Raw genomic sequence first — 68290 nt, forward strand, 5'->3', positions numbered from 1 at the left:
CGTGCAGGGAACAAAGACCATCGATCTATTTGTTACCCGTGGAGATAAGAATGTCTACGTGTGAAATCTCATACTATTTCTATTCCACAAGATTATAACTCTTTAATTATGGCAAACTTGGGAAATATGCTAATGGAAGTGGAGTTGTATTTTTTTTCTCTGCCATTTACAAAGCTCTTGGGTTTCTCGACTGCCATCCATAAATCGCACATCTTGCTCACTGTGTTCCAGGAAGGAATTCAGAAGGCTGGCTTTCAAAATGGCCACTGTAGACTATTCCCGTTCAATCTGGTGAATAAGTGCTTGTGGAAACAACTGGTTTTGTACCCAGATAAAAATCCTAAGATTTCCTTCACAGAAAGCATTATCACCTATTTTACCTCCAAGGAGAAACAGCTCATGTTAACTAAATAATCTACAGTTAGGAAAATCTCTGATATCTTTAAGAAGTAGAAGTCTCCTTAGTGCTTACCTAAAGGTGATGTCATGTAATGCTACCATTCCTTTTCAGCAAACCCCTGCTTCTACTTTGATGAATTCCAGGGCTGTGACAAACAGGCCAAGACTCTTGGATGCGAACACCCAACCCTTAAGATCATGTGCAGGGCTACCTGTTTGTGTACAACAGAGATAAAATAAGTCTCGGTTATTCTCGACTCTCCTGTGATGTGCAAACTGGACGGAGCCTGCGGAATTGTCTATTTCACTGTGCCTTCCTGAAGGAGTTTCTGCTGAATTTCCTTTGAGTTCATTTTGGCTCAAGGTCTTAAATTTAATAATCATTCATGGGCATCTGTACATTTTAATCAATGTTTATTTTGTTTCATCAATTGCAACACTTGACTCAACTTAAAAGAAATGCAACATGATAGACAATTCTTGTGCTGACAGAAATGGCCTAACAGTGTAATGGCGTCCCTTCCCATCAACCTGACTCAAAGCCAGATCTGTGGAGTTGACCTCTGCCCTCTGACCTCTCCATTGCTTCCAGTCACATGCATGCTCATCTTCTGTGCATAATGAACTCAATTCTTTACTTTCATATTTCACGTCTATTTTAAATCAAGCATTAAAGCAGATCCATGAAATAAGAGTTGAACCACAGCCTGCAGGGTTAAAATTCTTTAACTGGCAGTGGTTCAAGTGTCTCATCATTTCATTGCCATTTCTATAAACACATTTGTAAAGCGAGACATAAAATGACGTTGGTCTCTTCCTTCTCTTTCCCCTTCACCTGAGAGTGCGCTCCCATTTCTCTGCTCACCTGAGCAGTCTTAGATTTATATACTTCTGACATAGCTGCCAATCCTTTATGCTACCTAATTATTTTTAAAGTTGAATTTCTTAATTAAAACTAATATAGTATAGACGCTGCTAGATACAATTTAAAGAAAGGAAGGTATTGAAGAGGGAGAGTATTCATAATTCATACATTTTTAGTGTTTGCAAACAGTCTTATGATATTCGATGACTCGGAAGCCAAACCCTTTTTTTTTTCCTGTTTCAAACAAGGACATAAATCTTTTCAAATCTGAGCATCAAAGAAACAATCAAATAGCATAGGTACACACAAAATCCAGTTTCTGGTATTAGTTTCTTTGGAATTTTTTCTTCTACAAATTCCTTCTGTTCTAAAAATTTATACCCCAAAAGTCTGAGGCTTTCTTCATTTATGATGTCTCCCTTAGGGGTGAGTCAAATTACATTTTGTTTCAATGCTAAAATTTGCTTTGAGTGCCTTCAAAGATCCTTCATGTGGCATCTCCAAGAAAATATGAAACCAAGTACCACTTCCACAACCACAGGGAATCCAGGGAGCTAATGGCCTCAGCAACGTGCTCTCAGAGGATAGAAAATCCCATTGTATGTTTTGGAGTGGGAGGAGTGTCAGCAGGGATCTCAGACACACAAAATAGGTGTGTGTGTGTGTGTGTGTGTGTGTGTGTGAACACCTATATTCAGGAAGGCCAAGAATAGGTGTGAGGCAGAGATAGAAAAGAACAGCCTGCAGGAAGGGAACATAATTCTATTATTGGGTCCCGGTAGGTTGCAAAGAGGTACCTGAAGCGGCCAGACTGTCAGGAACCTCGGGAGAAAGCCACAGGGGGTTAAGGAGGACGCTTCTCCACCTTCCATGAAAGAGCACCGGGACGGGGAAGGGGGAGCAGGCGGAATGACAGGGTCTCAGCACATCCCGGCTGACGCCTGGCGGCAGAGATGCCTTCTCCCTCCCTGCAAAGGGAGCAGGTTCCAGTCAAGTCAAATGCGCTTCTGGGATGAAATACCTCGAGCCATCCAACAATGGACGGCCATGGAGGTCAATCCACGGCTCCTGCGTATTTGTATGGGCAGGACCAGGATGGAGCTGGGTAGAAATGATACTCCCACGTGAGAATTATTCCCTGACACAAACACAGCCGTGCTCGAGAAAAGTCAACTCCACAATAGACCACAAGATGGCAGGAAACACTCACTGATGGAGAGGGCTTGAGCAAAACCCATCCGGGCTCTGCAGTCTACAGTCTTCTCTATACAACCTCTGGTGAGCCATTTATTTACCTCCCTGGGATAGGTGAAAAGCTCTACATGCCCTTTGCACACCTTTTCAAATTCTGGAACTTTGTAAACAAGTCAGATTAAACCAATATGGCACCAGCCCCAGATGTCCCTCCATGGGTGACTAGATCAAGCAAACTGTGATATCGTATACATACCATGAAACTGCTTTCATCCATCAGGGAGAATGACATTGTATACTACTTGTAAAGAAATGGAAAGACCTGGGGAAAATATTGTCAAGCCCAGCGAGACAACAGAAGCACCTTTCCCCTTATATGTGGAAGCTAGGTTGAGATGACGAGTGTGTAAGTAAATACACTGGGTGGCATGTGAGTGTGAACAAGTGCATTAACGGAAGCACAGCAAGTTCCGGGGAAAGCTCGTCAGGAAGTGAGTACGCAGGAGGGGTGGGGTAGGGCCAAGGGGAAAGCTGTAGACAGGTGGAGAGGAGAAGGGGGACCATGTGGTCAAGAATCCCCCAATAGATCCTGCACAATTAAGACTGAGTAAGGGAAGGGGTGGTGGGAGGAGAGGTGGGTGAGAACATTGAAAGGGGCGACATCGATTGCATCCATGAACTATTTTGCTAAATGACAACTCCATGGCACAACTACTTAAAGATAATTTGAGAAAAAATTAGCCCACATGTCAAAGCCCGGAGAGCTGTTATTCCGTGGATGATCCGTCAACAACGTGCATTCACTAAATACAGCAAAGGGATCCATGAAAAGGGAGGGAAACGGCCATGCTTCAAGTCTCCGCGCTCCGCCTCTGCCATCCTGGAAATCGCTCAGAATACCTGCCAGCTTCCGGTAGCCAGCCCCTTGCGGAGAGCTCAGCGGACCCGTGGCCACGAATGTTCTATCAGTTCACCTGAACAGCAGGACTTGAGGCGGGGTTTACTATCCCTAAGCGCTGGGGGAGAGCGCAGAGAGCAATGTAGTCATTTCCGCAGGGTCCTGGGGGCTGATCCCCACTCCACCCAAGGGACTCTTCTGAAACTCAGAGGCAGTGACACACAGTGCCACCAGAGGGAGCAAGAAGACTTTTTTTTAAAACTATTCTGACAAAATGTAAAAATGGTTATGTTTTGGAATTGCTTTCCTTTCCATTTTTTTCTTAAATCATTACAAATAGGGCTATTAATGTGCATTTGAAATGGAACAGCACACCCAACCCAGCTAGTTTCTGGCCTACAGTTTTTTAAGACAGTCACCAGGGTCTAATAATTTATCTCCACACAAGGATTCTTTCCTGTTGAATACAGTAACCCCAAAGCCCGGGCTTAGAGTCCCAGCAAGCCTGTCACCCCCTTGAAACACTTGCTTTTCTCTTGTTTTCTTCACTTTTTTATCTGTTTTCCAGTTGTTTCTTCTTCTTTCTCTTCTTTCTGTGTTGTTTGTTTGTTGTGCTAGTACTGGGGTTTGAACCCAGGGGGTCCCACTTGTCAGGCAGGCCATCTAACACTTGAGCCAGTCCTTCAGACCATTTTGCTCTTCATTTTTCAGCCTGCATCTCACATAGACTGCAATCGTCCTACCTACAGCTTCCCTCTCAACTGAAAAGACAAGTCCGTGCCCCGACACGTGGCTGACTCTTTCCGGTGGAGTCTCACCAGTGTCTTGCCTTGGCTGGCCTCAAACCTCAATGCTCCTGGTCTCCACCCCCTGCACTTCCTGTGTAGTGAGGACTACAGAGGATGCAAATTCTCCCACATCAAGCTCAGCTTCTGTACTGTGTCAGCTTTCCCTACCTGAGTGTGTTCATGTGAAAATGAACACCGGCGCTGCTTTCTAGTGACCTTCAGCAAAGTTGAACACATGGAAGCTAAACAAGAGCATTACTGAGGATAGGAATAGCACAAACAAGAAAGTGGGGGGAGGTAGTCCACAGACCAGCAGAGTACAGTATAAAATAATAGAGGATTTCTTTCTTACAAGCAAAACCAAGATAATATACTATAATAACGAGGTTGAAAATTATCATGTGCTCTATCATATCTTCTTTGTAAAAGCAATCTGACTTTTTCCACTTTTAACACACTGGGCAGCGGCTCATGCCGATGATCACACCTACCTAGAAGGCAGAAATTGGGAGGACTGTGATTTAAGGCTAACGTGTGCAAACGAATTAATGAGAGGCACATCTTAGTCAGTCAGCAGCTGGGCATGGTGTTGCGTACCTGACACCCCAACTAAGTGGGAACTATGCATATGGAGATTGGAGTCTAGGCTGGTGGGGGGCATAAATGCAAAACTCCCTTTGAATTGAAGTATGGGGGGCAGGTGTGATGGCACGAAAACACTCATAATCTCGAGCTCTTTCTGCTGTTTTCACTGGGTGTTCTCTATTAATTGATCGTGCCTCAACGTACAGCTTCTTGCTGGTTAATCGGAGATAAAAGTCTCAGATTTGTTTGCTGGGAGGGCTTCAAACCCTGGTCCTCAGAGCTTGGCCTTCTGAACAGATAGAATCACAAATGTGAGCAAACAGTGTCTGGCCAATGAGACAGTATTAAAAAACAAAGAAGAAGAAGAAGAAGAAGAAGAATCCCAAGAGGGGATTGTGGAGTAGCTCAAATGGTAGAGCACCTGCCTAGCAAGCAAAAGTCTCTGAGCTCAAGCTCCCACTACCACCCCATACACAATCAAACAAAAAGCCATTGGACTTAAAAAGAAGAGCCCTGAGTACCTGGAGGAACAGAGCCAGTGGGATTTGTGAAAATATACCAAGGAGGATTTATAAGACTGACTTGCATACTAGAAGCTGGATTGCCCTGCAATGGCTTTCTGCAAGCTGAAGAGCCGGGAAGCATTGTGGGTTTCATCTTAGCAGGAAGCCTCGGAACAGGAAAGATGAATTTTGCAGCTCCCATCGGGCGGTGGAGGGTCGAGAAACTGAGACAGTCTCCAAGGGGATTTTACATCCAAAGGCCTGGGAAGCTGTATTCTCCTACACCTGGGCAGCAAGAGCAACAAGAAAATAGGCCAACTCATGCGTTTGCCTACAGGTGAACTTTACTCCCAGTTTTCATTCTTTCTGGAATCCCGGAAAGAATGACTCTGGTGCCACCCACTCCCAGGGCATATTTTCTACCAGGAGCTCACGGATTCAGATGCCCACTAGACACTCAACAGTAGGCAGAACCAATCTTCCCATGTTTTAAAAGAGGAAAAAATTAGATTTCTTTTACGAAGAAGGTCTGATAACACACGATCATTATTAACCTCCTTATTTGTAGAAAATAATTGTGGTGTTGCTTGTAAGAAAGAAATCCTTTATTATTTTATACTGTACCTTCTGGTGCCTGGCATACCTCCTGCCTTCCCCAAACCAATCTGAACAGCTTCACTGTTCATCCTTTAAGTAGCAAATGTGCTTTGCAGATCCCCAGATTAACAGACCTCAGGCAATACCCTGTCGCTGGCGTAATGTTTTAGGCCATCTCTCCCTGTATATAACTTACCAATTTATTTTCTATGGCATCTTTTGAATATAAACATTTTTTTAAATTTTCAGTGAGGTCATGTTTTCCACTCTTAGATTAGGACTATCACCTTATGCCATCTGTATGAGCAATTTAGCCAACTTTCAGATAACAAAAGATCTTCATTCCCGGCAAGTGTTTTATTTAGTTTTTGTTCCCCTTAGATATATACTCCTTTTTTGATCAGTGATTCTCTGTGATATTAGATTGAAGATTCCCCCCACCCCGCCATCCCAACATCATTTAAAAAAATAATTACCTTTTTTTTGTATTTTGTTATCCATCTAGAAAATGGGATGGGCATAAAATTAGTTCTCTATTTCTAGATTATTCTGTTGCATTGATCTCCCATTGATCTGAGTAACAATAGCTTTAAAATATTAGATACGTATAAGACCTTCAAAATTTGGTATCTTTTTTCTTTTGTTAATTTACTTGGTTGTCAAAATTATCGCTCTACAGATTTAATTTATTCAACATCAGGAAGTTTTAGAATTTTTAAAAAATGAGAGTTTTAATCCAATCAACCACATACAGTTTTGGACTTTCAAAAAACAAAACAAAAAGACATTCTCACTTATGTTTCATTTCTAATTAAACTTCTGGTCCTCAGTGAAACCATACCTATTTTCAGCTGACTTTCTAAGGCTTGCATCTTCTAGGGAGGCAAAAGGAGGCAAGTCAGGCTGTGCTAATAACCTCATGGGCTGGAAAGGGGGTGGCATCGTTCCAGTGCCATCAAGGAGGTTGCTGGGAACAGAACAGCAGCAGATCCTGCCCAGTCTTTTCTGGTTTTGCTTGTTTGTTTGTTTGTTTTCCCAGAGCGACTCTCCCTCCGCCCAGGGGACCTCCTGATGCCCTGGGTTACCTGACTTGGGCAGGACGGTTTGGACCTCTGTAGGGGCCACAGGCTCCCCATCCAGACTGACGGGAACGTGGGCCAATCGCAGAGCTGCATCTCCCTACCCACTCTCCCAGGGCTGCCAGCAGGAGCCTGGATGGGAGAAGGAAGGGGTGGGGCGGGGACAGGGGCGTTAGGAACCCAAGCCACACCAGCCATCGCCCTCAGGAGCCGCCTCCACACCCCCCCCATCCCCCCAGGCCCAGGTGACCCCTCTGCTCCGCTGCTGTCACCATGTCCCTTTCCAGGAAGATGGCTCTGGACCAGCTGGACGTCAGAGGGCAGCGAGTGCTCACGAGGGTGGACTTCAAGATCACCAGCAACAAGCGCATCCCGGGCGCCCTGCCCAGCATCCCGCACTGCCTGGATAGCGGTGCCAAGGCCCTGGTGCTCAGGAGCATTGTATGGAATATACCATGGGTTTCTGCAGAGTTCTACTAAAAAAAAAAAAATTTAAACCCAAGAAGGTGAGATAAAAACAAAGTTAAAAACCCGAAGGGGGAAAGATAACTTCGGACATGTGGATGAATGAGTACATAAATCTCACTGGGAGCGCATCATACAAATTAAACTTAGGTTGCAAGTAAAGAATTATTGTAATTCACTTATTTAGTCGTAGACAATACAGTAAATCCTAAAGCTAAGTGTTTGAGATAAATAAAATGATGCATATAGTGGCTCAGTATTGGGGAAAATAAAGTCCTAACAACCCTTTCTTTTTTAGAGAACAGAAAAATAGCAAGGAAGATGGAGGGGAAAATGGCAGGCATATTGGAGAACAAGCCTGCAGTTTTGTGCAGAGTTGGTGCAGGATGGGGCTGCTGATAAGGGAGAATGGAAAGTGCACAGTAGCTTTCTACACATGCAACCTTTCTACAAATGCAACACTCGCATCCATTCCACACACCCAACATCCCATATCAGGCAGCCTTCCATGTGCATCTTGCTCTACTTTCAACATCTTCATAGAAATCTTAATATATTCAAATTGAGTATTGGTAATCTAACAGAGGATGTAGGAGGTACAGCATGGATCTAGAGTGGAAGAGGCCCCAAATCTCCCTTGTGAAAACAAGATTAAGATGGAGTTGGAGTCTTCAGACTTCAAATGACCTACTGTGGAATTCTTAGCATCCTACATCATATAAACAGATTCCTTAACAGATCCCTGTCTGATATTAAAATACACTTTCGTTACCTCTGGATCGCTGGTGACCCCAACTAACAAACATAAATGACTACCTTTCCCCTAAAAATGCCTTCCAGCTTTGCACCATTTAAATTTCTTGGGGATAAAATAAACAAGTTTTAACTCAGAGCTGATTGGTAGCCTAAGAAAATGAGGCTTTCAAATCTCTCTCTCTCTCCTCTCTCTCTCAGTTTAGAGGAGACACACACAGAGAATGTAATGTTCTTTGGTTAATGCTATCTAGACATGCTCTAGAGATTTTTCAATCTCCTCAGGCTAGCACTGGGACTTCCTTGTTGGCTACACAGTTTATTTGCTATACAATCTCTCTATCATTTGTGTGGTTGACAGTTATATAATATATCTATATTCAGTATTTACTAGCAAGAAATAAATACCTTCAAGGCATGCAATCAAGAATTATTTCTTTGCATTAATATTCCAAACATCCATGCTCATGCTTCACCTCGCTTAGAGAAGCCAGACAAGTTGGTGAGGTCAATCAAACAACAATGGATATGTTGGGATCCTGTAGAAAAAGTGTCAGCACAGCAATCCATGACATATCTGAGAAGTTTGAATAATATATGACTAATAAAAATCAGCACACAAATTTCCACTTAATATTTGAGTAAAGAATGATTAGGAGGAACCAATTGCATTTTGGAGACAGTTCTTACGGTTATGAAGATGAATTGTAGTAACTGGTGTTTGTGTGTGTGTGTGTTGTAGTTTAGAATCTCACAGACTTTTTGTCTGAGCTGACTGGCTGACTTCAAACCACAATCCTCCAATCTCAGCCTCTGAATAGCTAAGAGTAAAGGGGCTGGCCACCTGTGGATTTTTCAGTAACTAGAATTCAAAGAAATTATGATTACTCAATAATTGCAGTCATCTATGTCATGAAGACAATCCTGTTTTTACAATAAAGAATCTTGCTTTCTATGTTGTACTTTTTCAATGGTTCTCATTTCCTTTGGGTAAAAAAAAAAATACAAACCAAAACACTTTTTGCTGATAATAAAAGCAAGGTGCCTTCTTTTTCAAACATGCAAAGGAAATGATTTATTAACAACATGCTAATAATTCAAGTGTCCAGTTAAGCCCAGGGTCTAAAAGTAAAATAAGAGATGGTTTAGTAGAATACCGAGTCATTTGTGTTCCTAATGAAACTTTGACTCTGCCATGCATGAAGGACAGACTAGAAAAATGGAGAGGCAATTGTAATTTTCCACACTACTAACTCAACTCTGAAATCTTCTACCTTTCCAGGTCATTACACACACTGCAGGTACACTCCCTGGAGTTAAGAATCTTCTCAGTCTTACTTGTGGAGTGCTTTCAGTAGTGTAATATGCTATTATTCTACAGCCAACAAGTTGCTCTACTAATATTATTTTAAACTTCTTATGGCGTCTTGAGAACATTGTCTCCCAAGGTGTTGTAAATTGCCAGGCCTAAAAGTGTTCCTCAGTACATGCCAAAAGTTGGAGATATAACACAATGGGGACTCAGCCCCATTTGTGGGGTGTTGGGGAGAAACCTGAAGGGATCGATGAGTGTGAAGAACAGCATGCCCCAGCAACTCCAGGCCACAGGAATGTACTGAGAAATCACTCAGAAACAAAATGGTTCCCCGAGACCTAGATCTTAGCATGCAGAATCTGTTTAGCAATACATTTGCAAAGAACACTGAGTTCCTGTTTCCTTATTTCTTCCCTGTGTCTGTCCCATGATTTTCATTTCATTAAGAACCATTTCCCTCTTGTTTTATCACATGCAAGCATCTCTGCCTTGTAACTATGCGAATCCTATTTGTTCTGGGGTAGCTCTATTGCCTTCATTTTTCTCCACTGGTACCAACTGGTTCGTGATGTTCTTAGATGTAAAGCCAGTTCATGGAGAGAGGTTGATAGATTCTGAAAGTTTCATGACCTGGCTCGTATTAATGCATGAAGTGCTGTAATTTACTGTGAACGCCTTTCATTTTGATTCTCTGTTATATTACATATGGGCTTTAGTCGTATCAGTCTTTTAATACAAAGTGTGCTCAGTATCGTCTTGAGATGTCGTCAAGCGAAGATCCTGTTCTGTACCTGAGTGGCAGGGGCTCTGGTTCATTGAACTGAGTTCCTCGGGCATAACTAAGAGTCATTTCTATTGCTGAAGTGGGCTGTGCACTCAGCTGAGACCAGAGAAGATTGTGTGAGCTCATCTTCTGTTTCTCCCCATGGAGCTGCTCTTCAACTCCCTAGTGATCTCAGGGCTCAGAAGCCCCCAAAACATTGTGATTAGCCCTGTGATGTACTGCAGGTCCTAAATTTCGGCTGGGTTGATTGGTGAATGCATTAGCTCTAACATTACTTCTAGTGGGGGTGGGAGGAAGGGGAGTGCACACACCACACATTTGTAGAGTCAAATAATATTGGGCTCTAGAAGATTCCTTCCTGTTGCTTTATTTGAGTTAAATAGAATACATAGAAAGTGACCCCCACAAAATTATTTTCTCTAGACTTTGTACCCTCTAGAGGAAGATGAAGGAGATGTTATCCTAACATTTATTTCCAAAGAAAAAGTAAAAGTAGTAGTTACAAATTTTGTGATAAGAAGGAAAGACGTTGTCTGGTAAGAATGAGAGATACAATGTCACATTATGCACTAACAAATTTCGGCCTGGGAAGTCCAAGATAGCACAGAAGACAAAAATTTAAATTTGGAGGTGAAAAAAATAGTTGTGATTTCCCTTGCATGACCTTGACGTGTGAGCCTTTCAAAGCCTGGAGAATGGATATGGTGACGTTTTCCTCTGACCATAATCAAATGGATATTGTACTGAAAGTGACTTTGTAAATGTCAGGTGCTGAGCCAATGTTACTTGCATCTCCTCCTGCCCTTTCTGTTAAAATCCATGCACAATCTCCGGCGCCTTCCGCATCGCTCCATTCTCGGGCGCCCGACTTGTCATTTATTCAGCAGGTTCGCATGAAGAGCCATGATCATTCACCTTGACTGTCCACTGGATTGGACTGGGAGACGACGCAGGTGACCCTAGTGGGGCGCATTACTGCCTGTGGCTGCGAGGGTGTTTCCAGAGGGAATCCATTAAGGGTAGGAAGACCCGTCCTGACTGCGACAGCTCCCTCCAATAGGTGCGGGCCCCGGGAAGAAGGGGGGACCCAGTATAGCACTGGCAGGAGTCGTACAGTCACCGTGAGATGCTCTGTACATCTGTCAGCACTCTGCCTCACTGCAGCCCGGGACCAATGCTCCCAGCCAATCACAGACTGCACTGCAGCCCGGGAACAATGCCCCCAGCCCATCACAGACTGCCCTGCTCATGGGGGGGCCAGAATGAGGCCTTCCTCCCCTAAGCTACTCTTCCCAGCTATTTGGTCAGAGCAATAAGGAACTTACTAGCCAGTCAGGAACAAGATATGGAATCACACTTTAGCTGATACAGTGAATAATTTAGAGGAAGTCAAATGGCTACACGGTAGCTAGGGTTAGGAACGCTGGACAGAGTCATCCAGGCTTTGTCAGAAAATATGAAGAGTCCAGCATAGGAAGAGTGCAGGCCTTGACAAACGTTAGGGATAAAGCATTAATATCGGTGAGGAGGCAGGCTTGCTTGGGAAGCACAAAGAACTAATAGCAGAAAAGAATGTCTTCAGAGAGACAGATAAAAGAAGAAATAGTCTAAAACACAGATCAAACCAGCATAGAAAGGGATACAGGGAGTTGAACTGAAAGCTGTGTCCGAACGAATCTTGAGATCCATCCTTTCAATGGGTTCCTCCCCAACCAAAAGACAACGTTCCAGCAGTGGAATCATGTGAACAAACGTCCAAGAATATGGGGAGCCCCACCCCAAACAGTGGAAGGTTTTCAAACCCAAAATTCAGCGTGTAGTCCGTATATCTACAGGGTTCTCTGGCAAGTGGAAGAATGAAAGAAACTTGGCTGGCATGGGCAAAAACTCTTGAGTAAACAAACATGATCTAAAATCACCCAAAAGGAGCAGTCTGTGAAAACTGTTATCACCATTTGTCCTCTAACCCCAGGCACTTCTGCAAAAGCATTTGGCTGAAGATTACAATGAAATGAACATGGGTTGCTGTATTTTTAGTGTGACTTGAAATTAGTTAACAAAATCCCATGCTGGAAGTTCATAACTGTACCAAGGCGTGACTTTTCTCTGCCTGAGGCTCTTGCAGAGATAACTATTAACCTTAAATATGCAGCCATAGACAACTGCGGCTCACCTACACAGTTCATGTCGAAAGCCATGGGACGCCACCTTGGAGAAGGCCTGAGAGTCTCATCGCTGTTATAACTGGCGAACGTTTAGTCATCCACGACCTTGCAGACACCCGTGAATTATTAAGCATGAATTTTCTTTTCAAGTCACGTGTCAAAGTGACCAGAACCAAGTGTAAGAAACGTCTAGGTAAATCCTCCATGGATTTCTTTTCTCTTGGGAGGTTCATTTGAAGGGAATTAACATTTGGCAAGTAGATACCTATTTCAGAGAATGAATTAGAAGGCCAAAGCAACCACCTGCTGACCTTTGAGAACTGAACAAAAGGAACTCAAGAAAGCACAGGAACACTAAGCACTCACTGTAGAGGCCTGGGCCCCCTTCTGCGGTGTAGCTGGTGATATTGTATGCAGTTGGAAGGGGGCCCAGGAAAGAACAAGCTGTCAATTGTTACAAACCTAAGGTTATTGTGAGCACATAAAACCAGGGATTTACTGGTTTCAGTACTATGGCTCTAAATTGTTCACACTGGCATAGAAGAAGGGAAAGGCTATCCAAGTGGTTCTCTTCCTTTTAGTTCATCTACTTACTTTCCAAATACTGTCAGTCCCCGGTAGCCAGTGTCCTCCTCCTTCTTCTCTCTGAGCTTTGCTCTTATTACTGACCTAACATTCGCTCCAGATGGAAAACTATCTCATCTCCATTCTACCATGCCTAGTATTTCCTTCCACATTCTGCTCAAAATGTGTCACACTTTTGAACTCTATCTGATCTGTTTCAGCCAGTTCTGATCTGTTTTTTTTTTGGTCACTGATGAACTTATAAAATAAATGTTCCTTGCATCAACCTACAATCAAAAAGAGCACTGAAGATTGGGCATGAGTGTGTCAGAGGAGACATGTACTCGGGTGAAGGAGGCACCATTTTGAGGGGAGACCAGCATGCAATCAGAAGCCACACTTTAGGAATCACTAAGACAGAGATAGCTACAAGAGAAAATGTCCGTTTACAGAGGGCATTCAAGTCTTCCTTGAATAAAGGATATGAATGAGGCTGCTACAAACTTTAAAATAGGAGTTTAGGAGTAAGAAAAGAAAAAAAAAGGGTCACCCTGGTGGAAAAGTACTGGAGGGGACCAGGAGGGAGATGGGAAAGAGCCAGAACCGAAGGGTTTCCTGACAATTCTCCATGCAGATAACCAAGTGTTTCACCAGCACGAGTGGTTGGAGTACTAGAGCTGGATCCAGGAAGGCACTGCATAGCCAGTCTTTACTTGTTGTCAGATGATTGCCAGCCCATGTGAGAGGCCGGGGCAACTTTGGAGTAGGGCAAGGGAAACTGGGAGGGGTTGAGAAGCAGGCTTTGCCCAGGGTTATTTTAAACTGTGAGTGTAGGATGTTAATACGAGTGGTAAAGCACATAATGGTATTTCCAAAGGTGTGGACATCAAACCAGGAGTTCCGATACAGCAACGCAGAAATGTGAGGACTCACTTGACTCAACCCACAGAGAGTGCTCTGCTGTTCCTAAGAGAGAGCCTCCGAGTTGTAAGTAACATTGAGGAAGCTCATGAAAATTTGAATTTCCCTGCTATTGTCCTGCTAGGGTCCTGCCTGTAACCCTACCTACTTGGGAAACAGAGATAAGGACGATGGTGACTCAAGACCAGCGTGGGCAAAAAGTTGTCTATCCCCCATCTCAGCCAGTGAGAAGGCTGAGATTGGTTGTCTATACCTGTCATTCCAGCTGCCTCAGGAACACATGGGGGTGGAGAAGCAAGAGTGTATTTGAGACTCAACAAATAAGCCATTGTGACAGTGTACGTCTGAAATCCCTACTCAGAAGGTGAAAATAGGAGGATCACAGTTTGAGGCCAGTCCAGGGGGAAAACATCCTCAGTCCTCCATCTCCACTGAAATGTCATGTGGGGGCCACATACTTGATAAACCAAGGACAGAAGTCTAAGATAAATGCTTCACAGGCCACCTGTGTGCCCAAACAGGGAGTGAGGCCATCTCAAACACAGCCAGCACAAAGAAAGGCTGAGGCCTGGAGAAGCGTTCACACCTGCCTAGCAAGTACCAGACCCCGAGTTCACACCCCAATACTGAAGAAAGGAAAGTTCAACTGTACGGCAGGGCTTAAACGTGTCCAGACTTTTCAGTACAATCACCTTCCTACTTTGATATTTGGATTTCTTTGTAGAATTACAGTCATGAAGAATGTAAATTATGAAAATGACATATATATGGATTTTTATTTGTATGGATCGCATAACAGTCAGAAGAAATACTGCTGGTGAAAACAAAAATTTTAGTTTAGGAAAACTAAGCTAGTCAGGAGTTAAACATGCTACAAAGATAAAAGTTAAGAATGGTAAAGTTATCACACACACATATATATACATATATATGTTTCACTATATATGTATATGTCTTCATTTTATACATATATACTATATATTATATATATTTGGAGATATTAAGTAAGGACAAAACCATGATTTAGAACAAATCTTCATTATTCAAACAAATAGTTTATAATATGTGTGGTATACAGTGTGATTTCATGGTTAAAGATATAGAATATTTCTTTTTAAGTAACATGAATCAAAGATTGCTTTGATAAATCTAAATTTAGTAGCAAGTCAATAGCATTAATCCAAGAAGCTAAACACATTGGAAAACCACCACTGTCCCTATGAAAACACTGCCTGGAAGGTTATTTACAAAATGTGCATCATTAACCTCTGATTTTTCAGTGCTTTACTCATATGTAAACACTTCACAGTTTGTCAAAGGTAAAATACAGCATTGTAAACCACACTGTTCATTGCTTTAATCGCTCAAGGGATTTAAAATCAACAAACTTCCTGCTCAAGCCACAAAAGATACATCTTCCTTCCTCATAGTTTTTCTTCAACAGTAGAGAGTTAATCTTTGTTAATTACATGCACACATACAAATGTGATTATTCATGATGGTTACTATTGCTCAGTGAAGTGGATTCATGGGTTTGGGCAACTGTACGATCTGTTCTTCTCCCAGTTCATGTTGTGTTGCTTGAAGACTGGAGCCTGGTAGGTAATGGGGAAGGATTTATTCTCCACTCTGTGGTGTTTGTGGAGGCTGGAAGCCCACGTGTTTTTGGCTGACTCCCTCCAGGTTGAAAGCAGAGGGGAAGGAGGGGACTGCAGAGAGATTCCCATGGGGAGACCGGCAGTGAATGTCACGCTCCTTTTCTAACAAGACACTGTTGATAGTAGAAGGGGTCTGGACACACCAAGAATGGGTGGCCATAAGAAAAGCATCGTTTCTTCTTTACAAGCCCTACATCCATCCACGTGGGTTCCGTCCGGAACTAAGTCTTCCCAGACCACACCAGAACTAGACGTACTGTATCGCTGCTGTTCTTCCCCAAAGCACACACATCTCCACAATCACTCCCTGGTGGACGGTTTTCAAAATGGTGTCTGCTGTTCTTCAAAGACATCATGTGATGTCGCTGGGGTTCACTTTGGAGACAAAATTTAAAGACACAAAAAAGTCTGAATTCCTGGGTTGAGAATATGGCCTAGTGGTAGAGTGCTTGCCTAGTATGCATGAAGCCCTGGGTTCGATTCCTCAGCACCACATATATAGGAAAGGCCAGAAGTGGCACTGTGGCTCAAGTGGTAGAGTGCTAGCCTTGAGCAAAAGGAAGCCAGGAACAGTGCTCAGGCCCTGAGTTCAAGCCCCAGGACTGGCAAAAAAATGCGAAAGACACTGAAAAAAATACCCCACAAAGTATTTTTTATTTAATATTTTCATAAGTTTTAAAAAAGTACAACATTCTTTCTAATGCATTTTCATAGCATGCCATATACTGTGATAATGATTAAAAACTTGAATGGCTTTAAAGAATGAGTGCCTGGAGAATTTTGTTCCTGTCTCTTCTATTGATCATACATTTCACAAAGTCTTTTTAAAATAAATAATTATTAAATTTCTATGAGATGCTACTATTATAGCAACTAACATATGTATTTCATCTCCTGTCATAAAGGGGGTGCCCATCATCCTATAAACACGGATTAAGGAAATGTGGGGCCTAAAGAAAATGGAGTATTATACAACCACCAACAAAACTAAAACTACATCATTTGTAGGATAAATGGATAGCTGGAGGTGGTCATGTTCGTTACTTCAATTAGCCTACACATTTTCTACCATTTTATCATAATCACATCAAAAGTATATTATTCCCATTTACATATGTCAAAATTTATAGACAGAAAAATAATTTTCCAATGCACACGACTGCAGAAATTTAGCATATGTTCATTAGATGATAAATCACCAGGTCTTCGTCATATTCTCCTTCGTTAGGAAGAGATGAGCAGGGAACATATTCTCCCACAGAAACATGGCAATCCAGATGGAGGATCCAAAGGGATTTTTATTTCCAGGTGTCTGGTGTGTGTGTGTGTGTGTGTGTGTGTGTGTGTGTGTGTGTGTGTGTGTGTGTTGTTATTGGGGATTGAAATGGGGCCACAGGTGTTTGACCGCTTGAGCCATGCCTGCAGTTCCAGGGTTTTGCTGGTTCCTTGGAGAGTCTCATGGACATCCCTGGCCAGGCTGGTTTCCAGCCACAGCTCTCCTGCCTCAGCCTCTTGAGTAGCTAGGGTAATGGGCGTGAGTCCCTGATGCCGACCATCTGTTTGTCCTGTTGAGAGCTCTCTGCTTCCCTTGCATGTGGAGTAAAAAAGATGCCATGGTTTGACAAAGACATGGCAGCTAAGTCATTGGTGCTTTGTTGTTGTTGTTGTTGTTGTTGTTAATGGCAAAATTCACGCCAAGTTCTACACTCCCTTATGAAGAACATTTAAGGTGTTTGTCTTATGAATGATTGCATGTAAATGCTAGGTAGCTTGAGCAGGCACTGTATGTTTCTGTCACAGAAATTAATAAAGAGAAGAGTAATGATGACAATAAACAGAAATGACTGCATCCGTTTGGTAAAACGGAAGACATCTAGCAATACCTGGCAGAGCTAGCAAGGGCAGTTACATTTGTTTGCTTAGAAAAACCAAAGTATGGGGATCATTGTGTCTTCGAGGTAAAGAGTCTGATATCATATTTGTGATGGAAACGAAGCCTGGAAATATTAGCGCCTTCTGGAGATGCTCTGACTCATAGGTGAGAATTTAGGATGCCTGTCATTGTTCGCTTCAGCTTCATACACACAGAAAATAACAGCGGATACGAGATAATCAAAACAGTACTAAGGGACTCTGGTGCCTTTTTGCCATTTGCTCTTAAGAGGCACGATGACATTACTTTTACCAGGGCACAAACAGCAAGTTAGTTTTCAATTTCAGAATGTTAAACAAATTAATATTTTAAATCTCTGTTAGAAAACTTTGCATCTGCTAGTGTGTGTGCAAACTATAAGCTCAGATCACTCTTCCGCAAGGAATCCTGAAAACCCAGCTCTTGTAATGAGGATAACTTGGTTAGAAATTTTCAGTGTACTTATTTGGGGAAAAATTACAGGAAAGGATGAGCTCTGAAGAATAAGTGTGCATACACACACAAGTTTCACAGTCATGTATCTTTTATTGTCACATAGAATGCACCAGATAATGTTACAATTTCAGTTCAAATTGGCAATGCCATTGGAGTCAACTGCGGTGACAAATCCTGTTTCTGACCTTGTTGACCAAGATTGACTTGCACAACCAGATTTTGCCAGTACAGGAAATAGGTGCAATATATATGCAGCTCTGAGCTGCTCTGTCCACCTTCCTCCCTCCGTCCAGCAGGTGAGCAGACACTTGATCTGCTCTGAGACACAACGGTAAGCAACTGCTTCTTTGTTTGTTTTAAGATAAGCATTTCATTATGCCTATGCATGAAAAACTTGTCAGTAGAAAACTGATTTGTCTACTAAATTTGATACGATTTTTAAGTCTGTCCTGATTATTTTTATCCGGAGTAATTATTTTAATATAATCTTTGAAATCTAAGAGGGCAAACATTTAATTAATTCTACTATCCCAGAAGCACTTTTACCCAAAATGACATTTATTACAGATAAGAATCCAGTGCGTATCCTATAAAATTAAGAAGAGTGAGGGAAAGGGGGGAGGAGGGTTGGGAACAGATGGGTGAGAATGTTAAAAGGGGTAACATTGATCAAGATATATTCATAAAGTGCTTTCTTAAATAGCAACTCCTTTGTACTAACATTTAAAGATGATAAAAAATTATTTTTAAAAAAGAAGAAAAAAACACAAAATGATATTTATATGAATTTTTTTAATTCTAAAATTAGCATTGTAACAGGCTTTAATATTGGTGGCTCTATAAATAATGATAAGGTTATCTTTAATAGAAAATTGAAAATCTATAATTATATATGGAGTCATTTTTGCTAATACTTACACATGTACATTGCTAGAATAAAAAATGAGAAGCTATTCATTAAAAGTGTTTAAGCTAGTCTAAACAAACTTATAATAAGGAATCTTTGGATAAGTATATTTTAAAACTATATTCATTAAAAATAAAAGTTACCCCATGATATGCTCATGACAAAAAAAAAGGGGGGGGGGGAAATGTCTAATCAAAAAGCAACCTACTCAGGCGGCTAACTTTACCCAGGTAATCTATAAAGGGAATCTATCATGTGTATTTTACATACTGTAGTATCTGTTGTGCATATTTTATGTAGCTATTTCCACCGAGATCTTTATATTCTGGCAAGCAGGAAATGAGTCTCAAGATGATTAGCAGACAAAAAAGAAGTACCTCGTATCAAAATAAAAGGAGCTCTCCGGCTGGAGAGGAGACCTTACTTTCAGAAAGCACTCATTGTAAATGCCGTCCGGGAGCGCAGTATCGCTGGCTGGTGAATAGCAGCACCCCCAGCGTCTGTTGGGGTGACTCAGCCTCTGGAGGCAGATCAAAAGGGGTGAAACTGGCAGGTTTCCAGGCCAGGAGCCGCTCTAGAAAGCAGCTGGGGCTCCCGGAGAAGGCCTCAGAAAACAGTGTTAGAATCTTCTAGTAGCGTGAGTCAGGTACAGCGAAGAATTCCAACAACCCTGTTGAAGATGCTAACCATAACAGCCATCGTGCTGAAAAGGCATGAATAGAGCAAAGCGATGCAAACAGTGCTGGGGTATTCTATTTCAAGTTCAAGATGCCAGGTACTTTCAAATGCTGCCCATAGGTAAGGAATGTGTCCAAACCTATGAAAAATAGACTCCATGTTGGTGCTGGCGATTACAATGACCCCTCTGTCCATCTATTCCTGTAGAGAATTCCTATGCCCTGCTCTCAGGATGCAGAGCTCTGGAGACACACAGACGGAGCTTATCAACTCATTTGACTACTGAAAAGCAAATGGCACCCCATGACTAAAGCTCTGATCCTAAGCGTGGTTTTTTTTTTTCATTTTTACTGGGGTTACTGTATCTATAAATCAGTTTTTATGAGTTTTAAATGAGGCCTCGGGGGAGTGTCCCAGTGCCTGGCACAGAGCGCATCAACAGATCGACCTTATTATCGTCCGTGCTTAACTTAGGGCAAAGGATGCACTCCTCGAAACAAGACAAAAAAAAAAAAAAAAAACGGTGTGTAACTTATTTTAATCTAGTGATATGCTTGATTCATCTACATGTGTCAGGTGATGGTTTGAAAGGCGCTGGGTTCCTTCCTATCTGTATTTCCAGCCAGCTTTCCCAATATTATGTGACGATCTTCGTTCCTCCGAGTTTTTTAATGCCACCTGGATTAGCTCTGCTGCATTTCCTCCACCTTCTGTCAGTCCGTGTCATTTGTCTGTCCCTACAGTGACATTACATCCATCGAGAGAGAGGCCGTCCATCGTGATAGCGATTATAGGAAGACGTGCCCCCTCCCCCGCCTTTTACAGGGTTGCATGGGGACTGGCAGGAAGGACACTTGGCTATCTATGCACAGGGCCCAGGATCTAATCCCTAATATGGAAAGCAATAATAATAATAACATAATTATAAATAACTTAATAACAATAGTAATATAAAAGTAAGAGATGGCTTAGTTATCCGTGGGCCTGTCTGAATTCTTCCTTGGATTCTAAGTAAGGCTCCCACTCCTTTAATTCGGGTTGGTAATTTCCCTAGGTGAGGGGTCAGAGCCAGGCGCCCACCGCGCAGGCGCTGAGATCCCAGAGGCGGTGCTTTTGACATGGCTGAGTTCACGTGCTGTTAGGATCTTTCTGTAGGCCCCTGATGAAATGGCCTTACCCACCACTTGCTAGGATCTGAGCAGGCCTGCAGTAAAATACACGAGGCAAGATGACGTTACAAAGAAAACCAAAAGGTTTATTTAGCTCTCCATCCTCCCCATTCCGAATGGCCTCGGCTGTGGTGCCGTGAGAGTGTATACATGCACACATATACACAGATACAAATGCACATATGCATGTATACATACATATACATACATACGTACACAGGGCCATATGCATCTAGACACACGTGTGTTAACTCAAGTTTGGTGTAGGCATGAGGGAAGTCCCATGGTGTAACACCCTTGAACAACTGACTCACAGCCTACACAGAAGGAATACCAGGAATCTAGAACCTGAGGTGTCGGGTGGGGTGAGCTCAAGGGGAGAAGATGGGTGGAGAGAGGAAGGTGGGAGGGTACAGTCACAGCATGCAGTAGGAATAAGTGGACGGGACTAGGAAGACTGAAGGAGGGGTGGGGTGGGGGGAGGTTGGGGAGAAGGATGACAGGGGGCCACATGGACCAAGATACCTTGTCCTCATCAACTGACATGAACTGAAACCCCATTGTGCCATGACTCAGAGATAGCATTTTTAAGAGGCGACAGTTTAAAGCCCACAGGGCTGCCCGCTGCCTGTTGTAATGGAGGACTCTGCCTCCTTTCTTCTGCTCTTTCCTCCCAGCGATGGGGCCGCTCCTAGTGCTGCTGTTCCTGGTGCCCGCGCTGTGTCCGTTCTCCCCTGCGGAGGGGCGTCAGGTTCGTGTGCTGGGGTGACATGTCCGTGGCTGCCACGCGGGCAGCCCTGGGGGACAGCAGGCCACCGCATCCCTGGACCTGCGTCCTCCTTTCCAGGCGCAGCAATGCCTCACGGCTACTATGCTCATTCCATCAGTATAGTGAGCCAGTGGGCACTGCCGGGGGGCGCTTCTGACCACCAACCATTTCCCCACTCGTGGGGATCCATCCACTCATTTCCCAGGATTGCTGAGCAAGGAGCCGATGCGATGGGTATCCTTTCCCACAGATGCCTCTCTCTCACACACACACTGGAGGGCTTGTGTCTCTGGGTTAGTTCCCTATCTTGGGATGCCTGGGTCGAGAGGATGTGTCTGATTGAACAGATGGCACTTCCCGGGGTGGGCGAAGCTGCCCTACTGTGCCTGCGCCAGCCAACCGCAAGCCTGCTCCTTCCCTCTCTTCCCGCAGCAGCGTGGCTGCTCGGAGCGAGCCTCCCAGCCTGGGGGGACACCCAGGGCCTGTGCCTGGCTCGTGGCTGCCCCGGCTGGCCGTGGGGGAGGAACTCCTTCCCAGCCTTGGCTCATCTCGCTAGGAAGAAATTTGCAAGCGCTCTTTCCATCCAGCACATGCTAGCTCACACCATTTAAAATCCACTTTCTTGTTGTTGTTGTTCAGGACTTCCTGTTGTTTGATGCTTTATGAACAGAATCATTTCCCATACAAAGGTGGGACATTTCCATGCGAGCCATCGACATGGGCTTGTGCTCCATCAATTTGTTTTTGCCAGTGTGCTAATCCTTAAATGGAGGGTCCTGAAATGCATAAAATAATGTGATAGTTCTGGCTCAGATTCATGGATAATGTTCAACAGATAATATTGGCTGGATTTATACTTTAAAAACAAATGAGCTGTGGTGCGCTTGAGCCAGGTTATGGCCCATTCTCCATGAATTTCAGACCCCCCACACACACACACAAAAAAAATAAGAGAATGTTGTCTCCCTTTAGAATAAAGCGGTGGCATCTGTGTCCACCACCCTGAGAGCTATCCAGAAGGAGATTGTGAATAAGCACAATGAGCTGAGGAGAGATGTGGAGCCCAGCGCCAGCAACATGCTGAAGATGGTAAGGAGGCGTGGGGTGTCCACCAGAGGGCAGCCGGGGGCAGCGGGGGCCACTCCAACGCCCGCTCACCAATTCTGTGTGCTGTGGTCAGGAATGGACTTCTTGACTTCCCCTAGGAATTGCTAAATAACTCGCAAGGGAGTCTGTGGTCATTCCATTGGGGGAATAGAAATGAAACCACACACTTTGGCATCCAATGAAAGACAACTGTGTTTTCTGCTCACTGTTCTCTCTCTCTCTGCCTCTCTCTCTCTCTGCCCCTCTGTTTTTCTCTCTCTCCTCTCTCTATCTCTCTCTGTCAGTCTGTCTGTCTGTCTCTCTGTCTGTCTTTGGCTAACTGGCTGTCTATGACTCTGTCTCTGTCTCTTTCTCTCTGTCTCTGTCTCTCTCACTCTCTCTCTCAACCTCAGATCAATAGTAATACAAGCAACAATCCACTTTTCTGCTCTCTGCATATCACGAAAGCCCATGTTTCCCAAAATGTCTTCTGTGAGACAAAGAAAAAAGAAAAGGATCTGGGAACTAAGAAGGCAGAGTCTTAATGTTGGAGTAATTAAAAAACACCTCCATACTTCTACATGTTTAATAATAGTTAGAACAAAACAAGTACTTAGTATCTTTACTTAGACGTACTTAGTCAATTAAACAATTGATTGTTTTGGAATTGTCAGTGACCTGGTCTAGTACATCTACTATCAGCATTTCTCCAGAGCATAAAAACATATTTTAAAGGATAAATATTAGCACATATGCATATATATATTATGCCAGGTATCATAGACATTGTTATATGACATGTGATACATAGGTATGATGTATGAGTGGTGAAAACTCAGAAGACACCCACACAGGAATTGTATAACCCCTTACTCTGACTGTGGAGGTTCCATTTATTTGAGTTTGGCATCGTGGTTAAGCGACCCATCTTCATTTCTTTCCATTTTTCAGAGCTGGAGTGCCAAGGCCGCCGCAAATGCCCAAAGGTGGGCAGAGCAGTGCAATTACAAACACAGTGACTCCAAATTCAGAGCCACCAGTATGTACATTAATAAGCATTGACCGCAGTAAGGGGCAACGCTGGAAGGTGTAAGAATCTTGACAAGGGGACCCTGGCTCCTCCCACTGATCTTTCCAAGCAAAGCCTCTTTGGTGCGTGAGAGTCACGCGGGCTCCGTGAGAGTCACGTGGGCTCCACCTTGTGCCTCTGGAGTGGTTTGTATTTTATAGACAGGGCCTCTCAGTTCATCATGTCTCTCATCTATCTCTCATCCGGCTAGGAGCAGAGTAGACCGTGCTTCATGGCTTCCTCTGCTTTTCAACAGGGAGGACAAACTGTCAGGAAAATCACAGACTAGAAATTAGGGACAGATACAAATATCTGCTCACAACAGTGCCTCTGTGGCTGCTCGTGTGCTTTATTAGGGGTGTAGAAATGACCTTGTAGTTTCTGTTCCTGAATTTCAAATTTAAAAAAAAAAATGGTTGAATGATAGCATCTACGTTTCCTACCTTCTTGATGATCATGTTTAAAGGAAGCTGCACTGTGGAGTAGAGACCGGCCTCAAAGTCTCTGTGAAGCCCAGGCTTCGTCCACCTCCTCATATCGCAATCGCAGCTCCTCGAGTGTCAGATTACAGGGGTGTGTGGACCACACTCCCTTCCTCCGTTGTTGGATGACAGCAAGTCTTGTTTGTTCTTGGTGCCTACAATGCATATTATAGTTGGGTAAAAAATAACGTAGGAGACATGATCTTGACATTTCAGAAACATACAAAGAATGGCAAAAGAATATGACGTGAGGCAAAATACTATGATCAAAAATGACACCAAGTCAGGACCCGTTGGCAACTAATTAATCACGTTTTTTGAAGATAGGACTTACTTTTGATGAGTATGATTATAATGAAATTATGAAGAGGAGTTACTATAGTTAAAGTTTTAAAGCATTTTTTGGTAAAAAAAAAATCACAGGTTTCTGTAAAAAGTTTAGCTTCTTTCCATTTTGAAGTTATTTAAGAGTATTTTACACCCTGTTTAGATGACACATTACCATTACATTTCACCATCCAAATGTAAATGTTATTTATAGGTATTGAAAATATTTAAATACTTTGGACTGGGAAACATTATTTTCCTAAGTCTCTGGCCTGGAATATTCTGATTGGTTAATTTTCATAAACTGAAAATATTATGTCTATCTAGGGTTACTTGCTCCATACTTGGGCTTTTAATGACAAACTATGACTTTTTCAAAGTCTACACAAAATAATAATCTTAAATATTTATTCATTTTTTTGTCTATGAGAATCACATTTGAGTCAGAGTTATGGCTCAATGGTTGAACCAGCCCAGAAAGGTCAAAGCCCTGAATTTCAAAACCCTGGTAGTGAAGGAAGTAAAAATGAAAAAGGAAAGAGAGGGAGATGAAAGGAAGGCTGGAGGAAGGGAAAGGGGAAAGGAAGGGGACAGAAGAGAGAGAAGGGGAGAAGGAGGGAGGGAGAGAGAGGGAAAGAAGAAGGAACAGAGGCAGGGAGATGGGGAGGGAAGAAAGTAGGGAAGGAGGGAGGGAGGGAGGGATGGAGGGAGGGAGGGAGGGAGGGAGGGAGGGAGGGAAGGGGAGGGAGTAAGTTAGTTTCTGGAGAGTCCCGGTGAGAATGAGAGAGAAAATACACCAGTTGGTCTCTAACTCCTTTAAGTTTACAACACAAAGATGAGCACTCAGGAAACTGGACTTAGGAAGAACGCACTGAGTGAGAGACTGCGTTCGGGGAGAGTGGATAGCAACGGCAGACGACTTCTCAGTCTGTGCAAATGTTTGCAGGGCTGCGTCCGGCCTGCGTGTGTCCATATATGTGACCACTGTTCAACTGAGGGTTCCTAAAATCTGCGGCTTCATCTTTCTGTTTTTAAGAACCAATAGTACGCATGGTACTGTGTTTGCAGAGAAGCAGCTCTGTTGTGCGTGGGGGCTAGGGGTGGGGCAGGGGTTTCCTGTTATATCTCTTCATCCATTCTTAGATCTAAGCTGTGGTGAGAATCTCTTCATGTCAACTCACCTCACCACATGGTCCCACGCAATCCAGAGCTGGTACGATGAGTACCTTGACTTGATCTTTGGCCAAGGGCCAACGAATCCTGGCGCCGTCGTGGGGCACTATACTCAGGTAGGAAGAACATGGAACAGCCTCTATCCTAGCTGCTCTCCAAGAGAGCTCCAAACTTTCACACATGCAGTGTTTGCATCTGACTTATTGTTTTCTCTTCGAAAACCAATCTCACTACATAACCCAGGGTGCTCCCACGTGCTCAGTCCTCCTGCCCCGGCCCTCTTCATGAAGGAATTATGGGAGTGCAGTGTCATCCTCCTCCTGGGAGTGGGGGAGATCTTAAGTGGTTCTAGAATAGTCTTCACATTAATTGGCTATTTAGGCTGTCTTTTGAGTCCTCTGAAGGATACTGGCAAAGAAGCACACTGTACTTGTCTAATAGCCTCAATGAACACAGGAATGAATATATATGGGGTTGTGAGATCTCTAACGTCTTAGTGGTTTTATTTAATAATCTAACTTCATCCTGTGAATGTCAGCGACGGCATTCTTGATGTTGAAATTCCTCCTTTGTTCTATTGGCCTCCCTCCTTCTTTGACACGCTCTTGTCTTGGCATATGGTCTGCAGGTGGTCTGGTACGCATCTTACCTTGTTGGGTGTGGAGTTGCCTACTGCCCTCAACAATATTTAAAAGTCTACATGGTTTGCCACTACTGTCCTGCGTGAGTATACACATAAGTATTTGCTTTCAAGAATGCCGAATGTAATTTAATATTATTAAGTGATCATATAACAACAAACAGGCTCAGAGGATATTTTAGGAAAGCGGGGAGGAATAAATGGTCTTCTTTAGTTGAGACAGAGTGAACCAAAATTTCCCAAAGACCAGCTCTTCCTTCCTAAGCATTACATACTTCTGGAACTTTTTCCTCATACTTAACAAGGAAGTGTTTTCCCATCTCCACAGTCACTCCCTAGATCCAGGGTTACCCTATGAGGACATACAGTGTGTATTGTCAGGTCTTCATAGGTTCAGACCCCAAAAAGATAAATGTTAGGCCATGGGTGAAATTGGGGTAAGCAAATAGAAACTGAATAGAATAGTGATTCTAGCCACTTCCTCTCAAAGTATCCTACTCCTGATTATAAAAGGTGATTAGCTGGTACCTTTAAGAAATGATTGACTCTTCGACTTCAAAGGCGTTTAAAGGAATACTAAAATATTTCAAACAGTCATGGAAAGATAACATCTTAAGTTTTTGTTTCTTAAGATATACCACAAAAATCTCTTAGAGATTACCCATGAAGATCTCAATTGATAGCCAGAAATTTACCCATTCCTCAAGCAATATGTCTGAGTTCTCAAAAAAAAAAATTCTAACGATATAACTAATATATGTTTACAGCCTTCACATTACTTTTTGTCTCATTTTGACACATGAGGATTTTCCCAGTGGAGACAAAAACCTAGTTATCCTATTGCAATTGCTCACATTTCAAGAGAATAACCCAGGAAATGAGTGAATGGGTGAATTCCTTCTTACTTGGTTATTTGAAATAATTATGATATTTAACCGATAGCTATCTATATTTGGTGGTACTAAACTTTTGGGGTAAATCAGACAAGTTATTTTCAAGAAACTGACATCCTGCTTTTCTGATTTCAGTGGTAATTTTCGTCCAAGACTATACTCCCCTTACAAAGCAGGAGAACCATGCAGCCTTTGTCCAGATGACTGCGACAATGGGCTCTGCAGTAAGTCTGGCACAATCAGCTCCCTGGTATAAAAAATGACATTTCTTTTTAGCAACTAGTGAAAATAGATAGGTATGAAAAAGAAGAAAGTACAGTAAATGTTTTATTAACTGTTTATTCAGTACTGATTTTTTTTAAAAAAAATTAGAGAACTTGTTGGATGCCACTGGCTCACACCTGTATTCCTGGCCACTGGAAAGCTGGGATCTGAGGATCAAGGTTAGAAGGCAACCCAGACTAGAAAGTCCACGAGACTCTTATCGCCAATGAACCACCAAAGAGCCAGAAATGAAGCTGTGGCTCAAGTGGAAGAGCACTAGTCTTGAGCAAAAGATGATCAGGGACAGCACCCAGACACTGAGGTCAAACCCCAGGACTGGCATATATGCACACACGCACACATACACACACACACACACACACACACACACACACACACACACACGAAAACACAGGACAGGAAACAGTAATCTTGATATAATGATATTAGCCTTCATTCTGAGTCTCCTTCCCCTTGCTGACATTGAGTTTATGTCCCTGCTAAGCAAGAAGGTCATCCTGAAGTGACAAATTTATTTGTTTGTATTTCAGCCAACAGTTGTGCTTATGAAGACAATTATGCTAATTGTAAAGACTTGAAAAAATCAGTAACTTGTAAACACCCAATGGTCAAAAATAATTGTGGTGCCTCCTGCAATTGTTCCAACAAAATTTACAATGGACCCATTACAGACGACTAGAGGTCTGCAGACGATCACCATCTACTTAGACTTCACATATACAACCCGGAAAGCTGTAGGCGTGTTTCCTACAAATCTGACTCAAAACTGTGAAGTCTTTCCTTTTCTTCTATATTTCCTCCTTGTTTTTATAGAAATCATTTTCCTACAAAGAATTGAAGACTATGGAGATCCCTATGTGTCTTCTGGGATTTTGCTGCATAAAGTTTATGATATGAATTGAATCAAACAGAGGCTTCTATGCGTTGTATTTTGCTATGATTATGGTCACAGATACTATAAATTGAAATGCAGAATTACTTCCCCAGTAAAAATGGGACTAAAACCACAGAATATATTAGACCATTGCCATTAATCCTAAACTACAGTCACCAGTTCTAACTCCACCCAGTTAAATATCTGCAAAGAAATATTTACATTCATTCCCTTTAGGAATTCTTTCCCAATTCATTCCCCTATTCATACCCCTGGACTTCATCCTTACTATTAAGTTGAAACTTATGACCAATATAATAACTTATGACCCCTGATTTCTCATGCCAAGGACAATGAAGATATTTGATTCTTTACCTGCACAAACTGCCAAATAGACAAAGATCATTTCTTTGTTCATAACATACCTTCTCTTAAATGCATCTTCTTTAAGACAATAATATATGTGTATATGTGTGTGCTCTCTCCTCAAGAGATTAGAAGTCAGTGTGCATTCTTGGCATCTATACTGAAGTTAGAGGCTCACTTTCAAAGACTAAATAATGCAAAGGGAAAAATAGTACTAACAACAACTCTGAAAAACGCTATCATAACCAACTGATGTAAATGCCATTCCTTTCTGTTCAATTTGAATCTGTTTGTTCTCTTGGAAAACAATCGACTGAAATGTATTTCATAAAGCATAACTTTCTTTTCCAGTGTGACTACCTAAACAATGGCTCCTAGGGATAAATAAAATTTAATCTCAGCAACACATCAACCATCTCTCAGCAGTGTTTGGAAATGACAGTCATTCTCTTATAGCCATACAACATTATAATGTCCTATAAAATACATTGTCACAACATTTAAGGTCTTGATCCCCATAGGGAAGTTATTCCCATTTAGTGCTTAGTTCAAGTAATAATCTATATCTGAGGTCAGTGGGAATGGACTACACAACCATCCTAGACAACTTACTTATTTATGACATGAGGAAGTTTTGCATTTGATCATATTTTTAGTTTCTAAAATAATAGGTTAGTGACCAAAACACAAAGATAGAAAAATGTTAACTTATGCAACAGAACTACATCATATGATGGTACCTAAAATATATTTCAGCCCAAACTCTCATCCTGCATATTTAATGCATTTGATTTATGGAAAGGGAAGACACTTTATAAGCCAATTAGCCACATGAATATTATTTTTGGAAATTTTCTTATTTTCACTTCCACTAGAAATGTTCATCCTCAAGGAAATCATGCCCCCCCCATTCAGCTCAGTTTCTAGGAAGCGCATACAGTGGAAGGAGTAAAGAAAAAAAAATGATTTGTCTCATGATAATATCACCAGCTAAAGGTCAACCTCAATTTCTGTAGCTTAGAATTTCCTTGGTGTGGTCTTAGGGGATTCCTCTGTAGAAATGACTGATCGTATTACCTATGACGGTTGTCTGAGAGTGGAATAAACTTTTAGATAGGCAGACAGACAGAAAGACAGACAGGTAGTGTGTGTAATAAAAATAGGACAGCACTCTACCCCCACCCCAGAGAGACAAGACCTAACATCAAGCTGGGCCTCCAACAGAAATCTAAAGCCAGGGCGCAGCAGCAGCCTTCTCTGTCACATGGAGTCCACAGGCCATGGTGGGCGCAGTATTTCACCTGTCCCCTCGGTCTGGCGGGGCAGGCAGGTTTGCACACAGATCCCATCTGAGGCGCAGGGGTGGGGAGCGTGGGGTTTCCGGGGCTCGCACGTATAACCTGTGAGGCTGCTTTTGTATTTAAGGGGGGGGGGGACGAGAATCCCGCGGAGAGGTTCAGGCTTGAGGCCCACCTTCACCTCGAAGGGAGCGTCCTCCCTCTCCCCCTCGCTCCCTCTCCCTCCTTCCCCGCTCTCCGGATCACTTCCTGGCGGTTTGAACCGGTTGCCAATCACCGCGCAGCAAGTCCGGAGTGACGGGGCCGCGGACCAATCAGAGCGCGCGGTTTCCTCCCGCCCCACCCCACCCCCCCACTCCGGGGTCACAATGGCTGCCACGTGGGCGGGCCTAACAGCGGAAGGGGCGGGGCCAGCGCTCAGGCGTTAGCCATTTCTCTCCACTCCCCGCTGCCCTCCTCCTCCCCCTCCTCCTCCTCCCCCTCCTCCTCCTCCCGAAGCACCCCCGAGGCCCCTGCGCCCTCCCTCCCTCCCTCCCTCCCGCGGCCGGCATGTCGCTGTCGCAGAAGCTGACGCTGGACCAGCTGGACGTGAAGGGGAAGCGGGTGCTGATGCGGGTGGACTTCAACGTGCCCATGAAGAACGGCCAGATCACCAACGCGCAGCGCATCCGCGCCGCGCTGCCCAGCATCCAGCACTGCCTGGATAAGGGCGCCCAGGCCGTGGTGCTCATGAGCCACCTGGGCCGCCCCGACGGCCTGCCCATGCCGGACAAGTACTCGCTGCAGCCCGTGGCGGCCGAGCTCAAGGCCCTGCTGGGCCGGGACGTGGTGTTCCTCCGCGACTGCGTCGGGGCCGAGGTGGAGCAGGCGTGCGCCAGCCCCGCGCCGGGCACGGTGCTCCTGCTGGAGAACCTGCGCTTCCACGTGGAGGAGGAGGGCAAGGGCCAGGACGCGGGCGGCGGCAAGGTCAAGGCCGACCCGGAGCGGGTCAAGGCCTTCCGCGCCTCGCTCTCCAAGCTGGGCGACGTGTACGTGAACGACGCGTTCGGCACGGCGCACCGGGCGCACAGCTCCATGGTGGGCGTGGAGCTGCCCCAGCGCGCCGCCGGCTTCCTCATGAAGAAGGAGCTCGAGTACTTCGCCAAGGCGCTCGAGAAGCCCGAGCGGCCCTTCCTGGCCATCCTGGGCGGGGCCAAGGTGGCCGACAAGATCCAGCTCATCCAGAACATGCTGGACAAGGTCAACCACATGATCGTGGGCGGCGGCATGGCCTACACCTTCCTGAAGGTGCTGCGGAACATGGAGATCGGCGCCTCCCTGTTCGACGAGGAGGGCGCCAAGATCGTGAAGGACATCATGGCCAAGGCGGACAAGAACGGGGTGACGATCACCTTCCCCGTGGACTTCGTCACGGGCGACAAGTTCGAAGAGGGCGCCAAGGTGGGCCAGGCCACGGTGGAATCGGGCATCCCCGCCGGCTGGATGGGCCTGGACTGCGGCCCCGAGAGCATCAAGAAGAACGCCGAAGTGGTGGCCCAGGCCAAGATGATCCTGTGGAACGGACCCGTGGGGGTGTTCGAGTGGGACGCCTTCGCCAAGGGCACCAAGGCGCTCATGGATGAGATCGTGAAGGCCACGTCCCGGGGCTGCGTCACCATCATCGGCGGTGGGGACACGGCCACGTGCTGCGCCAAGTGGAACACGGAAGATAAAGTCAGCCACGTGAGCACCGGAGGCGGGGCCAGCCTGGAGCTCCTGGAAGGGAAGGTCCTCCCCGGCGTGGACGCCCTGAACCGTGTGTAATCAATCGTGGGCACGCCTCCCCCTTCTCCTCACGCGCAGCCCTTAGACTCAGTACCTTCCTTTTCAGCCCTCTATCCATGTCAGCAGCGGGCCTGGCGGACACCCTCACGCCCTTACAGAAATTCAAGTTGCGCTTGCCGTGTCACAGGTTTGCCTACCATCCTGGAGGTCTCATTTGAACTTCACCATCGTGCTTCATAGGGAGGAGCCATTCCTAATGCCCATTAAAGTAGTCGTTTGAATAAGTGGAATCGGTGGTTGTATTTTTATATGTGTTGGTTCCCTTTCTGAAAACAGGGAAAAAATGCGTAAGTTATTGGCCAAAAAAAAAAAAACGGGTATAGTTTCACCAACTTCAATAGAAAGCCCACTGTGGTTTCAGCACAGTCAAGGTAAGGTCCTTCAGAGTGGAATATTTTTTTAACAAGACAAATAGTCTAAGAAAATATCACCTGTCATTTCCAAGTCCTTATATAACAAGTCTAATGTACCCTTGTTAGGTAATTGATGAGAAAGATAAAAATGAATTTCTTCCCTTGAGAAAAACTAGTCATTTTTTGGTGTGGTTGCCGTTGAATTCTCTCCCTGATTTCTTTGACTCAGTTGGAAGAAGGGGTAGGGTCCTGTTTCTATGCCAGTCACCTGGGAAATTCAGAATATATGTGCATTCCTATCGCCCGCTGGTGACTCCCTAGGCTCCAGTGCCTTCAACCAAACAGGGCAAGAAGACATTCTTGTACAAAGCACCAAATCCTTGTCCCAAGGGATTGTCAGCTTCCCACAGGGAAAAGCTAGGCTGAGTTCTGGTGCTGGATGCTGGTGAGAACGTAAACACTCTCACAGTGCCTGGCTTTGACACACCTGTCTGCAGAATGAGTGTCTGCTTATCATACACACACACACATATATAGAATCACATATACTAATGTACAAAGTATAATAACTTGTCAGTCTGGAAGGATGATGTTGACTGCTTGTTTAGATTTTACATTATCAATAGAACAAAATAGGAAAGTTTTAAGTTAAAAAAGTAGGATCTGTCTGCGTTTATAGATTAAAATGAGGTTTTGTCAATTTAAGGGCACATTATTAAGAAGGAACTGTTAGTCGCCTTGAGAATGAGTCAGCCTCTCCTTAGAAATCACGAGAACCAAGAAAGCAAAAAGTGATGTGAAATACTTTTTCTTTAATATTTAGGGGAAAAAAATGTCGCAGTGGGTCAGAGCAGGGAGTAAGGAAAAGTTGGAACTGGTTATGGGAACTCTGGATCCAGTAGGGTACTGCTCAACCCCTTTTGTTCCAAGAGCCAAATTTCCCTCCTCGTCTTTTTTAGTTGGCATCTGTCAGTTGTACAAGGGGGATTTGTGTGTGATAAGCCCATTTACACGTACAGATTCTCCACCTCACCCACCCACTTCTCCCCTTTCCAACGCCAATCTGGACCAATCTGCGCCCTGGTTCCGTGTCTTTTCCGGTAGCCCCTCTGCTTGCCCTTCCTGTGAGTTATTCCAAGGGGCCTCGCCGCGATCGCACACCTACATCCTCTCCCTCGGAGCTCAGCCACCACAGCGAAGACGGACCTGCCCGCAGGAAATCATCATCTCACCGTGTTTTTAAGAATTGTGTTGTTAAGAGATAAAATCCCCTGGTGCACATGCGTTTAATGCTCAGGAACCAAGTCGGTGCGCACAGCTTTGCACACGCGGAGAACACAGCAGGAATAAGACCCGTCGTCGTGCTTTTGGAGATTGGGAATGGACGGATGGATTCCTCCAATGGGCCGTGCGGGCATCCTGATCTCAAAGGCAGCGTCCTCTTATCCACCCCCACCTCGCCCCCACCCCCCGGCGGGTCCTTGGGACTCCATAGAGATGCCTCCGTGGACAGTGGTTCCTGCGATTTCATCCAGAAGCACGCGTCTGTACCGTGGCCTGGGCAAAAGCGTCTCCCACGCTCAGGTGAGCGAGTGGCCATTCCCCCGGGGGGCAGGGCTGGCCCTCTGGGCACCCGGGGAGCCAACAGCCAACGGTAACGGTGAAGGCACAAGGCGCGCGCGTGACGGTGCCCACGGGGCCGCCGCGGGGGTTATTCCACCTGCCCACCGACCCGGGGGCCAGGGCAGCTCGCCTCTGGCTCAGGCCCCAAGCACCGGCCTCTGCGCTCTGGAGTCGGGGTAACCGCTCACAGCAGGCTGGGAGACCCGTCTGGGTGGTGGGGGTGAAGGCTGGGTTAGAAAGCGGGGTGTGGAGGTTTCCACGGGTTCGGGGACACTGGTAGTTCAACTTTGTTGCTTAGGAGTGCTTGTCTATGTCCAAGATTGTAGTCCAAATGGCAGGTCCAAATGGCAGGCCTAAATACATAAATAGTATCAGAAGGAAAACACTAGAGTACAGGTAGAAAATGCTAACGGTATCCTCCACATCTTCATTTCACGAACTCTGCCGTCCCTTTCCCACAGGATGATGGGAGAGTCCACCATGCTGCCCCTCCGGACCCCCAGGGGAACCATGTCATCTTAAAACACCTGCAAGAGAGGGCACAGCACGTTCCCACCCGTAAGTACCAAGAAAAACATCCCCAACTCTTTCCTTAGGCTTGAATGCAGGGGATGTGTAAAATAGTGTTCCCTGAATACACTGGAGCCATTGCTTTCCTGAACCGCAACAAGACATTTAGGGGTTAGATAACAAAGGTATGGGAGGGGAAAGTGGCAAACAGGCCAAGACCTGTGGTCCACCGAACTATGGAATTGTGGGTAATTCAGTGCAACCAAGTTGAGCGATTAGGGCATGCACAACCCTCCTGTAGGTGCTTTTCAATGAGCCAGTGAGGACCAAGAGAACCATCCCCCATACAAATACAGCATTTTCCCTAGAGTTAGCCAGAGCCTTGAACGTTTGATTGCTGATTAGACTATGCTCTAGAATATAGCTCACTAGTTGAACATTGATGAAAACCCCTGAGTTCAAACACAAGTTCCCCCGCCCCCAAATGAAGGAAAAAACCAATATGGGAACCAAATAAAATATATACCAGATGAAAGACAATGAAACTACAGGCTACTGATATGAAAAATACTATTTCCGAAGAGTATTAAGTGGCAGGTATTTGTGCAGTCAGAAGTACGGCTTAAAATATATGATCTTCTTACCCTCTGTCTCCTCGAATTTCTCCTTCTTACAGAGAAAGCAGATATTCCATCCTGCTCTCAGAACTAACAGTAAGTGGTTATACAGTCTCATGTGAATAGTTTATCATACCAATCATTTTAATGTTACAAAGAGTAAAATGAGATATTCAGTGAGCTTATCTGCAGTTTAACATGGATACATTTTTACTGAGAAAGATAACAATAGTTTTTAAAGTTAAAGTAAATTATAGTGCTGTTGTGCAAAGAATCATTAATTTACACTTAATAATTTTGTATTCATCTTGTAATTACATAATATTACTTCTCATTTGCCTGAATTTATAATGATAATAACTACCTTTAGAGAAACTGAAAAAGTATGGCTCTTTCTATATGTTTTATTTTCCCACATCATTGATTTTTTTCCCCTGCTGTTAATAGATAAGGTTATGTCCTAATGTAGATCTAGTCTTTCCTGAGGTCAGAATAAAGAACAAAGTGAGATCAAGTGATCTCTACTATGCAACAATGACCTTTTCTTCTCCCAGTTGAGTCTATGTCTCTTTCAAAGTGCATCAACTTTGAAGTCACAACTCAGAAAAGCCTAATTTCCAACACCTCTTCAAAACTTGGCAGTAGCCCAGGTGAACAAACCCAAACAATAGAATCCTTGCCTGCAAAATACAAGCAAACTTACTAAGGTATGAGAGTAATATGGCACTTTTTTAAAAAACCAGAATTATGTGAATGTTCATTCCTTTCCCTTTCATTCCTTTCCCACATCATTAGAATCAGGAGGCTATAAGGAATAAGGATTAATAGTTAATAATGTAGTTGAAAATCAGGGAAGCTCACGAAGTACACAGACAAGTGGTTGGGATTTTTTTTTCCTCCAAAGATTAGAGGGTGCCAAACATGCTCAATGTGGAAAATCTTTTCAGAGCTGTCCAACGGTTTTGTAGGACAGCAGGCTACCCAGAGAGCAGAAGAGACAACTCACCCACCAATGCGTTATTTACTGAGGAAAGATTCTACGGCAGATGATAGAAAGATGAGCTTCCTAAACTGAATGTTCTTGTCAATTCATCTGAAGATTCCAAAGCTTCTGTAATTGAGTAATGTCAATAGGCACAGTGAGATACTGAATAGCTTTGTAAAATACCAAAAATATTACAAACGACCTTGATATTGTGGACCATCAAGGACTGAACAAACTGGAATCAGTTAGGATTTCAGTTTGTATCTTGTAGTTGACATAAAACAAGCATAAGTAAAAAATATTCCTTCTAATCACTGAGGTGGTGGTACGTTTCTTCCTGGGTATCTTACAACAGTAATTTTTGTTGTTTGTAGGGCTTGAACTATGGGCCTTGGTGCTGTCCCTGAGCTCTTCAGCCCAGGGCTAGTGCTCTACTATTTTGAGTCACCACTTCCTCTAGGAGCAAGCTTGATTCCAGTAGAGTGCAAATTAAGGAGCCATGGTTTTACTTTCGATAGAGAACAGCAAATCAAGTGATGGCACCCACTGAAACAAACTTTTCCCCCAAACCGAGGTGCAGGACAAAAGCCAGCACCGACCTTAAGGAATCTTGCTTAAACCTCATTTCACTTCTGCTGCGGAAATGGTAACAGAACAGTGCAGGAAACAGAAGGTGTAATTAACTGTACCCAACCACATTCATCACCTTCCTCATTTTACTTCTTGTTGCTCCTATTAAAGGCAAGGTTGGCACAGCACAGCCCCAACTGCCCAGTGCCATAAGTCTCACTACACTGTGGTGAACCTGGCGCCAGCGTGTCCCTTAGGGATAATTTAGACCAAGACATGGTCTTCCTGCTCTCCATCTCATGTTGTGCTCATGTGAGCCCTTTGTCTGCTTTGCCTCAGTTTCCAGCCATGGCTGCTCTCCCTCTGGTGATGTTTCTCATTACCATGCTGCTCCCAGCATTACCCATACAGGCCAAGGTAAGGTTACACGGGAAGATCCTTCCAGGGCTGTGTGACGCCTTCATGGGGTGGAGAGCCTGCATGGGGGCCAGGGGAGGGGGGAAGAGGTGGTTGCTGGTGGAGGGCCCTGAGCCCAGTGACTGAGGGAAGAAGGGAACTGCTGCCCCTTGTGGCAGCCAGCAGCCCTGCATGGCTACAGAGCTCCTGAAAAGACAAGATACTCAGTGACTGAGAGCAAAATCCCACTCTACAACTACTTAAAAATAGAGGTATTATCATCGCCATTATTATCTTTAAGTAGTGGCACAAGCTGGTTTATGAGTATAATGCATCTGGATCATTGTAACCCCTTCCATTATTCTCCCCCATCCGCCTAACCCCATCCACACCCTTAGGTGCCATGGTTCACATACGGATGTAGACTATGTATTGACCTACCCTTCCTCTCACCATTCTTCTGGATTTCTCCCTGTAGCCCCCCTCCTTCCACAGACAAAATGTGTTTCCAGTGCCCGGCATTCGTTTTGTTGAACTGTTGTTTGGTCCTTCGGAGGATCAGCACCACTGGAATCCTGATGGTTCCACACTGTGACGGAACCAGATAATATTCCTTCGGATAATGTAATGGTTGTGTGAACAATCCTCGTAGCTACTACAAAATTTTAAGGCGATTTTTTTTCCTCTTGAATCTTCTTATTGACAGTTGTTTGTCATTTCCAACAATATGTATTTTTCCCCCAAAATAACATCTTCTTTTCCTTTAGGACCCAGCTTTTACTAATTTGTTAACCACTCAGACTCAAGTGCAAAGGGAAATCGTAAACAAACACAATGACTTGAGGAAATCGGTCTCACCCCCGGCCAGCAACATGCTGAAGATGGTAGGAGCCAGGCCTGTGGATTGGCTGGGCCAGTAGTGGGCGGAGCAGGAACTTGGTGCTTTACCATGGTTCTGTCTCTGAAATACGATTTGAAGTCTTCTATGGAGAGAACTGTATTTCCTTTCAAAGAAATGGCTCAATACCATATTCAAGTTACATTGTATGTTATATTTTATTAAACTGGGAAGGTAGAATTAGGAGTCAATCATTGGGCATCCAGTGCAAAGCCATTCCACTTTTTCATTCTGAATTTGAAATCTAGATACTAACCTCTTTCCTTCAGGATTAGTGTCATTATTAGAGGAAAAACTATTTTCCAGGGCATACCTGTAAAAAGTTGTCAGCCTAGTAAAGTCTGTGCTCCCACATGAACGAAATAGGCTTCAGGTATGGTTGGAATAATCCAGAGCAGTTTACCATGAAAAAAAATACAATATTTCACATATTCATCAATGTTTAGAGTGGCACCATTGCTTAAAAGTTAGGTATAGCTTCATTAATAGTCAGAAATTTGATGTGTGACAGCTTAGATATGATCCCTGCAGCCTTCTCCTCATGTGGAAACCAGCACTAGTGCACGGCGCGAACAACAACACTAGCAAAAAATGCATTTTATTGGTGCATGTTAGTTGTATAGAGTAAGGAGTTTGAATATGACATTGTCTAGTGCTTTACCACTTTGAGCCACAGCGCCACTTCAGGTTTCCACGTGGTTCATTGGAGATAAGAGAGTGTCACAGACTTTCCTGCCTGGGCTGGCTTTGAACTGCAATCCTCCAATCTCAGCCTCCTGAGTAGCCAGAATCACAGGCGTGAGCCACCAGAGCCAGCTTCATAACAACATTTTCACACATGTACACATGTGCTTAGACCGTAGTCACCCCCTACTGATCCTTGCACCCCCTCACCTGCTTCCGTTCCCTACCCCCACCCACCTTCCTAGTAGTCACCCTTTTGAAAAACTGCATTTTAATAGCTAAGAAAGTTAGAAACTAGTTGCATAGAAGTTGTAAGACAACGCTAATGAGCCTATCAGTTAGAGTACAGGTTTCATTATGGTCAAATCATGAAGTATAATATGTTTTCTTTCACATCTAGCAATGGAGCTTAGAAGCAACTGGAAATGCACAGAAGTGGGCAAATAAGTGTACTTTAGAGCACAGCCAATGCAGGAGGATCGAAAAACCAGTATGTAAATCAGCAAATGCTTGTTGAGTCAATTGCAATAATAGGCTTTGTTGAGGTATTATGTGAAGAAACCACCTCATGCATCAAGGATAATTATGCTTCTCTCTCTTGAAAGTCATTTGACCATTAGGTCTATATGCACACAGACAGCTAATCATGGTAAGAACAAGTTTATCTTTGTCATTTCCACTATGCAAATAACTTGGATGCAATTATTCATCTGTTCCTCTCTGCCAGCTCATGAGCAAAGCCGATCACACATGATATGCTTTATAATTTTTTAAATTAAAAAATCAAGATTTGGGTAATTAAAAGTCATTTGCTCAAGAATATACAGCACTTGTGCTGTCTAGGATTTCCTTGTTTCTAACCCACCACTCTTTCTTGATATGGCATAGCTGCTGTTTCAAAATCAGTTTTGGTATTCAACAAAACATACTGCATTAGCTCTGATCATATGAAAATAATCTTATCAAAATGAACTAAAAATACTGAATTATGCTTCATATTTTTGAGCTTGGCTCTAAAAATAACATCCTAAAATATCAAAAATGATCATAGCAAAAATGTATAGTATATACACATAATTCATTTGCACAGTTAATGTATAAAAGACTCCATGTAATGCTGGAGGAATACTCTAAAAATAGAAATGATCTTTTAAAAAATGATGGATCAAGAACTTTGATGCATGAACTTAACACAAAATACATCATCAAAAAATTTTATAAGTATATATGGGCAAGCACCACAGGAAGTTAGATCATCGTTGCTGTGTACCTCAGTAATGCTGGTGAGACAATGAGAAGAGAATTACCAAGAGAGGTGACCCCATGCATGGGAAGTCCGAAGAAGGCTCTCAAGATCCAAGTGTAGTCAGCTATCTCTTCTAAAGGAAACAACAGCAATTAGGCAGCACAGTAAAGCCAGCATTTCCTTTTACTGAAATGTACACATTGGGTGTGAGGCTACAAACATCTAGGGAAAACTCTGAGCAAGATGCAGACTTGCTTTCCCATTTCCTGACCAGGAAAGACACATAAATTCTGAAAAAGTTGTTTTCCTTCCTGATGTCTCTTAGCTTGCATGGGATTCTTAAAGAGTGCCTGAAATAAAACATCTTTGTCATCCCCCCGCCCCAACTACTAAGCATTATTTTCAAGGTCCCATTTATGGAAAAATCTCTAGAAAGGAGAGGGGGCAGAGGGCAGGGGGGTGGAGGGAGGAGAGAGTACAAGTCTGTCCTTTTCTTAGCATACAGGAGTGCATGGAGGATAGTGATTTTGAAGAATGGAGTCTCCTCACCCTCCATGTGCAAAGCAGTTCCATCTACTAAGCTGTTTCAGTACTGATAAAGAAGCGGGCATCAGTGTTACATATTGGGACAGCAGTTTTGGCGCCTCTCTGAAAGGCAGCACCTTGTCATGGGGGTTACCATTTCATTTCCCTCACAAATGACCCATTCCTTCCTAGGAACAAAATGCGGCGAGAATCTCTACATGTCAAGTGACCCGATCAACCTGGTCAGCATGTGATCCAAAACTGGTTCAATGAGAGAGAAGGCTTTACCTATGGCCATAGGACCCAAGACGCCCAATTCAGCCGTTGGGCATTATACTCAGGTAAGCGGCGTGATTCCAAAATACCTTGGCTTAAATGGTGCTCATATAAGATGCCTCCTCATGCCACATGGGCTCAACTTCATCCTGCAGGTCCAAGCTAAGCACACTGCATTGACATTTGACTGATCCTTCTTCTAGGTCTATCACATGTCCATAGCCTGAAAAGCTCTTGGCACAGACGCATACATGCACCATGTTTTACCTATACTACAAATGGAAAAAGTAGTGAATGGATCTGAAAAACATAGTGTTTTCCTTATTTCATTATTTACATTTTGTTACGTTTATATTTGTATTGACTAAGTAGTTGCACAGAGGGGTTTCTGTCCGCCATGCCAGTTTATGAGCACAAAGCATCTGAATAAAAACTGAAATGTTTTAGAAACTTATTCCTGGTTCCATGATGTAAATGCCCCACAGAGCACATGCCTGGAACTATTACAGGAATATCTTAATGGAACATCTGCTTCTGCTTGTATTTTTAATGCATCCTCCATTGTTTTTTGTCTGTTCTCACTTTTAGCTCGTCTGGTACTCAACTTACCAAGTTGGATGTGGAGTAGCTTACTGTCCCAGTCAGGAAATGCTGAAGTACTACTATGTCTGCCAGTATTGCCCTGCGTAAGTATCCACCAGAGAGTCCACCATTCCACATCCAGTCTACAGTCAGATGTTTAAACGTTCCTCTGTAATGAAAACAGAATAGAGAGGAGATAAAAGGGAGGATACTTTTGTGGGAAATTTCTTTTCTGAAGACTGACACACCTTTCACTTCTCAGAGACCTGAATATAAATCCAGAAGCTCTCATTCCTTATTTATAAAATAGTGTAATTGGGGCTGGGAATGTGACCTAGTGGTGGGGTGCTTGCCTCATACGCATGAAAACCTGGGTTTGATTCCTCAGCACCACACATATAGAAAAAGCCAGAAGTGGTGCTGTGGCTCAAGTGGAAGAGTGCTCGTCTTGAGCAAAAAGAAGCCAGGGACAGTGCTCAGTCCCTGAGTTCAAGTCCCAAGACCGGCAAAAAAAAATGGTACCATTTCTCTCAATCCTCTTTCCCTAAGACCAAGGGTGTTATGTGTATTTCTCTAGACCTCACACTATCTGTGTTTGCTAATTTCACACTGCAGTCTAAGCAAAGAGTCAGACTGAAAAGGAGGAGTGGCATACTGTACCATCAGTTATGTCTTCTCATTTCTCTCACACATTCTTGCTTTCATTCTCTCTCTATATATACACACATATACAAACATGTGTATACATATGTATTACATATATTTAAATACGCATAATGGCTATTATTAGCAAAGAGACTCCTTTGGTGTCTCTAAGGCATTTCAGGATACACTCAATGTATTTCCAAAACCCAAATAGTTCACACTAAGTCTTTCTTGGTGAGGATGCTCAAAGGAAACCCCAACCTTCACCTCAGGTTTTGATTTATAGCAAGAAGCATGCACTTATAACAAACAGTATGCTTACAGTCACTATAAATTCATCTGTACTTATATAGTCACAACACGCCCGTTAATTTTCTTTTCTCAAGGTGGGAAAATATCTTACCACAGGAAGGAGGGGTTCCCCCACCCCACCCATCCTGAGAGTTGGTAGTTAACCCAGATGCCTGAAGGCTCCACCGTGAGTGTGACCTTCAAAGATATTTTTTTATGTAAAGAGAAGAGAAAGGCTCTGAGATGATGCATCTGTACATGAGCTGTGCTCTTGGAACGAGGTGTAGAAACCAAGCTTAGGAAGTAAAACCTGGAATACCTGGAAGTAGCAGAGGAAAAGGAACTTTCCATCCACTTCTTCATCCTTCTCATAGTTGTTTCCAAGTGATGGCGCACGCTCACATACACACACACACACACACACACACACACACGTGTGCGCAAACATCAGAGTCCTGTGCAGGGGACAGACATTCGACTACACTTCCTGGGGCCTTCACTGAACTTCATGGTCCTGAGATTTAGACTCCCATACACAGTCTGCAAGTGGCACGTAGAGTTCATCAGTCAGCTACAGGTTAAACTATATAACATGATCACAACTTTGACATTTGTTTCTCTTTTACCTTTGCTCTTTAGCATTATCCCTGTGTTCATAAAAATTAAAAACAAAAACCCTCAACATGCCACCTCAGAATAAGCTCAAATGACTTTTGAAGCACATAGTCCTAACCACACACAGCTATCTATCCATGAAAAGAAAACTACATGCTTGATGGATCTTTATTTTCCACATGAGAGAAATCATGGCATTTTCTCATCTTTCCATCACGGCATGGAAAAGAATACTGAGTGTTTTTCTTTATCTTAGCCCTAAACCCCATAACCCCCTCCTTTCTAAAGGGGTAAGGGCTTTGTCCCTAGCAAGAACTATGGGTGCAATGGCTTAGTGATTTGACTGACACCACTGGGTGATGAGAGCATTGTAATAACAAAGTAGACTCCAAAGACCCTCAGACACCAGTGACCTCTGTTTGTTCATCCTGTGAAATCGTGGTCAGAGACAGGTACATGTATGAAGTACTTTCTTAATTCGGATTGCTGCCTGGCATTGGGAAATCACTACTAAAAGCCATAAATAACTCCATGTATTTGGTGACTGGTGTCTTTCCATGCAAACCAAACAGCAAGGTCACAAAGCATTTGTGTTTTATATTTCAGTGGAAATAATGTGAATAAAAAGAAAATGCCTTACCAACAAGGAACACCTTGTGCCAGCTGCCCCAATAACTGTGAAAATGGACTATGCAGTAAGTCTACCAATGACCTTAGCTTTGCAATCCCCCCAACATTATCAATAAATACCACCTGCTAACAAATTAATATGGCAAAGGTTGTATTTAAAAAATCAAAATGTATAATCCTAAAGATGATGTTACATCTAAGCAAATATTACCTTCTTTGCACCAATAAGTTCATATGATGATCTACTATAGTATAAGTAGAACACTTAACAGTAGTGTTTGCTTTAAAAATGGATCATTTGCTGTGGAATTTGATAGTAGTTTGTGCATACCATAATGACAAGAGCCAATCTGGACATAGTTTTGGCTCATATTGTTGGAAAGGAGTGGACAAAATATCATCTAGTAGGTAGCTCATATCTATCAATGGTCAGCAGTAAAAGAAGAAAAAGTTAACTATTAGAAGTGGACACCAGTGACTTATGCCGACAGCCTAGCTGCTGAGCAAAAGGGAATTGTGGTTTGAAGTCAGCCTGCATCCATGGCGTCCACCATAAATTAATCAGCCAACACTGGGCTGGGCCAGCCACAAGCAAGCAAGCTGACAAAGAGTGTGATGTCCTAAGTCCAAGCCCCACTTGCAAATGTGTGTGTGTGTGTGTGTGTGTGTGTGTGCGAGCACGCGCGCATTATAGGCGTTCTCTGGTGGTGAGTGTTTTACTAAAACTATTCGGAATGAGCTGGCCTGGCCTGCTCACTAGGACTGTTACCTTTCAGGTGCATTCCCCTTAGCTGCCATTCTTCCAGGCTCACTTGTGCAGCTGTGATTCACAATAGTGACATCAAGCAATATAGAAACCCCTGAAGGGGAAAAGGAGCACAGTGTTTGAGTCTTGGCAGGTTGAGAACTGGAGAAAGGAGGCTCCCGGGCGACATGGTTGAGCTGCTGGGTCCCTTCCCTCAGATATCACATGTGTGGGGGTGGGGAGTACAGGAAGTTCATATCCAAGGCTAACCAACCTTTCAGATGGCAACAGGATGGGGGCAGTGTCAAGTTTATTGCGTTTGAGGTGTATGAGGTCCACCCAGACAGAGTCTAGAGAAAAGAAGCATCTTAATACATCTGCCACTTTACATCCATCCAGAAAGATAACTTTCTCCAGAAGGAAAGCATTGAGACAAAGTTATCCGAATCTGTAATTAGGGGTGAGAGAAATAATTGACCTCTACCTGCTCCAAAGAGGGCTAGTAAGATGAAGACAAGTTTAATTTAATAAAATGTATAATATAATTTTGTATGCACAAGTATGGAGGCTCGAACTCAGGCCCTACACACTCTTCCTTAGCTATTAGGTCCCAAGTTGGCACCCTGCCACGTGAGCCACAGTTCCACTTCTGACTTTTTGCTGGTTAATGGGAACTGAGAATCACACAGACATTCCTACCTGGGGGGGCTTTCTGTTGTGATCCTCCAAGCTCAGCCTCCTCCCTAGCTAGGGTTCTCAGTTTGACCAACCGGCACCCAGCCAACCTACTAATCCATTTCACGTGGCTCCCTGTGACTAGTGACTGTCCCTATCAGACTCTGTGGGTGTGGAGGTGTGCCTGCTTTCTTTCCACTCTGCTTGCCGAGGGATAAAACTTGCTTGATTCATTCCAAAACTTGATCGCTGGATTTACATTTTAAAAAATGTGTTGGGTTAGTCTGTGACATGGCCCACGCCCCCTTCCAGGGCCCTCCTGTCATTACAAGGGCCCCTCAGCCTGGAGGGACCCTGTTAGCCCACTCCCACCTTCTCCCCTCTGTGTTGAACACATAGATGGCTTTGTTACCACAATGGCCATATGGTAACTAAGGCTGTTTTCATTGCAGCCAATGGTTGCGAGTACGAAGATCTCCTGAGCAACTGCGAGTCCCTGAAGACCACAGCTGGCTGTGACCACGAACTGCTGGTAGAGAAGTGCAAGGCCACCTGCCTGTGCCAAGACAAAATCTACTAACCTACCCAGCCTGCCCCTTTCCGGTATCCATGGAAACAAGGGCGGCATCCTGCAGCCGTGGCCTACCAGGGGAAAGCTTAGGGATGCTAAGCACAAATCTGGGAACAAGGGATGGCACTTCTTTCTCCACTAGATTTCAACACACATCTCATACTGCAATTTTTAACTAAAGTGGTGCCACCAACAATGACAATATGGACTTTCCTACAAGCATGTAGCCTTCACGCGTTAAATCAAGTTGAGAAGTTTGGAAGTTGAGTCACCACAGGATAAAAGTTCTGATCTGAAAGCCGGGCGCCGAGACTCCTGTTGCAGCATGCTAAAGGAAGACGAGACTGTGACATCCTTTTTGTCCCTACTGCACGTGCTTTGCCATATAAAAAAGGAATTCAAAGATTGTCGCCTTTTGAGGAAAATAGACTGTCAAATAAAGAACTAGTATAACCAACTCCATGCGTGTACTCCTCATGCAGTATCTTACTATGTCCAGAATAACTCCAAATAAGAAATTACCACAAAGCGAAATTTCCATAATGAGCACCTTTAAAATTAGGATTTCCCAAAAAGAAATCAGTTATTTTGTTTGTCTTTCCTATTTGATATGTAAGTATCTGCCTCTATAGGCCATAACCCAGCACAGTTTACACGTTACAGAGGTCTGATTTTAAAAAATAGTAACAAATACTTTAGAGACATTCCTAACTCTAACTCCACATTTGGCAGTTTGAACTCAGTGAGTCACCCTTGCTAGACAGGCCCACTGCTGCCTGGCCATACCTCCAGCCCTATATGAAACAGCCAATTTCAATATGGGAATATGCACACTACAAGTCTAAAAGCATTGAATTGGCTATTGAAAGCAGTCAGAAAGCTATGACCAAGCAGATGGCAAAATAGTATCAGGGACTGATGCCTTGCAATGATATAGGTCATCTGAATCACTCAATCTCATTAATGATACTGAATTCATGATTCCATGGCTTGCCAAAACGGAATCTTTAATCAGTGATGTTAGAATAGGGATTTCAATGCTCAAATAATGGTACTCAATATCTTGTGAAAAACTTAGAGACATTCTCCTGAGAGTTACTACTAATGAAGAAATATGTCTTTTTGGAACATGCTTCCACCAGAATACAATGATTTTGTGTACTGCGCATTGAAGGCCCCAAACTAGATAATAGCTAGTTGCTTCAAAAAAATTGCCAGTAGGCCCTTATGACAAATACCAGCTTGTTCATTTGCTAAAAGAAACACGAACCTCCTGTGGGTTGTGTTTTCTATTCAGTGGTCTATCTATACAGTAGCATTTCAAGTGTAACATTAAACTTGTGTTGGTAACAACTTTTGACGGGGTGATCTCAAGTCACAGCAACCCACTCAACTAGCGCCAGCTGCTAATACCATCTCTTCCATTGCTCTCCTTTGAAGAGTTCCAGAATTAACATGCATGATGCATATCACAAAAATACAAACTTATTTTTCTAAATTCTCAGGCACATCCTGTTCAAGCCTTTCCCAATCATTAATAGACAGGTCATATGGTTTTTCAAGTCTATAGGCTTGTGTGATTTAAGTACATGAAATGAAGGTAATTGTTCCAGGCCCACTAACCTCTACCACACAAAGGAGTAAGGGTCGTCTCTACAGCAATGCATGCTAGTTAAATGGATCACCATATGGTGGAGAATAAAATGTGGCCCTCATCTCACAAAAGATACAAATTCAACACAAAATGGATTGACTTAAAAATAAAGCATAAAACTCTGAACCTACTACAAAAGGAAACAGAACTCAAAGCCACAATTCTGGTCTTAGTAATGACATTTTTTAATAAGATCTCCAAAATAGAGATAAAAAGTCACAGGATTAAGTGAAATTATATCAAAGTGTAAGTAGAGCAAACATCAGAATGCTGATCAAGGAGGTTGTGGAGGTGTTGGTCAATCATTTGCACATTCATTTAGACTGAAGCAATAAGCTAGAAAGATCCATTGCATGGCATGGTAAATGCAATTTGTGGTCATAATTATACTCTCAAAAACAACTTGGAGAACATGGCACTGGTGGACATGAATTGATTCTTTGTGCTCCATCCTCAGATGCTCTTTTGTGGCTTGACCTTTGCTCCTGGCTGTTTCATTATCACAGATTTTCACAGCACCCTTCAGGCACAGTGTTCGTTTGGGTTACCATAGCACGGCCTTGTCTGAGCTGCATCAGTGGGCAGACCCTGTTGGGTTTGCTCCGTACTCTCCCCTCTCCCCAGGACAGTTTCTTTCCTGTTCTCTCACCGCTGGTCTCCTTAGCCTGCTGACTAATACACTCCTAAAGCAGCCTGAAAAGGAAGACAGCAAGTGCCAATCTTTGGGGATGTTAGCAGCTACAAAACCACCCAAATTTGGGGGGGGGGGTATTAACAATGGTAATGCTATTTTTTATAGTTTTGTTCTACTGTTTCCACTCCTATTATTTTCAATGATTTAATGGCAGTAGCTACTGATATTAGGACCCCTGGGCGTCCTCTTCAATCTGCATCCTTCTCTGTGAGCTCCACCTATATGGGGTGCACTTAGGCTGGGCCTTTCCTCCACACAGGTGCACATCCAGAATGCCACCCTGGCCTGGGGAGTCGCGGTGGGCACCTGTGCGGACATGGAGATCCAGCCGTTTGCCTCCATGGTCATTGGGAGTGCGGCGGTAATGGTCTCCGTGCTCGGATACAAGTTCCTGTCTGTAAGTAAGGGCACACGTGCTGCGCCCAATCTGAAATCTGCACCCTTTGCTTCTCACATTCCAGACACAGGTAAAAAGGCAGGCAATCAATGCCCTGCCCCCAGGGGCTCTCCTTGTGTGGATGCCCTTTGTCTTCCTTTCTGGAGTACCCCACACACATCTCAGACAGTGGGTGGCGCAGTGACTTCTGGGTATCAGGAGAGAGCCCCATGCCAGGTATTTACAATTAGTACAAAGTCACCGTTAAGTACCTGTGTGCTGCTCTTCTCCAGGGATGTGCTTCTCCTACTGCAGATGTTGTTTCTGTTTAGCATGGCATAATGAAGGGCTCTGGACTCTTTTAAGAGATGTGAGCTGTGGTCAGAGGTGAGAAAGAGTAGGCCCTAAGATCACAACCCTCCAAACCCAACCACCACAGACTGAAATGGCAATTTTGTCATCAGTGTCATCAAAGCATTTGGTTCCGGTGGATTTCAGTTTTCACCCAAAAAATTCTCTTCTTTGGGGTTAAGATGGAAATGCGAAAATGCAAAGTAGAAGTGACATAGGATGAACAACCTAAGGCAAGAGGAACACAGATCTTTAAATATATGGAACTAGTATAGGGTGGGTATTATTTTAGCCCCTCCAGCCCCATACAAATTAAGATGTACAGAGATGACTCACTGCTTCACGATAGAAACCTATTTATAGAACCTATGTATATTCTATTTTTTAAATTTTTATTATCAAATTGATGTACAGAGAGGTTACAGTTTCATCCGTTAGGCACTGGATACATTTCATGTACTGTTTGTTTTTGGGTTGTTTTTTTTTTTTGGCCAGTCCTGGGCCTTGGACTCAGGGCCTGAGCACTGTCCCTGGCTTCCTTTTTGCTCAAGGCTAGCACTCTGCCACTTGAGCCACAGCGCCACTTCTGGCCGTTTTCTGTATATGTGGTGCTGGGGAATCGAACCCAGGGCCTCATGTATACGAGGCAAGCTCTCTCGTCACTAGGCCATATCCCCAGCCCACATGTACTGTCTGTTACCTCCTCCCTCATTCTCCTATCCCCTACCCTTTTCCCTTCCCCTCCCCCCATGCATTGTTCCATTCATTTACACCAAACAGTTTTGCAAGTATTGCTTTTGTAGTTGTTTGCCTTTTTTTACCCTGTGTCTCTCGATTTTGGTATTCCCTTTCAATTTCCTAGTTCTATTACCGGTATACATGGTTTCCAATATACTCAGATAAGATACAGAGATAGTGCAGGTACAACCACAGGAAGGGGATACAAGAGGATCATCAATATTAGAAGCTACAGTTACACATAGCAGGTTGAAAGTAGATACAACTGTGATATAACAATCGTTTCCATAACATGGAGTCCATTTCACGTAGCATTATCTTATGTGTTCATAAGGGTATAGCTATTGGGCTCTTGTGATCCTCTGCTGTGACTTGCCTAAACCTGTGTGTGCTAATTATTTCCTATAAGAGAGACCATAGAGTCCATGTTTCTTTGGGTCTGGCTCACTTCACTTAGTATAATTTTTTTCAAGTCCTTCCATTTCCTTACAAATGGGGCAATGTCATTCTTTCTGATAGAGGCATAAAATTCCATTGTGTATATGTACCACATTTTCCTGATCCATTCGTCTACTGAGGGGCATCTGGGTTGGTTCCAGATCCTAGCTATGACAAATTGTGCTGTGATGAGCATTGTTGTGCTGGTGGCTTTAGTGTGATTTTGTTTGTGGTCTTTTGGATAGATACCCAAAAGTGGGGCTGCTGGGTCATAGGGGAGTTCTATATTTAGCCTTCTGAGGAATCTCCATACTGCTTGACAGAGTGGCCAAACCAGTTTACATTCCCACCAACAATGGACTAGGGTTCCCTTTTGGCCACATCCCCTCCAACAATTGTTATTGTTAGTTTTCGTGATATAGGACATTCTTACTGGGGTGAGATGGAATCTCAATGTTGTTTTGATTTGCATTTCTTTTATGGCCAGTGATGTAGAGCACTTTTTCATATGTCTCTTGGCCATCCTCATTTCCTCATCAGAGAAGTCTCTTTTCAAGTCTTTAGCCCACTTGATGAGGGGGCTATTGGTTCTTTGCGGTTTTGTTTTGGAGGGATGTAATTTTTTTAGTTCTGCATATATTTTAGATATGACGCCTTTGTCCGTTGTATGGCCAGTAAAGATCTTCTCCCAGTCTGTGGGCTTTCTGTTTATCTTGCGAGCTATGTCCTTTGCCCTGCAAAAGCTCTGCAATTTGATGCAGTCCCATTTGTCCAACCTTTCTTTGATTTGTAGCCTTTCTGGGTCTTTGTGAAGGAAGTTTTGTCGTGTGACAAGGAGCCCAAGTGTTTCTCCTACTCCTTCCTTTAGTGTTTTCAGGGTATCTGTTTTGACTTCGAGGTCTTTGATCATTTGGAATTGATTTTGGTGCAGGGTTATATATAAGGATCTAGTTTTAGTTTGTTGAATGTGTTGAACCAGTTTTGCCAGCACCATTTGTTAAAGAGGCTATCTTTCTTCCATCATATTTTTTTAACTGCTACTTCAAAGATTAAGTAGGCATAGTTCTGTGGGTTCATTTCTGGGTCTTCAATTCTGTTCCATTGGTCTTCAGGCCTGTTCTGGTGCCAGTACCAAGCTGTTTTTATTACTATAGCTTTATAATACAGCTTAAAGTTGGCTATTGTAATTCCTCCAGCACTGTTCTTTCTGCTTAGGATTGTTTTTGCTATTCTAGGTCTTTTATTGTTCCATATGAATTTCTGGATTCCTTCCACTATTTCATTAAAAAATGGTGTTGGAATATTAATGGGTATTGCATTGAATTTGTAGATAGCCTTTGGCAATATTGCCATTTTGATTATATTAATCCTCCCAATCCAGGAGCATGGGAGGTTTTTCCATTTCCTTAGTTCTGCCTTACTTTCTTTTTTCATGTTTTTAAATGTCTCATCATAGAGGTCTTTCACTTCTTTGGTTAAGGTTATTCCTAGGTATTTTATGTTTTTTGAGGCTATTGCAAAAGGAGTTGGTTTCCTGATTTCAGCCTCGGCGTTCGGGTCATTAGCATATAGAAATCCTATTGATTTTTGAGGTTTTATTTTATATCCTGCAACTATGCCAAAGTTTTGGATCAGCTCTAGTAGGTTAGGGGTAGAGTCTATACGGTTCTTTAGGTATAGGATCATGTCATCTGCGAAGAGAGAAATTTAATTTCATCTTTCCTATTTGGATCCCCTTTATATTTTCATCTTGCCTAATTGCTCTGGCTAGGAATTCTAGTACTATGTGGAAGAGAAGGGGAGAGAGTGGACATCCTTGTCTTGCTCCTGATTTTAAAGGGAATGGCTTTAGTTTTTCACCATTTAGAGTTATGCTTGCTGTTGGTTTGTCATAAACTGCCTCGATTATATTCAGGAATATTCCCTGGAATCCCAGTTTTTCCAGGGCTTTTAGCACAAATGGGTGCTGGATTTTATCGAACGCTTTTTCCGCATCCAGTGATATAACCATATGGTTCTTTACCTTGCTCCGGTTGATGTGGTGGATTACATTAATTGACTTGCGTATATTGAACCAACTTTGCATCCCTGGGATGAATCCAGTTTGATCGTGGTGTATGATTTTTTTGATGACCTGTTGAAGTCTATTGGCCAGAATTTTGTTGAGAATTTTTGCGTCTATGTTCATCAGGGAAATTGGTCTATAGTCCTCTTTCCGTGATGAGTCCCTGCCTGGTTTTGGGATGAGGGTTATACTGGTTTCATAGAATGTGTCTGGTAGTAAACGTTCTCTTTCAATTTCATTGAAGAGTTTGAGAAATATTGGTGTGAGTTCAGTTTTGAAGGCATTGTAGAATTCTGATGGGAATCCGTCTGGACTTGGGCTTTTCTTGGATGTGAGATCCCTTATTGCCGTTTCTATTTCAATACTGGATATGGGTCTGTCTAGAAGGTTTACATCCTCATGGTTGACTTTGGGAATATGAATTTTTTCTAGGAAATAATCTATTTCTTCCAAGTTCTCGAATTTGTTGGCTTAAAGGTTTGCAAAGTAGTCCCTTATTGTATTCTGAATTTTGGTTGTTTCTCCTATGTATATTCTAATAAACATCATGTGACCTATCTGTGTATTCATAAAAAATTCAACTTATTTTTGAATAATAGCTTCTGTTGGGTACAGGTGGATCAGGCTTGTAATCCAAGTTACTCAGGAATCTAAGAGCTGAGGATGCTGGTATGAAGCCAGCCTTGGAAAGGAAAGTCCATGAGACTCTTGTCTCTAATTAACCACCAGAACACTGGAAGTGGTGCTGTGACTCAATGTAGTACAGTCTAACCTTGAGCAAAAGAGCTCAGGGACTGTGTCTATGCCCTGAGATCAAGCCCCACAAACAAACAAGCTTCTGAAATTATTCAGTTGGGGACCTCTACACATCTACCAAAATAATGAGGTGTCCTCGTCTTCCATTCTTAGCCACTGCTTGCTCCCAAGGTGAACATCCAAGATACGTGTGGAGTCCATTGCCTGGTGTGATGGGCAGCTTGGACAGTATCGTGGTGACAGCCAGGAACATGCCCAACAAGAGAGTGGGAAATGAATTTCTACCTCACTGGCCTGACACAGATTCCTCGCTTATCTGAGAGAAGAGACAAAAACATTTTCTTGCTGTTTGCTTCTTGTATTGCCATTTAGCTCACCTTGCACAACTGTTCCTTACTTGCTGTGAGAGGGACCTGGCGCTGATTCCCATGGCCCCGGTGCACTGGTGTGTCCTTTAATACCTCATGCCTCTCAACTTGTACCACCTGCTACCATTCCCTCCATGTAGGATCTTTTCTACTGATTTCATCTCCAGGCGGCTGGCCATAGGAAGGTAGACATCTCCTGACACATTGTTAGTAAGTTCTATCAAATAGACTGAAATTTGCCTTTCCAATGTAATCTCTGAAGTTCATCAGAAGTGTATCTCTCCAGTGGGTGACGAAACAGGGCTCATGTGTGCTTTATACCTCTCCCCTCTCTCCATGGAGGAGAGCAGCTGGCACACAGCCGGGATTCCTTCACATCTACTGAGTGGGGCAAACCAGGCGACTGATGTGTGCAGAGTGTTGACTGCTCTGTAGGAAGACCTTACATTGTCCTGAAGCGACATCAACAAAATAGTTCCCGTTTGAGCACGTTTAAGAACTTTGCTAACTCCACTCAGGTGTTTCAAAGAAAAACAAAACTAAAGAAAATAAGTGTGCTGCCCAGCTAGCAGCTCACTGGAGTGCAGTGCTGTCCTCCGTCCTGCAGGGGGCAGAAAGCCATGCCCTCAGTAAGGGAGGTTTGGTGTTGGTGTGCAGGGAATCAACCATTCTTTCTTGTGTGATTTCCTACATCTTCCATGGCCTTGCAGGCAGCAGCCCTGGGTTCTTCGGTGGGGACGGCCGTCACCGGTGGACTCATTACAGGTGAATGTTAAGCTGGGCAAGGTGGTACCTGGCACTAATTCCAGCTGCCCTGGAGGCTGAGTGACAGGACTGGGAGGTTTGTGTCAGCTGCGCTCACATCCGAAGGCCCTGTCTCCATGGCAGAAAAAGAAAAGTTCAACACTCCCTGGGCCTTATGGTTCACAGAATAAGGAATGAAAAGGAAGTCAACTGAAGATTCAAACCTGTTCTAAACTCCTGGTGGTAGACAAGACTCCTCAGGAGGAGGCATTCCCACTGTATTTTAATTACCGTGCAAGGAGATTTTCTGCTTCCGCTTCCTATTCTGACTTGTTTTCTCTCTGGCTTCACAGGTTTAATTCCAAGGATACCTATCTGGGACCAGGCACCTGATGAATACTGTTATGATGATGCTATTTACTGGAAGGTACTAAACAGAATTACAAACAAATGTAAATGATGATGCTGTTAGTCAACACTTACTCACCTTGATGCGTAAGAGGTGTATGTTGAAAGTAGACAGAATACAGGCAATGTTCCCATCAGTCAAATGGCAGACTTGAAAGAAAGATACTAAATCTAAGTAACACCGTCTTCGCATCTTGATAGAAGTTAATAGAAGATGGAATTATCTATTAAGAAGCCAAGAGAACATTAGTATTAGGTTTAGTATCCTTATTTCATTCCTCCCATTTTATGAACACGAAATCAAATAATTGATTTCCTAGTGAGAGAGCTTCATCATGGTATTTCCCCAAAGCGGAAATCAAATGAGGGAAAGAGAGAATTGAAATATTTATTCTTTAAAATCAGTAAGGGTGGGCTGGGGATATGGCCTAGTTACAAGAGTGCTTGCCCAGTATACATGAAGCCTGGGTTCAATTCCCTAGCACTATATATACAGAAAATGGCCAGAAGTGGCGCTATGGCTCAAGTAGCAGAGTGCTAGTCTTGAGCAAAAAGAAGGCAGGGACAGTGCTCAGGCCCTGAGTCCAAGCCCCAGGACTGGCAAAATAAAAGAAAAAAAGAAAAGAAATGTGTGTGTGTGTCTCTGTGTGTGTGTGTGTGTGTGTCTGTGTGTGTATGTGTGTCTGTGTGTGTAAAATCAATAGGGGTCCTGAAAAACAGAGAGAGATAGGATTCTCAGTGTAAAAGATAAAAGCAAGGAGTGTTTAAGGTTGAAGCTGATTGGTGGGGGCATCTTAAAAATACCCCAAACAGCAGTCTCTTCCTGTCTGGCACTTTCTACCTATTCATTCCAATGACATTTTCTCTCAAGGGATTTCCTGCACAGACGGAGCAGGGCACGTTCACAGGAGCTTTTGGCCAAATTATCAGGGGTTATAAACCGATAAAGCACAATTTCTGCGTTGGTGAATAAGATTTATATTCTTCTTCTTTTATTTGATTGCTGATTAGACTATGCTAGAATATAGCTCACTAATAGAATATTGGGGCACATCCCTGAGTTCAAACACAAGTCCCCCCCCCCAAAAAAAACAAAAGGATACAAACCAATGTGGGAACCAAATAAATGAAAATATATATCAGATGAAGGACAATGAGACTAGTGGCTACTAATATGAAAAATACTATTTCAAAAGAGTATTAACTGGTATTTGTGCAGTCAGAAGTACAGGTTAAAATATACGCTCTTCTTACCCTCTGTCTCCTCAAATTTCTCCTTCCTACAGAGAAAGCAGATATTCCATCCTGCTCTCAGAATTAACAGTAAGTGGTTATACAATCTCATGTGAATAGTTTACCATGCCATATGGCATAAAATGGATACAATTTACTGAGAATGTTATCAATAGTTTTTAAAGTTAACGTAAATTACAGTGCTGTTGTGCAAAGTATCATATTAATTTACCCTTAATGATTTTTATATTCATACTGTAAGTACATAATATTACTTTACATTTGCCTGACTTTATAATGATAATGACTACCTTTAGTGAAATTGAAAAAGTATGGCTATCTCTTTATGCTTTATTTTCCCACATCATTGGTTCCTCCCCCCCGCCACCCCCTCCCCCCCGCCGCTGTTAATAAAAAAGCTTATGCCCTAATTTAGATCTAGTCTTTCCTGAGGCCAGAATAAAGAACAAAGTGAGATCAAGTGATCTCTGAAGTACCAGACTTTGAAGTCAGGCCCCACTTTACCACGCGAACCCCACTTTACCACATAAACCTGAGATAAGCAGACCCTGTGAGCAAACCCAGGACAAGCTTATTAGGGCCCAGCCGGTCAAGAACTCTAACCGCTGGGAATGCTTAACTCTAACCACCCCTAGAATGCCTCGAGCCCTGAGCCAATCAGATTTGTACTCGTGTCTGGGTCTTGCTTGCTTGAACACCGGATAGCTGTAACTTTGTTTTTTGCCTTTATAAGCCCTGTGTAATCGCAGCTCAAGGTTTCCTCCTAACCTCAGCTGTATCGGTGGGTAGGATGAGGCCTGAGTTGCAGCTCACTTGAATAAAGCCTTGCCTTGCTTTTGCATTTCGGAACATCTGAGTCTCGGTAGCCTTCTTGGTGGTCGTTTCGCGACTTGGCATAACACTGTACTACACAACAATGACCTTTTTTCTCCCAGTTGAGTCTATGTCTCTTTCAAAGTGCATCAACTTTGAAATCATAACTCAGAAAAGCCTAATTTTCAACATCTCTTCAAAACTTGGTAGTAGCCCAGGTGAACAAATCCAAGCCATAGAATTCTTCCTGCAAAATATAAGCAAACTTACTAAGGTATGAGAGTTTGTAATATAGCACTTTTTAAAAAACCAGAATTATCGGTGAATGTTTATTTCTTTCCCTTTCAATCGTTTCCCACATCTTTAGAATCAGGAGGTTATAAGGAAAAAGGATTAATAAAAAAAAAAACATAGTTGAAACTCAGTGCAGCTCCAGAAAAACATAGACAAGTGGTTGAGGATTTTTTTTCCTTCCAAAGATTAGACGGTGCCAAACATTCTCGATGTGGAAAATCTTTTCAGAGCTGTCCAACGGTTTTATAGGACAGCAGGCTACCCAGAGAGCAGAAGAGACAACTCACCCACCAATGCGTTATTTACTGAGAAAAGATTCTGTGGCAGATGATAGAAAGATGAGCTTCCTAAACTGACTGTTCTTGTCAATTCATCTGAAGATTCCAAAGCTTTTGTGATTGAGTAATGTCAATAGGCACAGTGAGATACTGAATAGCTTTGTAAAATACCAAAAATATTATAAACGACCTTTATATTGTGGACCATCAAGGACTGAACAAACTAGAATTGGTTAGGATTTCAGTTTGTCCCTTGTAGTTGATGACATAAAAAGCATAAGTAAAAAATATTCCTTGTAATCACTAAGGTGGTTGTACATTTCTTCCTGGGTATCTTACAACAATCGTTTTTGTTGTTTGTAGGGCTTGAACTCTGGGCCTGGGTGCTGTCCCTGAGCTCTTCAACTCAGGGCTAGTGCTCTACTATTTTGAGTCACAGCACCACTTCCTCTAGGAGCAATCTTGATTCCAGTAGAGTGTAAAATAAGGAACCATGGTTCTACTTTCAATAGAGAACAGCATATCAAGCAATGGCACCCATTGAAAGAAATTTTCCCCAAAAACCGAGGTGCAGGACAAAAGCCAGCACCATGCTGAAGGAATCTTGCTTACACCTCATTTCATTTCTGCAGAGGAAATGGTAACAGAACAGTGTGGAAAACAGGAGGTGTACTTTCCTTACCACGTATAGCTGTACCCAACCATATTCATCACCTTCCTCATTTTACTTCTGGTTGCTCCTATTAAAGGCAAGGTTGGCACAGCACAGCCCCAACTGCCCAGTGCCCCAATTCTCACTAAGTTGTGGGTTATGTAATATCCCACCATGCTGGGAAATCCCGCCCTGTGCTGCATGACTGCCGAGCATGTAAGAGGCTGCCTGGCATTAGGCGGGGTCAGCAGTAAGGGAGGGGCAGACTGGGAAGTCCCGACCCCCCAGACAGCCAAGGTGGCACTCCAAATTTGTCTGGTGATTGGAGGGGGCCGGGCTTGAGAGCCTCGAGTATATATATATATATATAGGCTGCCTGGGCAGCTGGGGGAAGAGAAGGGAACAGAAGAGAAGAGTGAGGAGGGTGAAGAAAGGAGGAGGAGAGAAGACGTGAGTGAAGCCGGTGTGGCCGGAAGAGCTGCCGGAGGAGCTAAGCGGAGCCAAACCCAGCCCGCAGGAGGAGCAGGGTGTTGTGGGTCTGCAGCCTCAGGCCTGAGGGAGTGTGCAAGGCCTGCAGCCTGAGGAGGAGTCCCAAGCCTGAGGCCTGAGGTAGAGTCCTGTGGTCTGAGGTGGAGTCTGGAACCTGAGGCCTTAGGGGGATTTGGGAACCTGACACCTGAGGGAGAGTCCAGAGCCTGAGGCCTGGGGGAGAGTCCGGAGCCTGAGGCCTGGGGCAGTCTCCCGAGCTTGAGTCCAGTAGACAAGCCTAACATCCTTGGGGAGGCTTGAGGCTTAAGCCTGAGGAGAGGAGAGGCCTGCAGGAAGGAAGTTTGCTCCTCTGGAGGTTTGGCGGTTTGGACGCTGAGGTAGTTGAGGATTAAGGAACGGAGGCTCAGAGTTCAGGTCAGGACAGGTCTCATGTCTGGTTTCTTGAGTAGCTAGCCCAGGACAAGTTAGTCACAGGCTAGCATGTGGAGATGGAAGGCTGCTCTGGTTCTGAGTTTTAGGTTATGAATAAAATCCCTTTGTAAATTAAACCCCTTCCCACCATAAGTTGTTCCATAATGGATTATTGTCGCTCTGTGAATTTGTCTCCAACGTGTTCCTTGGGATAATTTAGACCAGGACATTGTATTCTTCCCTCTCTGTCTCATATGTTGTGTTCATGTCAGCGCTTTGTCTGCTTTGCCTCAGTTTCCAGCCATGGCTGCTCTCCCCATGCTGATGTTTCTCTTTACCATGCTGCTCCCAGCGTTACTCACAGAGGCCAAGGTGAGGTTACACAGAAGATCCTTCCAGAGCTTTATGACTCCTTTGTGGGTTGGGGAGCTGAAGAGGAAAGAGGCTGCATTGGGAGTGGGGGGGGGGGGGGGGGAGGTGGATGGCCCTGAGCCCATTGACTGAGGGAAGAAGGGAAGTGCTGCCCCTTGTGGCAGTCAGCAACCCTGCATGGCTAAGGAGCGCTCCCAAAGACAAGTCTGAGACTGAGGACAAAACTCTTCACTACAACTATTTAAAAAGAGATGTATTATCATCACCACTATTATCTTTCAGTAGTGGCACAAGCCGGTTTATCAGTATAATGCATCTTGATCAGGGTCACCCCTTCCATTATTCTCCCAATCTGCCTAACCCCATCCACACCCTTAGGTGCCATGGTTCACATATGGATGTAGACTATGTATTTACCCACCCTTCCACTCACCATTCTTCTGGATTTCTCCCTGTAGTCCCCTCTTTTCCCAGACAATATGTGTTTTTACTACCCAGTATTCATTTTGTTGAACTGTTGTTTGGTCCTTCAGAGGATCAGCACCACTGGAATCTTGATGGTTCCACACTGTGACAGAACCAGATAATATTCCTTTGGATAATGTAATGCTGGTGTGAACAATCCCCGTAGCTATTACAAAATTTTAAGGCAATTTTTTTCCTCTTGAATCTTCTTAGTTATAGTTGTTTGTCATTTCCAACTATATATATATATATTTTTTTTTTCCCCAAAATAACATCTTCTTTGCCTTTAGGACCCAGCTTTTGCTACTTTGTTAACCAATCAGACTCAAGTGCAAATAGAAATCGTAAACAAACACAATGAGTTGAGGAGATCAGTCAAACCCCAGGCCAGCAACATGCTGAAGATGGTAAGAGCCAGGCCTTTGGGTGGGCTGGGCTGGCAGTGGGCGGAGCAGGAACTTGGTGCCTTACCATGGTGCTGTCTCTGAAATACTATTTAATTTTAACTCTTCTGTGGAGAGAACTATATTTCCTTTATCGAAATGGTTCAATACCATATTTGAGTTACATTATAGGTTATACTATATTTTATTAAACTGGAAAGGTGGAATTAGGAATCAATCATTGGGCATCCAGAGCGAAGCCATTACACTTTTTCATTCTCAGTTTGAAATCTAGATACTGTCCTCTTTTCTTCAGGATTAGTGTCATTATAAGAGGAAAAACTCCTTTCCAGAGCATACCTGTAAAAACTTGTGAACCGAGTAACGTCTATGCTCCCATATGAGAGAAATGGGCTTTAGGTACGGTTGGAATAATCCAGAGCAGTTTACCATGGAAAAAAATGGAATATTTCACATATTAATCAATGTTTAGAGTGGCAACATTCCTTAAATGCTAGTGTAATTTTTTTCTTTCAAATCTAGCAATGGAGCTTAGAAGCATCTCGAAATGCACAGAAGTGGGCAAATATATGTATTTATAAGCACAGCAATAAAGAGGATCCAAAACACAGTATGTACATCAGCAAATGTTTGTTGAATAATTGCAATAATAGGCTTTGTTGAGTATTATGTGAAGAAAACCTCATGCATCAAGGCTAATTATACTTCTGTTTTTGAAAGTCATTTGACCATTTGGTCTGTATGCACACAGACAGCTAATCATGGTAAGAACAACTTTATCTTTGTCATTTCCACTATGCAAATAACTTGGATGCATTTATGCATCTGTTCCTCTCTGCCAGCTCATGAGCAAAGCCGATCACACATGATATGCTTTATAATTTTTAAATTAGAAACAAAGATTTGAGTAATAAAAGTCATTTGCTCAAGAACATACAGAACTAATGCTGTCTAGGGTTTCCTTGTTTCTAACCCACCAATCTTTCATCATATGGCATAGCTGGTGTTTCAAAATCAGTTTTGGTATTCACAAACAATACTGCATTAGCTCTGATCATACAAAATAATATTTTATCAAAAAGAACTGAAAATACTGAATTATGCTTCGTATTTTGAGCTGGCTCTAAAAAATAACATCCTAAAAGATCAAAAATGATCATAGAAAAAATGCGAAGTATATACGCAGAATTCATTTGCACAGTAAATGCATAAAGACCTCAAGTTGCTGGAGGAATAATCAAAAAATAGGAATGAACTTTAAAAAAAAAATGATGGGATCAAGAACTTTGATGCATGAACTTTACACAAAAAACATCATCAAAAATTTTGTAAATGTATATGGACAAGTCCCACAGGAAATTAGATCATCATTGCTGTGAGCCTCAGTAATGCTGGTGAGACAATGAGAAGAGAATTACACAGAGAGGTGACCCCGTGCGTGTGACGTCCAAAGAAGGCTTCAAGATCCAAGTGTAGTCAGCTAACTCTTCTTAAAGGAAACAACAGCAATTAGGCAGCACAGTAAAGCCAGCATTTCCTTTTACTGAAATGTAAACATTGAGTGTGAGGCTACAAACATCTAGGGAAAACTCTGTGCAAGATGCAGACTTGCTTTCCCATTTCCTGAGCAGGAAAGACACATAAATTCTGAAAAGTTATTTCCTTCCTGTTGTCACTTAGCTTCCATGGGATTATTAAAGTGTGCCTGAGGGCTGGGAAATAAACGCCTTTGTCCCCCCACCCCCAACTACTAAGCATTATTTTCAAGGTCCCATTTGTGGAAAAATCTCTAGATAGGGGAGGGTGTAGACGACAGGGTCAGGAGGGGAGAGAGTACAAGTCTGTCCTTTCCTTAGCAAACAGGAGTGCATGGAAGGATAGAAATTTTAAAGAATAAAGTCTCCTCACCCTCCATGTGTAAAGCAGTTCCATCTTCTCAGCTGTTTCAGAACTTATAAAGAAGGAGGCATCAGTGTTACATATCGGGACAGTTAGCAGTTTTGGCGCCTCTCTGAAAGGAAGCACCTTGTGATAGGGGTTACCATTTCATTTTCCTCACAAATGACCCATTCCTTCCTAGGAACAAAATGCGGCGAGAATCTCTTCAGGTCCTCTGGCTTGAGATCTTGGTCATATGTGATGCAAAAGTGGTTCAATGAAAGCACAAACTTTACCTATGGCTTGGGACCCAAGACTCCCAGTGCTGTCGTTGGGCATTATACTCAGGTAAGCGGTGTGATTCCAAAATACCTTGGCCTAAACGGTGCTAATACCGGATGCCTCTCGTGCCCACATGGCTCAACTTCAGCCTGCAGGTCCGAGCTAAGCACACTGCATTGACATTTGACTGATCCTTCTTCCATAGTGTGAAAACTTCTTGGCAGTGACACATAAGTGCACCATGTTTTACCTACACTACAAATGGGGAAAGCGGTGAATGGATCTGACAAACATGAAGATCTGACAAAAATGAAGAAAGAGATTTCTTCATTATTTACATTTTGTTACGTTTATATTTCTATTGACTAAGTAGTTGTACAGAGAAGTTTCTGTCTGCCATGTCACTTTATGGGCACAAAGCATCATAATAAAAACTGAAATGTTTTAAAAGCTTATGCCTTGTTCCTTGATGTTAATGATCTGCAGAGCCCATGACTACAACTATGACAGGAATATCTTAATGACACATTTGTTTCTACTTGTATTTTTAATGCGTCCTCCCTTGTTTTTTTGTCTATTCTCACTTTTAGCTCGTCTGGTACTCAACTTACCAAGTTGGATGTGGAGTAGCTTACTGTCCCAGTCAGAAAACTATGAAGTACAACTATGTCTGCCAGTATTGCCCTGCGTAAGTAATCATTGGATAGTCCACCGTTCCTCATCCAGTCTATAGTCAGATTTTTAAACACTCCTCTGTAATGAAAACAGAATAGACAGGGGATAAAAGGGAGGATACTTTTGTAGGAAATTTCTTTTAAGACAGACACACATTTCACTTCTCAGAGACTTGAATATAAAACCAGAAGTTCTCATTCCTCATTTAAAACAGTTTCATTGGGGCTGGGAACATGTGCTAGTGGTAGAGTGCTTGCTTTGCATGCATGAAACCCTGCATTCGATTCCTCAGCACCACACATATAGAAAGAGCCAGAAGTGGTGCTTTGGCTCAAGTGGTAGAGTGCTAGCCTTGAGCAAAAAAAAAAAGCCAGGGACAATGGTCAGGCCCCTAGTTCAAGTGCCAGGACTGGCAAAGGAAAATGAAGTCATTTCTCTCAATCCCCTTTTCCTAAGACCAAGGGTGTTATGTGTATTTCTCTAGACCTCACACCGTATGTGTTTGCTAATTTCACACTGCTGTCTAAGCAAAGGTCAGACTGAAAGGAAGGGGGGATACAGTGGCTTCAGTTATGTCTTCTCTCTCTCTCTTTGTCTCTCTCTCTCTACCTGTATATATATATATATATATATATATATATATATATAAAATACACACATATATATACAAACCTATGTATGAATATATATATATATATATCTGTGTGTGTGTGTGTGTGTGTGTGTGTATATAAGTAGTGTACACTAAGTCTTTCTTGGTAAGAACACTCAAAGGAAACCCCAACCTTCTCCGGAGGATTTGATTCATAGAAAGAAGCATGCACTTATATCAAACAGAATCTTTAAAGTCACTATAAAGTCCTCTGTACATATATAGTCACAATATGCCTGCTAATTTTCTTTTCTCAATGTGGGAAATTCCTTACCACCCATCCTGAGAGTTCGTAGCTAACCCAGATGCCTGAAGACTCCAGCATGAGTGTAACCCTGAAAGTTTTGTTGTGTTTTTGTTGGTTTTTTTTTTTTTTTTTTTGGCCAGTCCTGGGCCTTGGACTCAGGGCCTGAGCACTGTCCCTGGCTTCTTTTTGCTCAAGGCTAGCACTCTGCCACTTGAGCCACAGCGCCACTTCTGGCCGTTTTCTGTATATGTGGTGCTGGGGAATCGAACCTAGGGCCTCGTGTATCTGAGGCAGGCACTCTTGCCACTAGGCCATATCCCCAGCCCCTGAAAGTTTTTTTTTTTTTTAAGTAAAGAGAAGAGAAAGGCTCTGAGAGGATGCAGCTGTACATGAGCTGTGCTGTTGGAACGAGGTATAGAAACCAAGCTTAGGAAGTAAAACCTGGAATACCTGGAAGTAGCAGAGGAAAGGGAACTTTCCAGCCACTTCTTCATCCTTCTCATAGTTGTTTCCAAGTGATGGCACATGCACACATATACACACACACGCAAGCATGCACAAACGTGTGCGCAAGCATCAGTGTCCTGTGCAGGGGACAGACATTTGATTGCACTGCCTGGGGCCTTCACTGCACTTCGTGGTCCTGAGACTTAGACTCCTACACACAGTTAGCAAGTGGCACGTAGAGTTCATCAGTCAGATACAGGTTAAACTATATAACATGATTACAACTTTGACATTTGTGTCTTTTACCTTTGTTCTTTAGCATCATCCCTGTGTTCATAAATATTAAAAACAAAAACCATCGACATGCCACCTCAGAAAAGCTCAAATGACTTTCTAAGCACATAGTCCTAACCACACACAGCTCTCTATCCATGAAAAGAAAACTACATGCTTGATGGATCTTTATTTTTCCATATGAGAGAAATGATGGCATTTTCTCATGTTTCCATCACGGCATGGGGAATAATGCTGAGTGTTTTTCTTTATCATAGCCATGAACCCCCAGACCCCTCTCCTTTTAAGGGTAAGGGCTTTGCTCCTAGCAAGAACTATGGGTGCAATGGCTTAGCAACTTGACCTACACCACTGGGTGATGAGAGCGTTGCAATAACAAAGCAGACTCAAAAGACCCTCAGACATCCGTGATCTCTGTTTGTTCAGCCTGTGAAATCGTGGTCAGAGACAGGTCCAAGTGTGAAAGTACTTTATTAATTTGGATTGTTGCCTGACACATTGGGAAATCACCACTAAAAGCCATAGATAACTCTGTGTATATGATGACTGGTGTCCTCCCAGGTAAACAACAAAACATTTGTGTTTTATATTTCAGTGGAAATTTGCCGAGTAAGAAGACTAAGCCATACCAAGAAGGAACACCTTGTGCCAGCTGCCCCAATAACTGTGAAAATGGACTATGCAGTAAGTCTACCAATGACCTTAGCTTTGTAACTTCCCCACACGTTATCAACAAATGCCCCCTGCTAAGAAATTAATATGGCAAAAGTGGCACTTGAAAAATCAAAATGTATAATCCTAAAGATGATGTTACCTCTCAGCAAATATTATTTTCTTTGTACCAATGAGTACATTATGCTCATCTACTATAGTGTAGTAAGTAGAACACTTAACAGTAGTGTTTGCTTTAACAATTGATCATTTGCTGTAGACTTTGATAGTAGTTTGTGCGCACCATAATGACAAGAGCCAATCTGTACATAACTTTGGCTCATATTGTTGGAAAGGAGTGGACAAAATATCATCTAGTAGGTAGCTCATATCTATCAACAGTCTGTAGTAAAAGAAGAAAAAGTCAATTATTGGAACTGGAGTCCGGTGACTTATGCCAACAGCCTAGTGGCTGAGCAAAAGAGAATTGTGGTTTGAAGCCAGCCTGCATAGAAAAGTCCATGGCGTCCAAGATAAATTGATTAGCCAACTCTGGGCTGGCCAGCCAAAGGAAGCAAGCTGAGCAAGAGTGGGATGTCCTCAATTCAAGCCCCGCTTGCAAGTGTGTGTGTGTGTGTGTGTGTGTGTGTGTGTGTGTGTGTGTGTATTATAGGCTTTCTATGGTAATGAGAGTTTTATTAAAACTATTCTGAATGAGCTGGCCTGGCCTGCTCACTAGGACTGTGACCTTTCAAGGGCATTCCCCTTAGCTGCCATTCTTCCAGGCTCACTTGTGCACCTGTGATTCACAATATTGACATCAAGCAATATAGAAACCCCTGAAGGGGAAAAGGAGCACAGTGTTTGAGTCTTGGCAGGTTGAGAACTGGAGAAAGGATGCTCCCGGGTGACATGGTTGAGCTGCTGGGTCCCTTCCCTCAGATATCACATGTGTGGGGGTGGGGAGTACAGGAAGTTCATATCCAAGGCTAACCAACCTTTCAGATGGCAACAGGATGGGGGCAGTGTCAAGTTTATTGCGTTTGAGGTGTATGAGGTCCACCCAGACAGAGTCTGGAGGAAAGAAGCATCTTAATACATCTGCCACTTTACATCCATCCAGAAAGATAACTTTCTGTAAAAAGGGGTGAGAGAAGTAATTGACCGCTACCTGCTCCAAACAGGGCTAGTAAGATAAAGACAAGTTTAATTTAACAAAATGTTTAATATACAAGGTTAATTTAATAAAATGTTTAATATAATTTTGTGTGCACTACTATTGAGGCTCGAACTCAGGGCCTAGACACTCTCCCTTAGCTATTGCGTTCCAAGTTGGCACCCTGCCACTTGAGCCACAGCTCCACTTCTGACTTTTTGCTGGTTAATGGGAACTGAGAATCTCACAGACATTCCTACCTGGGTGGGCTTTGTGTTGTGATCCTCCAAGCTCAGCCTCCTGTGTAGCTAGGGTTCTCGGCTTGAGCCAGCAGCACCCTGCCAAGCTACTGTACGAATTCACGTGGCTCCCTGTGACTAGTGACTGTCCCTATCAGACTCTGTGGGTGTGGAGGTGTGCCTGCTTTCTTTTCACTCTGCTTGCTGAGGGATAAAATTTGCTTGATTCAAAATTGATCACTGGATTTACGTTCAAAAAATGTGTTGGGTTAGTCTGTGACATGGCCCACGCCCCCTTCCAGGGCCCTCCTGTCATTACAAGGGCCCCTCAGCCTGGAGGGACCCTGTTAGCCCACTCCCACCTTCTCCCCTCTGTGTTGAACACATAGATGGCTTTGTTACCACAATGGCCATATGGTAACTAAGCCTGTTTTCATTGCAGCCAATGGTTGCGAGTACGAAGATCTCCTGAGCAACTGCGAATCCCTGAAGAAGACATTGGGCTGTGACCACGAACTGCCGGTAGAGAAGTGCAAGGCCACCTGCCTGTGCCAAGACAAAATCCACTAACCTACCCAGCCTGCCCCTTTCCGGTCTCCATGGAAACAAGGGCGGCATCCTGCAGCCGTGGCCTACCAGGGGAAAGCTTAGGGATGCTAAGCACAAATCTGGGAACAAGGGATAGCACTTCTTTTTCGACTAGATTTCGACACACATCTCATACTGCAATTGTTAACTAAAGTGGCACAACCAACAATGACAATTTGGGCTTTGTCATACATATGTTTCTTCCACGAATTAAATCAAGTTGAGAAGTTTGGAAGTTGAGTCACCACAGCCTAAAAGTTCTGATCTGAAAGCCGGGCGACGAGACTCCTGTTGCAGCATGCTAAAGGAAGACAAGACTGTGACATCCTTTTTGTCCCTACTGCACGTGCTTTGCCATATAAAAAAAGCAATTCAAAGATTGTCAGCTTTTAAGGAAAATAGACTGTCAAATAAAGAACCAGTATAACCAACTCCATGCGTGTACTTCCCATGCAGTATCTTACTATGTCCAGAATAACTCCAAATAAGAAATTTTCACAAATCAAAATTTCCATAATGGGCACCTTTAAAATTAGGTTTGCACAAAAAGAAATCAGTTATTTTGTTTGTCTTGCCTATTTGATATGTGAGTATCTGCCTCTATAGGCCATAACCCAGCACAGTTTACACGTTACAGAGGTCTGATTTTAAAAATAGTAACAAATACTTTAGAGACATTCCTAACTCTAACTCCACATTTGGCAGTTTGAACTCAGGGAGTCACCCTTGCTAGATAGGCCCACTGCTGCCTGGCCATACCTCCAGCCCTATATGAAACAGCCAATTTCAATATGGGAATATGCACACTACAAGTCTAAAAGCATTGAATTGGCTATTGAAAGCAGTCAGAAAGCTATGACCAAGCAGACGGCAAAATAGTATCAGGGACTGATGCCTTGCAATGATATAGGTCATCTGAATCACTCAATCTCATTAATGATACTGAATTCATGATTCCATGGCTTGCCAAAATGGAATCTTAATCAGTGATGTTAGAATAGGGATTTCAATGCTCAAATAATGGTACTCAATGTGTTGTGGAAAACATAGAGACATTCTCCTGAGAGTTACTACTAATGAAGAAATACATACATCTTTTTGGGACATGCTCCCACCAGAATACAATGATTTTGTGTACTGCGCATTGAAGGCCCCAAACTAGATAATACCTAGTTGCTTCAAAAAATTGCCAGTAGGCCCTTATGACAAATACCAGCTTGCTCATTTGCTAAAAGAAACAAGAACCTCCTGTGGGTTCTGTTTTCTATTCAGTGGTCTATCTATACAGTAGCATTTCAAGTGTAACATTCAACCTATATTGGTAACAACGTTTATTTAACAGGGTGATCTCAAGTCACAGCAACCCACTCAACTCGCATCAAATGCTAACACCATCTCTTCCACTGCCCTCGTTTTGAAGAGTTCCAGAATGAACACTGTGATGCATATCACAAAAATACAAACTTATTTTTCTAAATTCTCAGGCACATCCTGTTCAAGCTTTCCCAATGACTAATATGCAGGTCACATGATTTTTCAAGTCTATAGGCTCATTTGATTTAAGTACATGAAATGAAGGTAATTGTTCCATCCCCACTAACCTCTACCACACAAAGGAGTAAGGGTACTCTCTGCAGCAATGCATGCTGGTTAAATGGATCACCATACGGTGGAGAATAAAATGTGGCCCTCATCTCACAAAGGATACAAATTCAACACAAAATGGATTGACTTAAAAATAAAGCATAAAACTATGAACGTACTACAAAAGAAAACAGAACTCAAAGCCACAATACTAGTCTAAGTAATGATATTTTTTAGTAAGAACCCCAAAATAGAGACAAAAAGTCACAGGATTAAGTGAAATTATATCAAAGTGTGAGTAGAGCAAACATCAGAATGCTGATCAAGGAGGTTGTGGAGGTGTTGGTCAATCATTTGCACGTTCATTTAGACTGAAGCAATAAGCTAGAAAGATC

At 43.2% G+C, this 68290-nt stretch overlaps 5 protein-coding genes across 5 annotated transcripts in view; all 5 read left to right on the forward strand.

Annotated features, from left to right (window-relative positions):
* The window catches only part of Crisp1 (cysteine rich secretory protein 1), an 8807-nt gene extending 7899 nt beyond the window's left edge, over positions 1 to 908 (forward strand). The window contains exon 7 of the mRNA XM_048347296.1: positions 512 to 908. Coding sequence (XP_048203253.1) covers positions 512 to 639 — 128 coding nt within the window. The 3' untranslated portion in view covers positions 640 to 908. The remainder of the gene's footprint in view (positions 1 to 511) is intronic.
* Positions 909 to 18201: 17293 nt separating this feature from the next.
* LOC125352500 (cysteine-rich secretory protein 3-like) lies at positions 18202 to 29021 on the forward strand. Its single transcript, XM_048347642.1, has 8 exons — positions 18202 to 18232; positions 21333 to 21412; positions 22397 to 22513; positions 23462 to 23549; positions 25532 to 25677; positions 26190 to 26284; positions 27230 to 27318; positions 27910 to 29021. The coding sequence occupies exons 2-8, from the start codon at positions 21335 to 21337 to the stop codon at positions 28056 to 28058; spliced, it is 762 nt and encodes a 253-aa protein (XP_048203599.1). The 5' UTR covers positions 18202 to 18232; positions 21333 to 21334; the 3' UTR covers positions 28059 to 29021.
* Positions 29022 to 30466: 1445 nt separating this feature from the next.
* On the forward strand, positions 30467 to 31720 carry Pgk2 (phosphoglycerate kinase 2). Its single transcript, XM_048347636.1, has one exon. It carries the CDS (start codon positions 30467 to 30469, stop codon positions 31718 to 31720), a length of 1254 nt encoding a protein of 417 aa, XP_048203593.1.
* Positions 31721 to 36747: 5027 nt separating this feature from the next.
* Positions 36748 to 45187, forward strand: LOC125352494 (cysteine-rich secretory protein 2-like). The gene is given in 10 exon segments (XM_048347637.1): positions 36748 to 36816; positions 37563 to 37679; positions 38778 to 38846; positions 38849 to 38867; positions 40341 to 40396; positions 40399 to 40443; positions 40445 to 40489; positions 41013 to 41110; positions 43164 to 43252; positions 45060 to 45187. Coding segments are annotated over 10 exon segments (735 nt in total).
* Positions 45188 to 58252: 13065 nt separating this feature from the next.
* Positions 58253 to 66293, forward strand: LOC125352495 (cysteine-rich secretory protein 2-like). The gene is made up of 7 exons (XM_048347638.1): positions 58253 to 58333; positions 59089 to 59205; positions 59725 to 59812; positions 61283 to 61428; positions 61953 to 62050; positions 64273 to 64361; positions 66166 to 66293. The coding sequence occupies exons 1-7, from the start codon at positions 58265 to 58267 to the stop codon at positions 66291 to 66293; spliced, it is 735 nt and encodes a 244-aa protein (XP_048203595.1). The 5' UTR covers positions 58253 to 58264.
* The last annotated feature ends 1997 nt before the right edge of the window (positions 66294 to 68290 follow it).

Source organism: Perognathus longimembris, chromosome 6 (assembly GCF_023159225.1).
Source record: "Perognathus longimembris pacificus isolate PPM17 chromosome 6, ASM2315922v1, whole genome shotgun sequence".
Lineage (NCBI taxonomy): Eukaryota > Metazoa > Chordata > Mammalia > Rodentia > Heteromyidae > Perognathus > Perognathus longimembris.

Excerpts from the sequence above, each read along its gene's own strand:
- LOC125352500 (XM_048347642.1), top strand. The coding sequence starts at position 21,335 with ATGGGGCCGCTCCTAGTGCTGCTGTTCCTGGTGCCCGCGCTGTGTCCG. Across the intron at positions 23,550-25,531 it reads CTCCAAATTCAGAGCCACCA|ATCTAAGCTGTGGTGAGAAT; the intron begins GTATGTACATTA and ends ATCCATTCTTAG. Across the intron at positions 25,678-26,189 it reads TCGTGGGGCACTATACTCAG|GTGGTCTGGTACGCATCTTA; the intron begins GTAGGAAGAACA and ends TATGGTCTGCAG.
- Pgk2 (XM_048347636.1), top strand. The coding sequence starts at position 30,467 with ATGTCGCTGTCGCAGAAGCTGACGCTGGACCAGCTGGACGTGAAGGGG.
- LOC125352495 (XM_048347638.1), top strand. The coding sequence starts at position 58,265 with ATGGCTGCTCTCCCCATGCTGATGTTTCTCTTTACCATGCTGCTCCCA. Across the intron at positions 58,334-59,088 it reads CGTTACTCACAGAGGCCAAG|GACCCAGCTTTTGCTACTTT; the intron begins GTGAGGTTACAC and ends CTTTGCCTTTAG. Across the intron at positions 64,362-66,165 it reads CTGTGAAAATGGACTATGCA|CCAATGGTTGCGAGTACGAA; the intron begins GTAAGTCTACCA and ends TTTTCATTGCAG.